Here is a 72,089-nt window from a genome sequence, read left to right on the forward strand (position 1 = left end):
AATCTAACATGGTCCTTTAATATTTTTATAAAAAAATGATAACTGAGAAAAGTATTCTAAAAGAATAACTAAAAACAAAACTAAATTTTATTATCAGATGTCATACATTAAAATACCATGTAAGCCTTCTTTATATAGGCTACACATTTAACAAAAACACCTAACAAATTGCTAACCCTATCCCACTAGCATCTCTCACTAACATCTGATCTAGAATTTCAAAATAATACATTATCTAATAACTATTCAAACACTATTTCTAAAAACCTCATCAAAATTAATCCAAAAAACAATTCAAATAATTTTGAATTATTATTTCCAACACTCCCTCTTAATTTAAAATTTTTCTTCCCTGTGATATACTTGTCATCACCACCACCATTGTTGTTGATTGCTTCTCTTCACAATTTCTTCAAGTAGCACTTGTGTCCCTAATTTTTTCAAAGAGCACTTCTTTCCTATTGACCAGTAATTCCCATCACCATTGGAGCCCTTCTCTCCACTTTTCATCATTTATTCTCTCCACTTTTCTTCAAGGAGCACTTCTCTCCTTGAAGAATAAATGAAGAAAAGTGGAGAGAAGGGCTCCAATGGTGATGGAAAGTACTGGTCAATAGGAAAGAAGTGCTCTTTGAAGAAATTAGGGAGATAAGTGCTCCTTGAAGAAAATATGAAGAAAAGCAATCAACAACAATGGTGGTGGTGATGACAAGTATATCACATGGAAGAAAAATTTTCAATTAAGAGGGAGTGTTGGAAATAATAATTCAAAATTATTTGAATTGTTTTTTGGATTAATTTTGATGAGATTTTTAGAAATAGTGTTTGAATAATTATTTGATAATGTATTAATTGAAATTCTAGATTAGATGTTAGTGGGAGATGTTAGTGGGATAGGGTTAGCTATTTGTTAGGTGTTTTTGTTAAATGTGTAACCTATATAAAAAAGGCTTACATGGTATTTTAATGTATGACATCTGATAATAAAATTTAGTTTTTTTTTAGTTTACTCTTTTAGAATACTTTTATCAGTTATCATTTTTTAAAAAATCTAACATGGTATCCGAGCTATGTTCGATTGAGTAACTGGGCGTCAAAAATTGCTGCAAATAAATGAAGAAATGAAAGACAACATATGATGATAGTCCTGCTAGAGATTCATGAAGAATGTGTCTCAAGGCGTAAAAAAAATACATATTTGTTTTGAGTTATTGGTGATTATGTGCACCATGATGAAAAATGGAGAGAAGGGCTCCAATGGTGATGGGAAGTACATCACTGGTCAATAGGAGAGCAGTGCTCCTTGAAGAAAAGTGGAGAGAAGGGCTCCAATAGTGATGGGAAGTACATCACTGGTCAATAGGAGACAAATGATCCTTGAAGAAAAGTGGAGAGAAGGGCTCCAATGGTGATGGGAAGTACTGGTCAATAGGAAAAAAGTGCTCTTTGAAGAAATTAGGGAAACAAGTGCTCCTTGAAGAAATTGTGAAGAGAAATAATCAACAACAATGTTGGTGGTGATGACAAGTATCATTAAAATATCATGTAAGCTTTCTTTATATAGGCTACAAATTTAACAAAAACACTTAACAAATAGCTAACCCTATCCCACTAACATCTAATCTAAAATTTTAAATAATATATTATATAATAATTATTCAAATACTATTTCTAAAGCCCTCATAAAAATTAATCCAAAAAATAATTCAAATAATTTTGAATTATTCTTTCCAACACTCTCTCTTAATTCCAAATTTTTCTTCCCTGTGATGTACTTGTCATCACCACCACCATTGTTGTTGATTACTTCTATTCACAATTTCTTCAAGGAGCACTTGTCTCCCTAATTTCTTAAAAGAACACTTCTTTCCTATTGACCAGTGATGTACTTCCCATCACCATTGGAGCCCTTCTCTCCACTTTTCTTCAAGGAGCACTTGTCTCCTATTGACCAGTGATGTACTTCCCATCACCATTGGAGCCCTTCTCTCCACTTTTCTTCAAGGAGCACTTCTCTCCTATTGACCAGTGATGTACTTCTCATCACCATTGGAGCCATTCTCTCCACTTTTCATCATGGTGCACATAATCACCAATAACTCAAAACAAATATGTATTTTTTTTACACCTTGAGACACATTTTTCATGAATCTCTAGCAGCACTACCATCATCTGTTGTCTTTCATTTCTTCATTTATTCGCAGCAATTTTTGACGCCCGGTTACTCAATCAAACATAGCTCGGATACTATGTTAGATTTTTATAAATAAATGATAACTGATAAAAGTATTCTAAAAGGGTATACTAAAAACAAAACTAAATTTTATTATCAAATGCCATACATTAAAATATCATGTAAGCTTTCTTTATGTAGGCTACACATTTAACAAAAACACCTAACAAATAGCTAACCCTATCCCACTAACATCTTCCACTAACATCTAATCTAAAATTTCAAATAATACATTATCTAATAATTATTCAAACACTATTTCTAAAGCCCTCATCAAAATTAAGTGCATCACAAAAATGAAGAGAAGTGCTTCATAAATTTAAGATTAAGGGGGTGATTGTTGGAATAATCTTAAATTTAGTTATTAATTATTTGGGTTATTTATTTAAGTTATGTTTTAAATAAGATGTGTTTTGTTTTATATGTACCAAGACTAGGTCAGCTGTGAGTTACGCAGTATTAGAAGTATTTGAATAAGTCTGGAGTGATGGAGATAATGTGGGAGTGGATCCTATTTACTAGCCCTTCAGCTCTGTTAGTTAGTTTTATCAATTCTATATATTTTGTAAGGCGTAGCATGAAAAAACGCTGCACGTATTAATTATGTTTTCTCTCAGTTTCAATATATTAACAAAATGAGCATTTACTCACATAAGTTGTCTTATTCTTATATTTATATAGTTTCAGAACTACTTTTCTACATTATGTTAGATTTTAATAAATAAATGATCTGATAAAAAAGTATTATAAAAATAAACTAAAAACAGAACATAATTTTATTATCAGATGCCATACTTATAAAATACACTCTAATCGTGATCTTTATATAGGTGTACACTTAACCAATACACCTAATAAATAGGTAACCCTAACCATATCTAAAATTCAAAAACTACGTTATCTAATAAATATTTAAACTCTATTTCTAACAACCTGGTCAAAATCAATCTAAAAACCAATTCAAATAATTTTGAATTATTATTTCCAACACACCCTCTTAATTTAAAAAATTTAAAGAAGTTTATTGACCAGTGATGTACATCCCATCACCACCACCATTATAGTTGAGTACTACTTATCTGCCTAATTTCTTCAAGGAGCACTTCTCTCCTATTGACCAGTGATGTACTTCCCATCACCATTAGAGCCCTTCTCTTCACTTTTCTTGAAGGAGCACTTGTCTCTAGGGCTGCACATGGGCTGGGTTGGGTCGGTTTCAACAATTTACTGACCCAACCCAATTAGTTCGGGTTTGAAAATTTTTAACCCATTAATATCAAAAAAAAATTATAACCCGACCCTATTATATGAGTGATGGGTTGGGTCGGGTCGGGTTGGGTTGGATTGAATGGGTTGAATGGGTTGAATGAGTTGAATAAGAATAATAGTAGACAACAAAAAAAATGTTACATACAAGAAATAAATTATCGTTCAAATTATTACATGTATATTAAAATAAGTATAAAGATATTTTATACCACAAATGTAAAGTTAAAGACAAACACAACTTTCAGAAAAATAAGTGGAAAGTTAAATATAGAATATTGATTCAAGAAACATAAATAAGCATAAATACTATAAATAATCAAATTGGTTTAACATAATAGTTTGTGAAAGCACCTTGTTATAATGCAGCTCATTATCCGCTTCATATTTCCCGATTTCAATTAAATTTAAAAAGTTTAGTCTAAAATTACGATCAAATTCAAAATATATTATTGTTATTACTTCATTTGTCTACTGCCTAGTGCATAGTCAGTTATGGGCAAAAGCAAATGCATCAGGCTGTGTCCGAAATTAAAATGGGTAGGGAGTTAGTAATATATAATGGAAATGAGTTAGGACTTAACAATTAGACCGGGTTGGGTTGGGTTAGGGTTTTAAAAAGTTAAAATCTGAACCAACCCAATATAATCGGCCCAACAGAAATTAAACCCAACTAACCTATGGGTTTGGATGGTTCGGTTTGGTCGGTCCAAAAAAGGGTTGGTTTGGGTTGGTTTGAACGGGTTTGATAACCCATGAGCAGCCCTACTTGTCTCCCTAATTTCTTCAAGGAGCACTTCTCTCCTATTGACCAGTGATGTACTTCTCATCACCATTGGAGCCCTTCTCTCCACTTTTCATCATGGTGCACATAATCACCAATAAATCAAAACAAATATATGTTTTTTTACGCCTTGAGACACATTCTTCATGGATCTCTAGTATTTTTTCATTTATACACAATAATTTTTGAGGCCCTGTTACTCAATCGAACATAGCTCTGATACCATTTAGATTTTTATAAATTAATGATCTGATAAAAAAGTATTATAAAAAGTAAACTTAAAACAAAACATAATTTTATTATCAGATGCCATACTTATAAAATACACTATAATCCTGATCTTTATATAGGTGTACACTCAACCAATACACCTAATAAATAGGTAACCCTAACAATATCTAAAATTTAAAAACTACGTTATCTAATAAATATTTAAACTCTATTTCTAACAACCTGGTCAAAATCAATCCAAAAACCAATTCAAATAATTTTGAATTATTATTTCCAATACTAGTGTAGAATTAAAAATACTCAAACATACATTTGTAAGTTTAAGATGAAGAGAACATAAAAACAAGTACTAATATTATTTCTCTCAAAATGAAACTGATTACATACAGTGATATATAACCTATCACATACTACGTACATCTAGGAATAACACTCATAAAAATACTCCATGACTCCAACTTGCCCTACAAATACTCAAACAGACTATGACTTCTTCTAGCTGACTAATTCCACGATTACAAACTGGGTGCTGCATTTTACTTAAAACAAAAAATAAGTTTAGATTAAAATAACAACACATTTATTTAAAATTAAAACAAAATCTAAATAATAAGTTTTAAGATTAATTTCCAACAATCACCCCCTTAATCTTAAACCTATGAAGCACTTATCTTCATCTTTGTGATGCACTTCTCACCACTATCAAGTTTGATGCACTTCTCATCAAAAACAATTTTGGAGTACTTCTCTCCAGGTGCACATAATCACCCATACTTTTAAAATAAAATTTCTTTCACGACCAGTTGTGCTATGATATCTTTCTCATTATTTTCACCGCTCATGTTCCTCCTTAATTTTTGTTCTTGCTTCTCTTTCTTTTTCCATGCTTCTCTATCAAGAATGCTTTCATTTTGACACCTCATTCAATATAGATGGAGATTTTTTTGATGCCATTGAATATCATAGATAAATACTTAACATATAGGTGTATGTATAAAATAACTCACAAGCCCTAGATCATGAGGCTCAGATACCAAGTGTAGAAAATTAGTTCTGAAACTATATAAATATATAAGTATGAGACAACTTGTTAGGAATATATGTGCATTAGTTTGATGATATGTTTAACAAAACACTTAAGTAGAAATCTAGTGTTTGTAGCCTCAACGGATAAGACCACTTTGGCTATCCGTTGATGGTGTAGCTTTACTTAGAAATAAGTCTAGTGTTGTAGCACATTTCAGTCTCTGAATTTGAGATATAATTCTTAAATGTTGAGGGAAATTATAAGTCATGTTGACTACTAAAGGATATGCAGATAGGAAGGCCAATTGTAAATATTTCATGCCTTGTAATTTTGTATAAATGAAATGGTGTCAACGGATAACTTAAAGACCTTCAACGGATGAGAAACAAAGCTTCAACGGATGTCTCTAAAGCTTCAACGGATAACATCCTTCAACGGATGAGTGCATCAACGGATAGAGCTTCAACTGCTAACACATCAACGGATAAAGCCATCAACGGATGAAGGCTTCAACGGATGTTCTGTTAAATAGCAGTTGACAAGTGGTAGTTGTACCTACAAACAGAGGCACATGGGTTGACAGAGACAACTGAGATGTGGTAGCCTATTTCAGGAACATCAGAAAAAGCAGCCGTTCTACTCTAGCATAAAGAGGCAATAGTCAACAATGCACTGGAGTAAAATGGAGAAGAAACAAGTGGAGAACTTATTTTATTATTGTACTTTCTATCTTTGTCTTCACTTGTAAACTTGGTGTTATATAAACCAAGTAGCAGCTAGTAATTAGATAGAATTTTTCCAGAGCTGTTTAGAAAAATCTTGAGAAAAATTATCTAGTTTGTACTAGGATGCAGCTGTGATCAACTTCTTGAATCACAGATTTTCTGAAATACCATCTCTGGTGGAACAACAAATCCACCAGAAAAGTTTTTAAGGTCTGTTGTGTTCTGTACTTTTGTGCTTGAATATATATCTGTCTGTATTAGCTTAAAGCAATTCACACACTTGTTTATCTTAAACACACAGCCTTTGAAACTGCTCAAAACTTGAAAAAGTTTTGAGATTTACATTCAACCCCCCTTCTGTAAATCTCATTGTTAGTTCACTAGGAATAACAATTGGTATCAGAGCAGGCTCTTGAAATACAAAGAGTTTAAAGTTCTTGGAAACTAACAAAGATGAGTAAGAAGGATATTAGAGTAAAAATCCCAGTTCTTGACAAAGACAGTTATCACCATTGGAAGGTGAAAATGCACCTTCATCTACTCTCCCAAGATGAAGGTTATGTAAACTGCATTGAGAATGGTCCTCACATTCCCCACAAAGTAGCCACAGTTGCTACAGCCACAATTGTTGTTGGTCAATCCATTCCAAAACCTAGAGCAGAATGGACAATGGAAGACACAGAAGAAGTCCACAAGGATAAGAAGGCTATGAACATTTTGTTTAATGGTCTTGACAAGGATATGTTTGATAATGTGATAAATTGCACAACTGCCAAAGAGGTTTGGGACACAGTTCAGCTACTGTGTAAAGGTACAGAACAAGTAAAAGAAAACAAAATACGGCTTCTCATTCAACAGTATTAGTATTTTCATTTTGAAGAAAATGAATCTTTAAATGACACATTCAATAGATTCCAAAAGCTGTTGAATGGACTGAAGCTGTATGGTAGAGTGTACCAGGTGAAGGATTCAAATCTTAAATTTTTAAGATCCTTGCCAAAGGAATGGAAACCCATGACTGTCTCCTTGAGAAACTCTCAAGATTATAAGGACTTCACTCTTGAAAGATTATATGGAATCTTGAAGACTTATGAACTAGAGCTGGAACAGGATGAGGTATTGGAGAAGGGAAGAAAGAAAGGAGGTTCAGTTGCCTTGGTAGCTGAAAATAAGAAAGAATGCAGACAAGAAACTGTGAGATCAACATTAAACTCCAAAGATGGTACAAGCAAATCAGAATCAAGCAAGGGTAAGGAGCAAGTTGCTGAAAATAAAGACAACTCCAGTCAAGATGACTCTGATGGTATTGATGAGCATCTTGCATTTCTGTCCAGAAGATTTGCAAAGATGAAATTTAAGAAAAACACTAGAGCCACTAAACCTCATAAGAACATGGTGGACAAATCCAAGTTCAAGTGTTTCAATTGTGGTATAAGTGGACACTTTGCAAGTGAGTGAAGAAAGCCAACTTCTGAAAAGAAGAAATTTGACCAAGTAGATTACAAAAAGAAATATTTTGATCTGCTCAAGCAAAAGGAGAAGGCTTTCATTACTCAAGAAAAAGACTAGGCAGCTGATGGAGAAGAAGAGGATGGAGATGTGGAATATGTCAACTTGGCTCTCATGGCTGATTCTGAGGAAAATGAAGTTAGTTCATCAAGCAACCAGGTAATCACTACTGATTTAACACAGCTAACTAAAGAAGAGTGCAATGATGCTTTTAATGACATGTCTACTGAATTGTATCACTTGCGTGTGTCTCTTAAATCTCTTGCTAAAGAAAATAGTAGGATTAAAGAGAACAATCTGTTTTTAAGTAATAGAAATGCTGTGTTAGAAGATAAGTTGATTGACCTAGAGAAAACTAAGTTACATTGTATATCTGTTGAAGATGAACTAGCTGAATCTGTTAAGAAAGTAGAAATACTTTCTAATCAATTAGGGAGAGAGCAAGAGGTGATTAAAGCCTGGAAGACATCTAGGGATGTTAGTGCTCAAATTGTCAAGGTCCAAGGAATTGAATCATTTTGTGAGACTGCCTGGGATAAAAACAAAAAGAAAATGGAATTAATTGATGGGCTGTCAACAGATGTGGAATCAACGGATGATGAAAATTATCCGTTGAAGGAAGAAAAGGAGCATCCGTTGAAGGTTCCTCAATTAAAACAGGCAGATGTTTCTAACAGTGAAAAACTAAAGAAACTCAACAAAAAGTTTGGTTCAACTTCCAAGAACTTTGTCAAAGAAGAAGCAAGCACATCCAAAGATTTCAGTAAGGTGAATATAGGACACATGACCTTAGAACAGTTAAAGAATAGGCTCAAAGTGGTTGAGGATAAAAAGGAAACTAAAAGGAAATCTAATAGAAATGGGAAGGTAGGGGTTAACAAACATAACAATTACACACCTGATAAGTATGCTCCTAGAAAAAGCTGCGTGCATTGTAATAGTGTTAATCATCTATCTGCTAATTGCAAATCTATTAAGAAAACTCCCATACCTGTACCCTCTTCCATGCCTAATATGTCTGCATCACCTCTGCATGCTATGCCTGTTATGTCTCAACAGAATCCTTATGCACATTTTGCAAACATGCCATATTTTAACAATCCTTATGTTGCTGCATTTAGTATGCCTCAAATGCCATACAATATGCCTATGTGGAATAACATGTTTGCACAATCCATGCCTTATCAAATTCCAAATATGCTAAATGATTCTGTGACTAACCCTACACCTCAACCAACTACATCTAAGATCAAGGTTGACTCAAAGTTACCTAAGTCTAAAGATGCAGGAGGAATGAAGTCTAGGAGAAAGGCTAACATGAATGGACCCAAGGAAACTTGGGTACCAAAATCAACTTGATTGATTTTATGCTGTGCAGGGAAATAAAAGAAATCTATGGTACTTGGACAGTGGCTGTTCAAGACACATGACAGGAGATTTCACCCTGCTCACAGAGTTTAAGGAGAAAGCTGGCCCTAGCATAACCTTTGGAGATGACAGCAAAGGGTTTACTATGGGATATGGCTTGATTTCAACAAGGAATGTCATCATTGATGAAGTTGCATTAGTTGATGGTCTCAAGCACAACTTACTGAGCATCAGTCAACTATGTGATAGAGGGAATACAATTTCCTTCAATTCTGAAGCCTGTGTTGTCACCAGTAAGAAAGACAACAAAGTGGTTCTAACTGGAGTTAGAAAAGGAAATGTGTACTTAGCTGACTTCAACTCTACTGATGCAGAATCTATTACTTGTCTCTTCAGCAAAGCAAGTCCAGTTGAAAGTTGGCTATGGCACAAGAAGCTATCCCACTTGAATTTCAAGACAATGAATGATCTAGTCAAAAAGGACTTAGTTAGAGGAATTCCTCTAGTTGAATTCTCAAAAGATGGTTTGTGTGATGCTTGTCAGAAAGGAAAACAAAGGAAAGCATCATTCAAAAAGAAGCTTGAAACAACAATTGATGAACCATTACAGCTGCTACATATGGATTTGTTTGGACCAGTCAATGTATTGTCAATTGCAAGAAAAAGATATTGCTTAGTGATTGTAGATGATTTCTCAAAGTTTTCATGGGTCTATTTTCTTGGATCAAAGGATGAAGCAAGTGAAATCATTATCAATCACATCAGGCAAGTCAATAATCATCCTGACTTGAAGGTTAGGAATATCAGGAGTGACAATGGAACTGAGTTCAAGAATTTAACAATGAGGCTGTTCTGTGAAGAAATTGGAATCATGCATGAGTTCTCAGCTCCAAGATCACCTCAGCAAAATGGGGTAGTTGAAAGAAAGAACAGATCTTTAATTGAGGCTGCTAGAACAATGCTTGAAGAATCAAAGTTACCAACATATTTCTGGGCTGAAGCTGTTAATTGTGCCTGCTACACTCAGAATATTTCTTTGATCAATCAAGCTAAAGGCATGACTCCTTATCAGTTGTTCAAGAGAAGAAAACCAACTCTAAACTTTCTTCATGTCTTTGGATGTAAATGCTTTATACTGAGAAATCAATCTGACCATAAAGGGAAGTTTGATGCAAAGGCTGATGAAGGAATATTTGTTGGTTACTCAGCTGGAAAATCTTATAGGGTCTACAATCTAAGAACCAACATTGTTATGGAATCTGTGCATGTTGTGTTTGATGATAAAAAGATTGATGGACTAACAGATGAGGGACACCATGAGAGACTCAAATTTGACAACATTGAGATATATTGTGATGATAGTGAAGAAGAGACTGATGGAGATGACACTTCAAAAGGGATTCAAAACATGCCCTTGGATAATGCACAAAATTCTGCATCCGTTGATAGAGGCAATGCAGTATCCGTTGAAAGACATAATGCATCATCCGTTGAAGTATAAAATGAAGCATCCGTTGATCATAGTTCATCAACGGATAATCGATTTACATCATCAGTTGATAGAACTCCAAGTTCCCTGCAAAGGACCAACAACTCAGGGGGAGTTTCAACTAATCAACACTCTATCTCACATCATGACAATACTGAGGCCACCTCATCTAGAGTATATCTTCCATCTCAAAGGAAATGGACCAAGAATCATCCCTTTGAACTGATCATTGGTGATGCATCATCTAAAGTGCAAACAAGAAAAGCTACTCAAGATGAATGTCTGTATAGTAGTTTTCTATCTCAGGAGGAACCTAAGAAAGTGGAAGAAGCTTTATTGGATCCAGATTGGATATTAGCTATGCAGGAAGAGCTGAACCAATTTGAGAGAAACAAAGTTTGGAAGCTGGTACCCAAACCAAAGAACAAGAGTCCTATTGACACAAAATGGGTATTCAGAAACAAGATGGATGAAAATGGCATTGTCATAAGGAATAAAGCCAGATTGGTTGCTAAAGGCTATTCTCAACAAGAGGGAATAGATTTTGATGAGACATATGCTCCTGTTGCAAGACTTGAAGCCATCAGAATTTTTCTAGCCTATGCAGCCCATGCCAATTTCAAAGTCTATCAAATGGATGTCAAGAGTGCATTTCTAAATGGGAAATTGGAGGAAGAAGTTTATGTAAGTCAACCTCCAGGTTTTGAAGATCCAAATTTTCCAGACTATGTGTATTATCTGTTGAAAGCACTCTATGGACTGAAGCAAGCACCTAGAGCCTGGTATGAAACCTTATCAAAATTCCTTTTGGAGAATCACTTCACTAGAGGTACTGTTGATAAAACTCTATTCTTTAGGAATGTTAATGGCTCTAGTATACTTGTTCAAATTTATGTAGATGACATAATATTTGGATCTACAGATGATAAGCTTTGTAAAAAGTTTGCTAAGCTAATGCAAAGTAATTATGAAATGAGCATGATGGGAGAACTAACCTATTTTCTTGGTTTACAAGTTAAACAAGTTAGTGATGGAATTTTCATTAGTCAAACTAAATATATTTATGATCTTTTAAAGAAGTTTGACTTAATAGAATGTTCATCTGCAAAAACTCCCATGGCCACTGCCACCAAACTTGAATTAAATAAGACTGAAAGGTCTGTGGACATTACAAGTTATAGAGGCATGGTTGGTTCACTTTTATATTTAACTGCCAGTAGACCAGATATAATGTTTTCTACATGTCTCTGTGCTAGATTTCAAGCTGACCCTAAAGAATCTCACTTAGTAGCTATTAAAAGAATTTTCAGATATCTCAAGGGGACTCCAAATCTAGGAATTTGGTACCCTAGAGAGTCTGGTTTTGATCTAATTGGCTACTCAGATGCAGACTATGCAGGTTGCAAAATAGACAGGAAAAGTACAACAGGCTCTTGCCAATTCCTGGGAAACAAGCTTGTATCATGGTTTAGCAAAAAGCAAAATTCAGTCTCTACTTCTACAGCTGAGGCTGAATACATTGCTGCTGGAAGTTGCTGCTCTCAAGTGTTATGGATGAGGAATCAACTCCTTGATTATGGACTACATGTTGATAGAATTCCTATTTTTTGTGACAACACAAGTGCCATAGCCATAACAGAGAATCCTGTGCAGCACTCAAGGACCAAGCACATTGATATCAAGTACCACTTCATTAGGGAACATGTGATGAAAGGTACAGTGGAACTTCATTTTGTTCCAAGTGAACAACAAATTGCAGACATATTTACCAAGCCACTTGATGAATCAACATTCACAAGATTGGTAAGTGAGCTAGGTATGCTTAATTACTCTTAAAATTCATGTCCTTATTGCAATTTGAATTGAAACCTGAAATGTATTAGCTGCAAGAACAAATTTGATTTTTAACATAGATTATTCCATCAACGGATATTCCCTATCCGTTGAAAGTCAAAATTGTTCTGTCAACGGATGTTCATTATCCGTTGAAAGTCATATACATTTCTGGAATTTTTATCCGTCAACGGATAAAACTGAAGTGCTCTTCAACGGATGACAGTTTACCTTATCCGTTGAAATATCACATCAGTCGATTCAAGTGTTTCACAGCCGTTGATTCTATTGTCTTAACCGTTGATACTCATACATACAGCTGTATGTATTTGTTTTAAAGGTAGTTTTCAGAATACTTACAGTTTATTCTTAAATGGCTGAAATTCACTTACACATATTTATTGTTTAATCTCTTATTTTTTTGAGAAAGTATATAAGCCCTTATGATTTTTCATTTTTACTTTACGCTTTCTTGAAATTTCAAAGCTTTTACCATTTTCTCTCTGCAAAACCTTCAAGTTATTCTCTGCAATTTCTACTCACAACAATGGCACCAGTAGTAAAGATTATGTCTCAATCTGGGTTCATCTATGAGAAGAACAATTTCATAGCTTTGGTAGAAAAGAATGAAGCCCACTCAGATTATCACAAAATGATGGACTTCATCAAAAACTGTAAACTTAGCTATGCAATGCTGGAAGCCCCAACGATTTACTGTGAAGTAGTTGAGGAGATTTGGACAACTGCTGAGTTCAACTCCATAGATATGACAATCTCCTTCACTCTCAAAGGTAAAAATCATTGTGTTAACTGTGATGACTTACTAGCATGTTTTAAATTACCTGAGAACAATGCCATGACACCACACACTGATAATGATGTATCCAGCATGTTAGATTCCATAGGTTATTCTCTTAACTCTGCTAGTTTAGGGAGTATTAGAAGAAAAGGCCTTAGGAAAGAATGGAGTTTTCTTGGGGATGCCTTTATCAAGGTTTTCTCTGGGAAAATTAGCAATTTTGATGCCATAACTTCATCTCTTGTTAATATGCTCTATATGCTTGTTTCTGATAGGTATTTTAATTTTAGCAACTATATTATGCTAGAATTGGGTACTAGATTAGGTAACAAAGCTAATAGACCTAATAACATCTATTATGCTAGATTCTTTATGTTATTGGCTAACCATGTTGCTGAAGGTTTGGTCATTACAAATGAGAATAATAAACTCAAGTGTTGGGCACAAGAGAAAAGAGTTCTTGCAGATTTATTGAGAATGGATCTCAACAGCAGTGTGCCATTGGTATATTTACCAATCATGAATGCACCACAGGTAGGTGAGGTAATTGCTTCTACAACTCCTACTTCTTTCAACCCCTCTATTTCTTTATCTTCTAGTGTGGCCATGGAATCTGTGACAATGCCCCAACAGATTCCTACCAAGGTCACCAAAACTAAACTTTCAAAATCAAAGACAAAGAAAACCACCTCTGTTGTTTCTCAAAAGACAACAGTTGTAACACCTACCATTAACCCTGAGGGGAGTGAACAGGGTGTGAGTGGTGAGGGGAGGGGTGAACATCAAAGAAACCCCCAGGATAAGGAAGGAGAGAAAAGTGCTTCCCAAGCTAGCCAAGCCACAGTTTCTCAAAAAGTTGTGGTGCTTGAAAAGGTTACTAGCATATCCCTAGCTGCATCCTCCCAAAAGGATGTAACTATTGAAAATAGTTCCCAACCAGGAACACACAAACGAGGGAGGGACACTAAAGCCAAACACTCACCAACAAAAGCCTTTATTAGAAGAAAGAGAGCTAGAACCCAATCTTCTACACAGGGTGCACACACTGCACAGATACATCCATCTGTATCTATGCCTTCTCAAACTCAGTTTGATGTGGCTCCAACAAATATGGAGTCACAGCCCCATTCTCTCACAATTAACACACATCAATCACCACACACTTCTTCACCATCTCTAGATGTGGATATGTTATTCCCATCAATTCCTGATTCTCCCTCCTTACAACTCAGGGAGGAGCCCCACTCAAATACAGGTGATCGTCATCTTTTAGATGATTTGTTGGATCACCCGCAAATTCTTTCAGATGTAATTGAAGGATCTGTGTCACCAAAACTCATATCAATCTACACAGATTCAACAGTTATATCACTTTCAATTTCGACTTCTTTTCCTTCTTCAACGGATATCACTCATCCGTTGACAAGTGGTTGTTCTTCAACGGATAAGCTTAACAGCAGTTATCCGTTGATACCATCAGTTTCACCTTCAACGGCTATTCCTCATCCGTTGATAGTCTCTACACACACAACTGAAACAATTCCAAGTGTAGAAGACTTGATTACTGTACAATCACTTCTAGGACTGAGGGAAGGGAGTGACAATTTGAGTGAGAGGCTGGGTTGCTCCCAGGCAAAAGGAGAGATTGAGAGCTCAAATATGCATGCTATTTCTTCCAGCATGGCAAAAGTAAGTGAGAGGAGTACCACCTTAGTAGGTGAAGGTGAGGGAGTGAGTTGTGTGAGCCAGGGGGAGCCCCTGATGCAAGAACATAGAGAAAATGAGAGAAAAGCAGGTACATCAGATATAAGGATGGATCCAGCCATTGCTAGTGAGTCAATGATTGTGAATGATGCTGAAAAGGAAAGACAATTTCAGCAACATTACAAAGCTGTAATTGATAACATTTCCTTGGATGCTGACACTTTTACTCATCCTGTTTCAGCCTATCAAGTATTGGCTGCACAGGGCAATGTGGAGGCAGAAAAGACACTATATCTAGTACATACAACAGCATCTCTTCAAAGGGACAAAACTGCTATTAACAAGATGCCTTCAACAGCTGGTGAGTCATTTGAAGAATTTGGAGTAAATTCTGATGATGATGACTTTGTTTCTTCTGATGGAAGCATGAACTTAGGGGGAGATGAAGGCCCTAGTTCTATTCCAAATCTACCTGAATGGGCCTTCACAAAGGAGTCTACAACAGGGAAATTCAATGTCTCCTTAGTCAAACAAATCAGTTCTATCAAACAGGCCATTCAGAAAACTTCTCATGCTGGTACAAAGGCTATCCTTACAGCTCACTTGGACTCACTGCATCTCATGAAGTTGCAGCAAGTAAGACAGAATCTGAGTGTGGATGAACTCAGAAAGGATATTGCTGACTTGAAATCCTACAATTCTGAAAAATTGGATTCAGTCATGCCCTTTGGTACAATGCAGGATATTTTGTTGAGATTGAAAAAGGAATCACATACTGAAAAGAGGCTGGCCAAATTGGAAGACAGAGTTCAAGTTATTGAAGATTCTGTGGCCACCATTCTTCACAACCAACAATCTCAAACAAATCTACTTATGCAGCTGGCAAAAGCACAGGGCTTGACCCCTCTCCTTGATGATAACAAAAAGGGGGAGAGTAAAAGGGAAGGGGAAGGAGAGCCAGCTACAAAAATCCAAATATCTAAAGTGCTAGTTCCTGCCATCACTACTTCTCCAATCATTCAAATCAAAGGAAAGCCTGATGGAATTGATTTAATCCAGCTAGCAGCAGCTGAAATTCAAGTGAAAGAGCAAAGGAGGAGAATTGATGAAAGGATGCAACAGCTGTTTGGCTCAACACAAGATAAATCAATATCTGTGAAACATAGCACAAAGGTTGAACCAATCAATATGGAGCACAAGCCAGAAAGGAGAAATAAGGTTGGAGAGACTTCTTTCAAGAATCTAAAACCTATGGTTCTTAAGCCCAACACCAGATCCAGCAAGGACTCCACAAAGAACCCTCTAGACTTTGCTCAGATGAAAGAAGTGGACTTTTCTCTTCCAAAGCCTGATGAAGACAAAGTTTTGAGTACTAGCATCATAAAAAACAAGGAGACCATGGATGAGGCAGTAAGGAGAAACATGGCTATTATCTTTAGAGAGGGAAAGAGCATATGTGTGATGCAAGGACATCCCAAATTCTCAATAGCCAAGAGGGAAGAAACCAAAAGGTTAAAGAAAGAAGCTGAAAAACTCAAGGCTGACAAAAGAGCACAAGCAAAGCTTGAACAAAAGCTAAAGTCAAGTCTAGTTGAAAATGAGAAAGGAATTGAAGTCAGGGGTGAAGACAAGATTGCAAACTTAGATGAGGTTTTTGGGAGTATATTTGGTGAAAGCATGGAGGAAAAAGAGAAATGGCAGAAGGGAAACAGAAGAAAGGCCAAGGCACATAGAAGGAGTGAAGGCAACACTGAAGAAACTAAATCTCTACCTTCCATACCTGAACCCTTTGTTGCTGATCCCACTATAAACATCCATGGTGAACCAATCATCCCAAAAGAGGAACCTATTGATTGGGACACCATCAATTTGCCTACCTTTTTAACCACTCTTCCACTACCAAAGAAACAGAAAAGAAAATCCAAATCTACACCTCCCCTAAACTCTAAGAAATTCACTCAAAAACACAAACCTAACCCTAAGCCACCCATTTCTAAAGATGATTATGTTCACATCTGTGACATAAAAGAAATTTCAGACATTGAACTCTATCTGGATGAGCTGGAGGATGTAAGGGGAATTGCTGCTTACAGACAGCTACCAGAGAGATTGGTGTTCAGATACAAAGGAGCTGGGGAAAGAACATGGCCTCTCTACAGGATTCTGAATGAAGGCTACTCTATCTTGATCAGAGTCTTTTCAGCCATATAAAAGGATTCTGGCTTTATCAGGACTGCCAAGACTGAAATTCTCAACAAGATTGCCAACATAAGGAAAACTTGGAGGGAGCCCAATGCTTTGCCCAGAACCTTACTCATTCAAGAAAGGGGAACTACAATTCACAAATCACCTCATTGGTTGATGGAATTCAGAGATGATAAAGGAGTCAGAAGATTTTTCAGACTTGAAGACCAACTCAAGATTGCCAGCAATGAAACTCTCAAAGAAATGCAATCTAAGTTGGATATCAGTGATGAAGATGAAGCTGAATTCTTCAGACAACTCCAACTCCAAATTGAGGAAAATGACAAAGGGCTAGGAAAGAAAACCAGGGATCAAAGAAGAAAAAGATGATTTGCTCAGGCTAGAGGAGCACCCTTGGAAACACTGTAAATCTTCAATTACCTTCTAGTACATACACTTTTGCAACACTTTTAAATTTCTACTTAGTTTCAGTTAATCAAGTTAATCTTGAATTTATGTCTACAATTCTTATAGACATAAATAGGGGGAGATTGTTAGGAATATATGTGCATTAGTTTGATGATATGTTTAACAAAACACTTAAGTAGAAATCTAGTGTTTGTAGCCTCAACGGATAAGACCACTTTGGCTATCCGTTGATGGTGTAGCTTTACTTAGAAATAAGTCTAGTGTTGTAGCACATTTCAGTCTCTGAATTTGAGATATAATTCTTAAATGTTGAGGGAAATTATAAGTCATGTTGACTACTAAAGGATATGCAGATAGGAAGGCCAATTATAAATATTTCATGCCTTGTAATTTTGTATAAATGAAATGGTGTCAACGGATAACTTAAAGACCTTCAACGGATGAGAAACAAAGCTTCAACGGATGTCTCTAAAGCTTCAACGGATAACATCCTTCAACGGATGAGTGCATCAACGGATAGAGCTTCAACTGCTAACACATCAACGGATAAAGCCATCAACGGATGAAGGCTTCAACGGATGTTCTGTTAAATAGTAGTTGACAAGTGGTAGTTGTACCTACAAACAGAGGCACATGGGTTGACAGAGACAACTGAGATGTGGTAGCCTATTTCAGGAACATCAGAAAAAGCAGCCGTTCTACTCTAGCATAAAGAGGCAATAGTCAACAATGCACTGGAGTAAAATGGAGAAGAAACAAGTGGAGAACTTATTTTATTATTGTACTTTCTATCTTTGTCTTCACTTGTAAACTTGGTGTTATATAAACCAAGTAGCAGCTAGTAATTAGATAGAATTTTTCCAGAGCTGTTTAGAAAAATCTTGAGAAAAATTATCTAGTTTGTACTAGGATGCAGCTGTGATCAACTTCTTGAATCACAGATTTTTTGAAATACCATCTCTGGTGGAACAACAAATCCACCAGAAAAGTTTTTAAGGTCTGTTGTGTTCTGTACTTTTGTGCTTGAATATATATCTATCTGTATTAGCTTAAAGCAATTCACACACTTGTTTATCTTAAACACACAGCCTTTGAAACTGCTCAAAACTTGAAAAAGTTTTGAGATTTACATTCAACCCCCCTTCTGTAAATCTCATTGTTAGTTCACTAGGAATAACACAACTTATGTGAGAAAATGCTCATTTTGTTAATATATTGAAACTGAGAGAAAACATAATTAATACGTGCAGCGTATTTTTCATACTATGCCTTACAAAATATATAGAACTGATAAAACTAACTAATAGAGCTGATGGGCTAGTAAATAGGATTCACTCCCACATTATCTCCATCACTCCAGACTTATTCAAATACTCCTGATACTGCGTAACTCCCAGCTGACCTAGTCTTGGTATAAATAAAACAAAACACATCTTATTTAAATCATAACTTAAATAAATAACCCAAATAATCAATAACTGAATTTAAGATTATTCCTAACAATCACCCCCTTTATCTTAAAATTATGAAGCACTTCTCTTCATTTTTGTGATGCACTTCTCACCACCATCTCTTCATTTTTGTGATGCAGTTCTCACCACTATCAAGTTTGATGCACTTCTTTCTTTGCCAGATGCCCGTATCTTTTGCATTTGAAATATTGTAGCTTTCCATTGTGCCAACAGTCTTTTTCTTCATGACCCATCTTATGACAATGGTTGCATTGAACTTTGTTGCCTGTGCCTTTTGAGGATGAAGCTTTAGCTAATAGGAGTCCCTCATTTTTTCCTCCAATTTCTTCCTCCCTCATTGATCTACTTTGGTCCACGGCGTGGAATGAATTGATCAATTCTGAAATATTTAATTTCGAGAGATCTTTAGTATCTTCAAGTGAGGAAATTTTAGTTTCATACCTCTCGGGAAGAGTCACTAAAAGTTTGTTCACAACTCTTTGACTTGAGAAGTCTCCACCAAGTAATTTGATTTGGTTAACGATGGGCATCAACCTACTCCCATATTCCTTGACGCCTTCATTACTTCTCATTCTCATCATCTCAAACTCTCTCTTGAGGTTCAAAATTTGCATCAGTTAGGTTTGTTGGTTGCCTTCAAATTCTTCCTTAATTTTTGTCCATGCATCTTTAGGAGTATCACAATTCATAATAGTTGTAAAGATCTCTTCCGACACAACCGAATGTAGACATGAAAGTGCATTTGCTTCTCTTGCCACTTCTTCATCATGTTTTTTGATTTGGGCTGCTGTTGGATTTTGTGGAATAGGGATTGGCTCAAAATCACTCTCAATTGCTTCCCACAAACTCATAGCTTTCAAATATTATTTCATTTTGATAGCCCGTGAATTATAATGATCTCCTTTGAATAATGGAATGGAGACTGAGAAGTTGTTTGATACCATGGAATATGAAGGATAATATATATATAGGTGTATGTATAAAAATAACTCACAAGCCCTAGATCATGAGGTTCAGATACCAAATGGACAAAGAAGACATGGCACATTTGATCGAGGGAAAACCACTCCTGTAGAGTTGTGGGTGAGAAGTGCACCCCGGAGAGAAGTACTCCAAAATTATTTTTGATGAGAAGTGCATCAAACTTGATAGTGGCGAGAAGTGCATCACAAAATGAAGAGATGGCGGTGAGAAGTACATCACAAAAATGAAGAGAAGTGCTACATAAATTTAAGATTAAGGGGGTGATTGTTGGAATAATCTTAAATTTAGTTATTAATTATTTGGGTTATTTATATAAGTTATGTTTTAAATAAGATATATTTTGTTTTATATGTACCAAGAGTAGGTTAGCTGGGAGTTACGCAGTATTATGAGTATTTGAATAAGTCTGGAGTGATGGAGATAATGTGGGAGTGGATCCTATTTACTAGCCCTTCAGCTCTGTTAGTTAGTTTTATCAGTTCTATATATTTTGTAAGGCATAACATGAAAAAACTCTGCACGTATTAAATTTGTTTTCTCTCTGTTTCAATATATTAACAATTTATATATTTATATAATTTTGGAACTAATTTTCTACGTAGTTCACCTGCGTGCGAGTGCTTGGATGGATTCCAGCCAAAATCTAATAAAGAATGGGATGTTGACGATTGGTTTAGTGGTTGTGTGAGGAAAGTAACACTGAGTTGCTCACTAGCTCTCTCCTCTTTTTTATGTTGCTCACTTTCATCGGAAATTATCAGGAGTCCAGTGGCGTCAAGACTGGATGGGGTGTTGTGATTCTTTCAGAGTTAGTTGCGATCGTTGCTGCTGGCACCGTCCATCAAGTTTGTATCACTACTTGGAAGAATCTAAAGCAAGAAGGTCCTGAACTTACTGTTCTCCGCAGGGCTACTGTATGAGGTTAACAAGCTTCCATACTGTATGAGCCAAAATAATGGTCTATGTCTATCCAGGACCCGTCTCTCCTACCCAAAGTCTGCCCGGGGTTTAACAGGAAGGTAGGAAACTCCTCAACTATGGCTTGGCAACGGGGAGGCATATTTTCTGGTTCCGGGGAAGAGTTACTCGAAGAATGTTCGGGAAATCTAAAGTGGGGACGGTCAGGTCTGTGTTTCAGGTTAGCTAATTGTTTCTTTCTACCCCTCCTAACCATATAACCCCAGAGTCTATGCCATTTCGGGAAGAAAAAGAAAAGAAAGAAACACAAAAACTACTCAGAAACAGTTAACCTCAAAATCAAAATATCAAATTATATCAGACAACCTATACATACATATATACACCTATAACACATGTTATGAACAGTCATAAAAGCAAAGAACAAACCCAGTTTTGCATAGATTAAAACCCTTATTCGCACATATGTGTAAACCAAAACACAAGCCCAGATTCACTACAAACATCAACTTTTTCTTCGCAAACAAAAGCTATAAATCTAGACAACAAACAACCTGTTTGACTCACCAAAACTCGACACAACAAGAATGAACTGATTCAGATACTTGGGTACACATGCATTCTAAAAATTCAGCCTACAAATATTTGCGAAACAATCATGAAGAAACAAAGAATAGAACGAAGAAAAATTTAGAAACTTACAAGAAAGTAGGAGAATAAGGCGGCTTCGAAGAAAAAGCTCCCAAATCTGACTCAGAGAAAAATTGCAGAAAATTTTCGTGTTTGCAGTTGCGTAAAGTGAAAAGAAATGAGACAAGTGGAGTATTTATAGGCGCAAAGGGAGAAGTAACCCACTCAACCGCCTCGCAATCCGGTCCGTTGATCGAAGACATGTGGCACAATCCTGAGCGTCCAGAAAATAACCGCTGCAGTTAATGATTACATCGCTGTAATTATTTAACAGGCGCGACTTTTGAGGCAAAAAGGGGGGGAAAACTGTAACGTTTCGTGCATATACATATACTTACACACACATTCGTACAAGAAGCTCAACCGCCACCTGACACTCCGGAAAAAGTGCTAAAACAGTACCCACATGTCACATCTGCACCCAGGCCTACCCAAACACAATCCCGGGGACTTGTACCCAGCAACACCCCGGGGTTAGGGGCCATAAATCAAAAGGAAAAATGATAAAATTTTTCCAAGTGTCAAGAACCAAAAGGCCTACCCCAACATAACCCCGGGGACTTGTGCCCAACAACACCCCGGGGTTAGGGGCCACAAATCAAAGGAAAAATGACAAAATTTTGCCCAAGTGTCAAGAACCAAAAGACCTACCCCAACACAACCCCGGGGACTAGTGCACAACAACACCTCGGGGTTAGGGGCCACAAATCAAAGAAAAAATGACAAAAAAAATTCAAGTATCAAGAACCAAAAGGCCTTCCCCAACACAACCCCGGGGACTTGTACCCAACAACACCCCGGGGTTATGGGCCACAAATCAAAGGAAACGTGACAATTTTTCCAAAAGGCCAAGACCCAAAGGGCCTACCCAAACACCGCCAGGGAACTTGTACCCAACGACATCCCGGGGTCATGAGATAAATCAAAGAAGTGACACTTTTTCCAAGACAATTACTCTCCCATCCGGGAAAACCCGCATAAGGGAGTGGGAGGCAAATGATAGGCCAGAAGTAATCAGACCCAGATAAAAGAACAGAGGCCCAAAAGAGATAACACCCCAGGCCCAAGCCAGGGTGGTCCCCGGTGCAACGTGGCACATGACAAAAGAGTCAACTGTCTCATGTTACCCAAAATGGAACAATTGCATCCCAGCCGTTCACGGGTAATCATCCTAAGACAACTCTGATGGAGAAAGGACACCTGACCACACAGTCCATCTGGACCGTCCAACCTATCACCAACCAAAAATGATCAAAGGCCAGGATGAAGAGGTACAAAACCCCAAAAACCCTAAATCTTGGGACCTATAAAAGGCCCCAAAAAGAGGGTTTTAGAGGTTGAAAAATATTTGACTGCTAAACACCTATACACACCCTCTCACATATTTTTTGAATAGCTCCTTTTTCCCTCTTCTTCTTCAAGAAAGCCCATTTCTTATTCTCACACCGGAGTTGCCGCGGGATACAACTCTCTCCGGTTCTGTTTTGCAGAGACCCCTACTTGGCAGGTTAACCACACTCCAACCGCTACGGAAGTTGGGTTTCAGCACGTGTGAGAAAGGAGAAGACCTGAGAAGAAACCGATTTATCAAGATCTACAGATAAAGCAAAGTTTTAGATTGTTAGAGAAAGACCCCAGTATGATTATATATTTAATGCTCCCGTGGAGAAGGATTTGTAAAGCATTCAGGGTTGATATTACCGGATACTCAGCGTTATTGGTTTGACAGGAATATGAATCTTGATGAGTGTACGAGGGCGTGCTTGAAGAATTGCTCGTGTACAGCTTATGCTAGTTCAGATATTAGAGGTAGCGGAAGCGGATGCTTGTTTTGGTTCAATGAACTTGTTGATATTAGAGAGCATAAAGATGGACAGAATCTTTACATAAGATTGTCTGCTTCTGATTCAGGTAAACATTAATCGTCTTCATTTACTACCAGATTTAGTACTGCTGATTGCAACCTCGAATCAGTTACCACATATGGCGGTCTTACACAGTTAGCACTTAAGGTGATTTAGATATCTGTAAGACTCTTACAGATACCTACATTCGTTGTTCCCCTTTTTCGTGGTAGCTAGTAAATTGACATTTTTTTTCTAGCTCAATATGCAGCTAAAGAAGGGAGATCTAAAGTATGGTTCATAATCATCCCAGTGGTGTTGATTTTGACGATGATGTTTGCTGTCTGCCTGTGGATAATCAGGAAGAAAAAGAAGTACACAAAGGTACTCTTTTGGTCTAGAAAATCCTAGATTCCCACCAATATATTTTAGTTTTTACCATTAGCCTTCATATGTAGAAATTGCAGGGATAACGAGGCTGTATGCTAAAAATGTCGGGGAAAATTTGAATGTTGATGAAGACTTAGAGTTGCCACTTTTTGATTTCAAAACTTTAGCTAAAGCCACCAATGGCTTCTCTACAATCTTTAAGCTAGGTGAAGGTGGCTTTGGGTCTGTCTATAAGGTAAATTACCACATTACTGCATGTGTCTAATTTTAGAGAGAGTGGCTCAAGGCCACCCATATTAACAAAAATCATCAGAACAATGTAATTCCTGCTTATATGCTTAAAATAGATATATTATCTGCATGAGTACAGTGCAAATGTGCAGTATGGTAAGGGATATCCCTTTTCACTTAAATTAAAATGAGAGGTGCAATTTGGTGCACTGTTGTCATTCATAGTATGTGGTCTTGCTTTTACGATAAAGCGATTCATAACAGAATATCTTCCATAAGGCCATTTGATTTTGTATCATAAAATGACAATGTCATATTGATATTACATTTTAGGGGGTGCTTGATGAGGGGAAAGAAATAGCTGTAAAAAGGCTATCAAAAGATTCGAGGCAAGGGTTGAAAGAGTTTAAAAATGAAGTTTCATGCATTGCTCAACTTCAGCACAGAAACCTTGTGAAGCTTCTTGGCTGTTCTATGCAGGAAGGAGAAAGAATGTTGGTGTACGAATACATGCCTAATAAAAGCTTAGACTCCTTCATTTTTGGTATATTTTTCCTCTTTCTAATGATATACTCAACTGCACTTTCATCAGATTTGTACTCATTTTGTAGTGTACTAAGTTTAATGAATATTTGAACAGATAAAAACCAAAGCAAGGGACTTGACTGGCATTTGTGCTATGACATCATATATGGAATCACAAGGGGAGTACTCTATCTTCACCAGGATTCCAGGCTGCAGATCATTCTTAGGGATCTCAAAGCCAGCAATGTTCTACTTGATCATGACATGAACCCAAAAATTTCAGATTTTGGGACAGCAAGAATATGTGGAGATATTGAAACTGGAGCGAACACGACTAGAGTAGTTGGAACGTAGTAAGAATCTCAACTATTCTTTAAAAAGTAACGTTTCATGAGCCACAAATTGATATATTATTCGATTTGTTCGTGCAATGGTTACATGTCCCCTGAGTATGCAACTGGTGGAATATTCTCAGCGAAATCCGATGTCTATAGCTTTGGGGTATTGCTGTTAGAAATAGAGTGGGAATAGAATAAATAATTATACTCATTCCAGTACCGATCTTAATCTTCTTGGACATGTAAGTGCCTAGCCCATTATTAAATAAATTTCTAGTTATACTTGATGTTATGCTTTAATAACTGTAATTTTGTTATGCAAATTTTTTTAGGCATGGAGAATTTATACAGATGGCAAAATGTTGGACTTACTAGATGAGGTTCTTGCAGAGTCAAGCCATGGACATGAAATTGAAGTGTTCCGAGCTATTGAAATAGGGTTGTTATGCGTGCAACACTATCCAGCAGATAGGCCAACAATGGCAACTGTGGTACTAATGCTAACTAGTGAGATTTCCCTTCCTCAGCCTAAGGAACCTGGATTTTTCACTGACACGAAACTGCATAAAGGAGCATCTTCATCACCGTCGTCCACTATGTAAGAGTCACAACTATGGTTCCTACATATTATTAACTTTTTTAAGTGCCTCTAGGATTGCTCAATAGCCTTGGTTCTGAGTTTGTTATGTGATCGTCTTGGTGTGTAAAACCCTCAAGTTTATACATGTAATATTAATTATCATTCTAATCTAGACTTACTGTACAGTTGTTGTACCCATCTTTTATCCTCTTTCGCAGATTACATTGTTTTATGCACAATTCTTCAGAATCCGAAGGTGTTGGGAATACTTAGTAAAAAAATCTTATATCTAGATTAAACAGTACTACATTACTAGCAGTTTATCGTTTAATGCAGTATTCAGCATTGGTGTCCAAGTACGTTTTGAAAAGGATTAAAACTACTGGAGTCCGAACTCTTCGTTTTTGACCTAAAACAACTAAATTCACATCAAGAATACTCCAGGATGGAATCAGGACTTGTTAGCATTAATGCTTTATTTCCCATAATTTACAGAGCAAGACATTGAAAAATATAAAATAAAGTTAACCATCTTGTGTTTTTTCGTTGGAAAAATTCTTCGTTTTCCAATGTCAGTATCGAGTTTAATCTAATATGGCAGGCTCTTAGAACTTGAACTAATGACAAAAAACTTAAGCTTAGAAGAGCTTTCATTGCCATTAGCACGACGAGCCATTGATTCCATATTTTTGTATAAACTTTGTTTTACCATGTTTTTCATCACTTTCTTCCCTTCAATCAGGCCTCTTTTATTTTCCGGAGAGCCAGAGGACAATCTTCGCGTTTGAGGTCCCGAATGAGGCCTCATTTTTGTTTGTCGTTCGTCTTTAAACCACTGTAACAATCTCAATGCTCTTTTTTGTGCCAAGGGGCTACTTAACAAGGACATTTCAAGAAGAATAGGAACAATTCCTGCATTTGCCATTTTAAGTCTTTGAACCGAGCTTTGATGTGCTAAAATCATCAAAACATAAGCAGATAATTCTTGGCTTCTTGGCTTATCATCCCATGTCATGACCTCTATCAATCTCTCAGGAACCATTGGATTGCTTTCCAACATTTTTTTCCCCGATAAGGTTACTACTAAGTTTCCTAAGGTTGCAAGAGCTTTTTCTGATGTTTGTCCAACAGAAGACAGGCTCAAGAGAATGTTAAATACTTTATTGGAAGCCAATGTGTTTGCATTGTCTAGCATATTTGAAAGATTGTATAATGTACCTAAACATGATTCTTTTGTGTCAAGACTGGAATTCGAATCTAGAATGGAGATCACGAAAGGAACAATCATCGACGAGTTTATTGGAAATTGGCTGTTGGCTAGGGAAGATATAGACAAGATTAGCTGTGCAAAGTCATGCATTGTTTCTTCATCTAAAACACCGGTATTTTCGGGTAATTTTGACAAGATTCCTGCATCCATTATTAGTGCTTTGTTCCTGAGAAACCAACAAGAATGAAAAGAAAATCAATATGTATGCAAACCCCATGAGCTTGAAACTTAAGTCCATATGAGAAGCAATAATGTAGTGAAGACTTGACTTGAGTTCCCAATGTCCCATTTCTTTGAATCTTAAAAATGTGCACATCACATATAATTATGGGGTTCTCCAATTATGCAGAAAGAGGCTATAACAAAAATCCAAAGAAATAAAAACAGTATGAGATTGATAAGTCAGCACAGCAATATTCTTTGTAAGAGATTTGAAAAATGAGGGTTATAATGGAAGGTCAACAATTGTTGTTTATCATGTTGATAATTTTTTAATTTAGACTGTATGTTAACAACTATAATAAAATCAGAAGAATTATAAAAAGAAGTAGATGATTGACAGATAATGCATTTAAATAAATAACTTGTCTGCCAAACTAGTGATTAGCCAACTACAAGTTCTCTTCATCCTTGTGGAGTTTAGTGGACAGTCAGCGCACCTCATGCTCCTTATTTTTCATGTATTATAGGTTCATCCTTTAAATAATTATTAGTATTTGTCTTGGCTGAGATCGTTGAAGAAATGCTTCTCATTCGCATTTCTTGAAATGATATTTGCTAAGTATTTTATAGTAGGTTTCTGTTTGATTTTTTGTCTTGTTACTCCAAAAAGTCTAAATCAGTAACATACATATTCATGACTTATGAAGCAATAAGGATGGAGGATAGTGATGTCCCTCCCATTCTGGATATTAAGTTTGAAGATAAAACTTCAAATAGACCTGACTACCAACTACCGTATCAAACTCTTAATCAAATCAATGACAGCAACTAGAATTTCAAAACAGACGGAACTCAAAATAATCATCATCAAAATATGGAGTTGAAGAAAAAAGTAAAATAAATTTTCAGGAACTTCAGTTTAAGTTAGCTCACTTGATTCAGTACAGGGAAAAGAGTTTGCAAAGTCTGGCTTCTGGAAGTACAGTAATAAACAAGGGGAATATTTGGAGTACAGTAAATTTCATTTGGGAAGATATGAAAGGTAGGAAAACGATGGTACAAAAGTCAGGTTAAGCGGACCCAGTATAGAATCTTGTACAAGCACAAAAAACCAAGACTCTGCAGATGTGGATTGAAATCTAAATCCAAGTTGAGACCATACCTCTCTTTTGAAGGCATTTAATGTTTCTTTTTCCTTTTTTTTTACTTTAATGTTAAGAAGTCTAAAAACAATTAGCTGTACAAAAAGCTTTACTTGTTGAAAATCTAAATTACAGCAGAATGAATATAATGTTATGTGAGAGGCACAAGTGGATAGCTCAAATACTAAGCGTCTATCTCTTGTCACCTAATATCCTCATGTCCTAATTTTGATTTTTTAGCGATTTCTTAAAACAGATACAGTTTGTAAAATTTATAAGCCTAAATAAAAAAAAACACATGATGGAATAATAAATAAGTTGTCATTCCACTTGAGTCTTCGTATACCAGAATTATGTAGAGCTCACCTACATTAACATGAATTGTAGAATTTCTAATAAAAGATACTCCAATCACATCCTATAGTTACAAGTTGTTAATTTTTAGAATTGTAATAACATGTTGTAATGAACTTGTATTACTACTTTTCACAGATAAAATACTAGAAATAGAACTTACGTGTAAGTGCCATTAGCAAGTTCAATAAGCGCTTCAACTGCCAGCCTCTGTCTGGCCACCACTTCTGATCCAGCCATTGCAACTAGTGGCGGGATCACGCCTAGCTCCGCCATGAATTTTCGCCTATTCAGCCCTTCCTCGGCGAGTTTTTTAATATCTTTAGCAGCCATTTCCATCTCTTCGCAGCTACCAAAGTGAAGTTTTTTTACTGCGGTTTGTAGGACCACCATCTCTTGTTCTTTCTTTTCTTCTTCTTGATCCTTTATGTATGCAACTTCTGACATAATATTTGACGGATCAGACGGTTCATGTAGCGTGATGGAGCTCTTGAGGTTCAAGAACCGTCGGATTTGAGTAAAGAAACGTAGCTTTGTGATAGCCGAGTGCCATGTTGAAGTATGATCAGACATTTTCAAGAGAGAGAGAGAGATTGATATCTCTATAGGGTGCTCTTGGTTATTTATACAAGTCACGTTTTCTAGGCTAATTTTAAAAGAGAGAAAACGAGAGAAATGAGCTTACAGAATCTGACAAAAATGGAAGAAGACTTTGAGGGTAATAACATAGAGAGCACATGCCGGACTCATGATGACAGTGTCTCTAATAAATGGGGTCTATTGATCACTTAAATTATTAAATAATCAAAATTTCTAAAACCTTAACGTGTGAGAAAAAGCTGATATTATATTATTCAAAATAAATATTGCATGTACATGGAAACATTATCTCGAATTAAAATGCAAAGTATTGTATTATGTGTGGCGTTTGTTAACTGTTAGGCATTGGCGCAATAAGCAATCAAATTTCAAGATGCAAAGTAGTAAAGTTGACTTAAGTTAGGTTGCCGAATGCACTCAAAGTCCCAAAAATTGTAGCCTATTCAAATGTTGTTGCTTATATAGTCAGTCGCCAAGGACTCTTCAGACACTTTTAACCTTTTCTACATGCACCATATTCCGCAGCACATAATAATCGAAGTCAGCTTATTGATATCTTAACACACTTGGAAAACTTATACAATTACTGTGTTTTATGTTTTGCTTTAGAATCACTTCATCCCAGATTTCTCCAAATTTCAGTTTACGGGAGTGTAGAAGATCGAGAAAGATCACACGGTTATCAGTTATCACTCTTCTCGATGCTTCCTTTGCGTTTAAGAAGCCCTATATGTTTGTTTAATACACAAAACATGAAGTTTCAAAATCTCAATTTTACTTTATTAATGTGATCTGTTGATTTGATCAAGAACCATGCACATTATACTAACTAACAATAGTGCTGAAGTTGTATGCATCATCTTCTATCGAGAGATTATTTACGAAGTGGCGAATTTATAATTAATGTGGATGCATACACGAAGTATGAGTGTCAGGGAGTTACACGTGAGTCTGTGACACAGTACATGCAACAAAATTCAGTTATCAGGTATATGATGATACGATATGGATTGCAGCACTTATTATGATCCTTTATCGACGCTCTATCAACTGGAAAATGAAGATAGACAGCTCATACAATCAATGGATTTGAATCTATAGACGCTATAGCTTTCTGTATCAACTGTGTGATGAAAATTTCTTGCTAGACATCTCATACAATCAATTGTTTCGAATCTGTTTAAGAAGTACAAATGCACATTATAGTATAAGAGTGAGTACAGAAGTATAATTAGATTATAATACTGAATCCACTATTATGTTGGGACACCATCTTTCTGCTGCTGTATCAGTTCTTCTGTAATTAGTAATTACACATGTACACGAGGATTCTGATTTCCATGGCAGGGTACTAATAAGAATCATTCACTCATAACCAAATGTTCATTAGCTGCTATAAACACCTCCAGTTTTTCAAAAGTTTCCCAGACATTTTTTTTAATTCAGAAAGCCAATTAAGGTTTTCTAATAGGCTATTGCTTGGAATTCACATCTTAGAGTTAACATGATATAACTGGTTTCCTAAACGGAAACAGCCATCTAATTCCACATGATACTTTAAAATCTTCCTTGTGACATTTTTTTTTCCGATTCACTTCTAGATAATACTTTAAAATCTTCCTTGTGACATTTTTTTTTCCGATTCACTTCTAGATTCTGCACTTTCAAGCTCTGTTGTATCAATGACCAGGAAGAGATTCTGCACTTTCAAGCTAAATTGTATCAATGACTAAGAATGTGGAAAGCGGTAATATAAGTCAGGTTAATGGAGATGCCACTAAATAAATAAAAGCAGGGGAGCTTGACCATTAGTACTACTGGATCAGGATATAATTTTCCTCCTTATAACCAACAATAGCCAAACTAAAAGTGGATTGAAATATTCAAGTGATAGCAATGTCCATTACCATCACATATGACTAATATGTTGATCTTTTCTAAGACTGCAAGTCAATTAACGAGTCCAAGGAAAACAATGTTTGCCAGGATTTCTTAGCTGACTCGTTACAATGTTCTACAGAGAATTAGTAAATTTCATTGAACGGGCTATAATTTCTATCGAGAATTAACAATTTGAAAGAAATGTATTTGATTGTTATTTTCGTTGATGTGAGGTAATGAACACCCTGCAATTTCCACGAAGGATGAAAAAGTTCAAAGGTTAGACCACTAAAAGTGCTTGCAGCATAGGTTTGTGCAAGTATTGCTTTTTGAGGCTTTTTCTGTTTCTCTTTCTTTTGCGGTTATGGTCAATTACATAAATTTAAATATCCTCGCATGGATATCTTCACTGAGACTTAGACACTCGATCTCATATCAGCATACAGAGAAGGCTGGGCACAATTTGCACTTGCTACCCTCTAGGTTAACTATAGTTTAAGCTGCTGCTCAAGTTGGGTTGGATAGACTTTTTGTTTTTGCAAGGAGATGAAGGCACAATTTGGACTTTGCATTAATAATGATTATATAAATCTCCCCAGAAGATATAGAAGACTACTGTCGTTGTTGAGGTATCTAATGTGCCAACTCCATAGGAACCCTAATCTACTAGTCTACTATGTTCTCAGCACTATATATATGAACTTGTAAAAATTCTTGGAAATATTCAAGGATTGAGAAAGTATTTGAGATTTGCACTTAAACGCCCGAACTACAATTCATAACTGTGCTGTAGTGCTCAGAGGAAAGGAGTCTGAATTGCCGCAAAAAGGAATTTTACATAAAATCAATAATTTGATGGACCAATTTTGAGGCGGAATTAAATAATTAAAGATGCCCCAGCCGCGAATAAAATCTGGTGATTAAGGAGGACAACTGGTGCTTGAATGTCAATTATTTATGATCTTTATCTACATCTCCAAATTGCCAAAGAAACAGTACTTAGCTTAGAGACATCATAAGTAACTGAAGCTGCTAAAGAGTACCAAGTGCAATAGCAAGTTGTAAATATAATAGAATACAAATAATTACATGTCCAGTGTAGTAAATTCGCCCACAGCCACAAAGGTGGCTAATTGCTGGCCCAAAGTTTTATGAGTTGAATGCAGAATGCAGATATAGCAATGGCAAAACAGAAAGATCACTGTCACTGCACAGTTCTATCTTTGTCGATGAAAACTTTCCTATTTTAGTAATTAAAAAGCTTTTCGGCTATAAAACCATGTTGTGCATAATGACTGGAGAAAAAGGTAAGATGGTAGTAAATAAGTAATATGCAGACCAAATAAATTAGGTGCATTTTGATGATAGTCAGAGCTCAATTTAGATGTTCAGATTCTTAATACATTGCAGGTTGAACTAATGTCTGCACAAAACTTTTACTATGGTCAAGTTCTCATTATTTTAATAGCAAATGAACGGGTATCCCATGTATACGCCAACAAGAAGATTAATTCATGAAGATAGTTTATCCCTCTGCTTTACTCATACTTAAAATTACCTTTCCAGTAGAGGGTTTATCAGAAAGAGAATACTTTTAATTATAACACCAGCTTGATTATCTCATGAACTTCAGAACATGCAGCAGGATTGATATTAGTAGCACCGGTGTAATTCATGATATTTTGTTTTCTGTTTGCGTGAAGAGAATTGAAGAAAACTTAAAGATAATTAGTGATTCATTGCACTGTGTGCACATCATATTGGCCACGAAAATAGTCTAGTTTTATGTTCAGTTTGTCACTTTTGCCTATATGTTGCTCAATGTCACAGGATACATAAAATGACTGTTCCGTTGAGCAATATTTTTAAAGCAGTTGGCCTGCTTATAGATTCCTAGTAACTGCATCTATGGTATGACTTTCATAACTGATTTTACCAAGGAAAAAAAACACTTGATTCCAACAACTTTAATATTCAAGATATTCTAGCGGTGCTTAAACTCAGCTTAATGGAAGAATATCAACCGTTTTCTGCTAATTATGTAGAGATAATATGTCTGTCCACTAATTATGCTTTTAAATGGTAGGAAAAGATGCATCTGTGGCAATACCACAAATGCCTTGAGGATCAGCAACATCTCTAATGAAGTATCCATATCCTCCCTCACCCCATCATGTGCCCCACGAATTCTTCACAATCCAATACTTGTTTCCATTACCATTTGGACCATAGCCAACAATTGTAATCGCATGGTCACATTGTGTACCACACTCTGCATTAAATACACCTCCCGAGTAAAATCTGAATCGGTAATCGCTACTGTCAACAGCAACTGAAATGGGTTGATTTGCCACCGCATTCAACAAATCAGCTTCACTGTTTTGGGGCACATTTTGAAATCCATTTATTCTAACGGCTGCTTGATTTGCAGCGCTGCTTTGGCACGTACCTTGTTTGCTATGGTAAGGATAGTTTGATTCTGGGGTGATACCATTGTTTTGTTGTATAAAAGTAAATACATTCTGCATGCTACCCTTGTTGCAACCATGATCATACTGGTCACACTCTACAATTTCTTGCTCAGACAATGAAATCAGCTTTCCTTGCTTTATATATGTAATGCCTTCCACAGCTGCAACTGCTGAAAATGCATAGCAGCTACCTATATATAACCTCAAAAATTAGCCGCTTGATCACAATAACATAATCATTCAGAATTTATAAATTTAACGATAATTAACTTAAGAACTTACCACATTGTCCCTGTTCTTTCACGGGAGTGACCGCCCCTTTGTCTCTCCAGTCAATGCTACTTGGAACGGAATCTAATGAGTAGAGTGTCTGAAAAGGTTCAAATGGTACAATTTATAGGTAAAGATGTAGAGTTATATGTTTTAGCCTAAATTTATTACTTCATTAATTCTTAAACGTGTAATCAGTTACTTCTGTGTTTGCTGAACTAACATAAATTTATATGTTTCCTCTGTATGTTTCACCCTCTCAGAGATTTGACATCTATTAATGCAAATAAACGGTAAATGAACTAAAATGACTAAATGAGTAGCAGCTATAAGTGACTTAACTTGTTGCTTTGCCACAGCTGTGTTCATAATTTTGATTTGCAGCGGGCCGCAGCATTGATCATAGTTTTGATTTGGGACGACAATAGTGTTTTGTTGCATGCAATTAATCACTCTAATAATAGTATTAGCTTTCCATGATTTCCGTAATGGCAATGCCTTGTACGGCTGCAACTGCTTAGAAGCGGCTACCTGATTTGGAGCGACACTATTGTCTTACAGTATGAAATTAATAATGCGGATAATGATATTAGGTTTCGATAATTCTGTAATGGCAATGCTACTGCTGCAATGTGAAGGCAACTCCATGTAAGGCTGTAACTTATTTTATATACAGTCCTTATCAATTCCACGATCTCTAGCTAATTTTTTAAGCTAAACAAATCAACAATCAACGCGAAAAGAAACATCAAACAAACTAATAACTAATTATTAGATAATAAGCCTGTTAAGGCCCATACTGCTAGCTACAATTGAAAGACCTATAAGACCTTAGTCTAGATTAACTGCCACAAGGAAAAACTTGTAAATTCTAGGTCCTTTCAAATAGTAGGGTACGAAGGATAAGTGGCTAAGCCACAAAGGCCACCAGAATCAGCGACATCTCTGGCCAGGTATATGTATCCATTTTCTCCCCATCCGGTGCCCCAAGAGTTTTTCGCAATCCAATACTTACGTCCATTGTTTGTTGTGCCGTAGCCAACAATTGTAACCGCATGGTCGGTGTTCGTCCTGCATTGCATATTCATAATACCATTGTTATAATATCTGAAGTAATAATCACCACCAGCTATAGCAACTGAAATGGGCTGATTCGCCACTGCTTTAAGCATATCAGTTTCGCTGTTTTGTGGCACATCTTCGTATCCATTGATCCGAACAGCTGGATATGACGCAGCATTTTGGCAGTACCCTTGCTGGGCCTGATATGGGTAATTTGATTCGGTGGTGAGGCCATTACTCCTTATGAACTCATAAGTGTTGTCCATCATACCTCCACCACAATGGTAGCTTGTTTGCTGACAGTCTACTATCTCTTGTTCGGATAGTGAAACTAGTTGTCCGCTTGTAATTGCATTAATACTTTCTACAGCAGCGACTGATGCAAATGCAAAGCAGGAACCTATTCACATAAATTCATAAAACCACTTAAAAACATAAATTTATTGGGTTAACTATCAAAGTGGTTAATTTATTATAACTAAACAAAACCAAACTAACTTTAACGGAGGAAACCAAACATACATACTCGATATGTCCAACTCCTTATAAGGTCCAACAAATTATTAATATAATGCACCGCAGTAGAACAAGTAAAAGAACAGAGATTTAAACACTCACCACACTGTCCTTGATATTTCACTGGTGTGACTACGCCTCTGTCTCGCCAGTCCACACTCTCCGGAACACTTTGTACATTGGCATACCTAAAATATCGTCGTCCATAGTCCCCATAATTTTCCGGCATCACCGTAGCATCCGAAAACGGTGTTGTTTGCACGCTTCTATTGTAACCAGTGGCATGAAAAGTCCGAAACTCATCATCTGTCAAATCTGCAAAATGATTAACAGCTAATTTAAATCCTTTATCTTCACCGTTATTAAAAGCCTCTATACGCTCCACATTGTCCTTAAAAATCCGAAACCTCCTTTCTTTTTCGGCCAAATCTTTGTAAACGCGGCCATGCTGAAATATCCACTTTTCATGCCTTTCTAACATGGTTTTCTCGGGGTGCGGTGCGGATCGAGAGGATGAAACTTCATAGGGCAAAAGAAGTCCCATGAACAACAAGAAAAGGATCATGCACAAGGCATTATGGGAAGCCATAGCAGTATACTTAAACAGATTGAACTAGAAATATTTAGCAAATGATGCTTGAGCAGCAGCATATGCATGAGGTTCAATTTATAGGAAGATTAAGATTAGTATTATCTTCTTTTTTTCTCCTGATATGGTGGGAATCTATAGACTAAATCCAAGTATATCTATAGTTTTTCTTAATTATCTTTAACAATTTAGGATGGATATGAAGAAAAGTATAACAAATTTGGGTTGAGAAGACTGCATGACTGGCGTGGACTTGTAACTGTCCTAGTATCTCGATCGGCTGAATCGGGCTAACCGTTCGCTTCCTTCGTATGTGTAATCAAACAAAAAATACTACCTCTCTAATCCCATTCCAATTTACTAGTTTTTCATGTACCGTGTGATGCAATGCTTTATTATATATATTATTATAATTGTTTTTTATTTTAAGCCAACTAGTTTGATAAGCCTAGCGAAGCCCCAAAATAAAAAAATAAGATTTAATTATTATTTGTATAAAAATTGAATCAGCTTATAATAATCCTTGTGAAACATATATTAAATAAATAAATAAATGCTGTTAATTAACATAGTTAAAAGAAATCGAAGTGAAGTGAATCGTATTTTGTTTTATTAATATGACTTATAAATCTAGTTATAGTTCTGGTTATGCATCTAATTATTTTAGTTGTTATATTTTTTTTTGTAGGAATTTTACTTTGCTATATTAATATAACATGTAAACTTTTATTAATACGATTGTTTAAAAGTAAATCGACGCTTGGATAAAAATTAACCAATAGAAATTAATGTGAAAACGATGTATACGGAGAGAGTATAAGTCAATTCGTGTTATTTGAGATTTAATTTATATAAAATTTTAGAAGAAGTTATATAATTTTTCTAGTAAGTACCAAGATTTGGTAATTTTGTGGTCTAATTGAACATAATTTCGCTTATTAGTATAGATAGTTGATAACATGTGCGAAGCAGATTAAAATATCGAATTATTATTTGTAGTGCGAAACACTGATCAAAATTCATATATTATTATTAAATATTAAATTGATACTTGTAAAGAATAATTATTTAGTTAAAAAGAATCAAATTAGATATGAAATTTTCTATAATAATTCTAGTTTTGAATTTTTTACTTGTTATAAAAATCTAACATATTAGTTTTATTTTTGTGAAAAAAGAGGGGATAAATATCTCTTCATCACAGATTCGAATCCCACGGGAGGAGAATTTATGATTATAACTCATGAGTTAGAGAATGTCCCTTAAATGCGGTTTACCTTCGTTCACGTGATTTGCAGACTATTACGTGGGTAGCGGCTGCGGGTTCCTACGATAAAAAAAATTGTATACTCCCTTCGTCCTAGTGCATTATTTACGTTACTTTTCGGCACGCTTTTCAATGCTCGTTTAAAGTATTATTTTATAATATATTTTTTTTTGAATAAAACTTTTATGTTTAAATTTTTATTCAAATTTTTTTTTTAAGAAACATTATGAAACTATACTTTATAGAAGTCTCAAAATACGTGCCGAATAATAACGTAAACATCCAGTCGGACGGAGGGAGTAATATTTTATGAACGAATGTTTTGTTGTTTTAGATAATTTACTTAATTAATATTATTTGATAAATAACTTATAATTAACTTTTTCAATATAGCTTATTTCATATTACTTAATTATTAGTAAAAAATATTTTTTAAACTAAAAGCAAATTGACGCTTAAATGAATACTAACTAATAGAAAATAAAGTTTAAAGAGAATAGAACCAAAATTTGGTTTTTTTACTTACTTTTGTACTCCAATAAAATATGATTTCTCTTACAGAGTATAAATTTTAAATAACTTATGATCCAAATATTGCTTATTTTAGATCATTTAATATTAAATAATATTATCTTATCATTATTTTATAATTTGCTTTTTTCAATATAGTTTGTTTAATATTAATTAGTTACTAGTAAAAATTATTTTTCAAATTAAAAGTAAATAGACATTTGAATAAATACTAATTAATAAAAACTAAATTTAGATAGAGTAGAAGTTTAAGCAAATACCAAAATTTGGTATTTTGATATTTCGGTACTTTTGTGCACCAATAAACATGATTTCGATTATTAATAAAGAGTATAGTCCGATAATAGTACTTTTTTTTATCATGACTGAGCGAGATGGTAAGTAATTTAATCCTGTTAACCTTATTTATTTTAATTTTATTTTACATTTTTTGCATAAAATTTCACGTTTTTCAAATTTTAAAAGTAATAACTTGTATAGTTTTCACTCTAATTTTAATATACTTTATCTTCAAATCTTAGTCACAATTTTTACAATTAAATGTATAGTTTAACATTATCTTTAATTTCTATTTAATTTATTTAAAATTTTTACCATTAATATTAATTCTAAAATGACAAACATGTACTTGACGACCAAATCATAAATTAAACCTTATCCTAGTTTTGTCAATCTTTGTTAATAACAAATTGCTATTGTTTATGGATGCTCTATATTATATTACAACACACGTCTCAGTTTAACTTTTCTCAGTTTAACTACAAAATTGACCGGATTTTTAAGCATCGAAAATGATGCTGGCGAAGATGTAATTTTACGAGTATACAATTTTATTTAGTTTTAGTTTATAATTGAGTAATTATCATTATTACAGATTAGTTCTAAAATATTTTTAATACCATTCTCTGTATCCATTTGAAGTACTTTTAATACATATTAGTTCTGTAATTTTTGAAGTCACATTCAATAAAAATTATAGTTGAAACTCGACTAATTAATAATCGATAAATTAATAATCTCGCTAAAATAATATTTTTCTCCAAGATCAATATAATGGACAGAGTATATTTTTACTCCCGATAGAATAATAAATCCGCTAAAATAATATTTTTTGTTGGTGTCAACCATATTACTTTAAAGAGTACAACTATATTAACTAGAGATATTTAAAAAATTCGAAACCCGAAATCGGATTCGATCTGATCCGGAAAAAATCCAGAAAAGCCCGATCCGAAAAAGGTCTGGTTTGGTTCTGCCCGACCCACGGTCCTTAAATGGGCCTCCTTTTTTCTCAAAAATCCGGTCGGCCCGAAACCCGAAAAATCCAAATAAATCCCGGATTTAACAAAGTCCGAATAAAAGTTCGGATCTAAAAAATTCCGGATAAAAGTCCGGTTTGGTCCGGATAAAACCCCGGGTTTTTTAAAAAATCTGATTAAAAACCCGATTTTTATATAAAATTTAAAAATATACAATACTTTTTGTAATTTTAAAAAAATATATATTATTATATTAGAAGCAATTAAGTTATATCAGATTATTTGCCGACTTATTTCTTTAAAGTTTTCTGTTTTTTTCATCTAATTAAAAGGTATTAAAGATAATTACTAAATTAGTTGTAATTGTAACCGAATTTTATTATTATTAATTGCAAATGATGTCCAATTTAAATTTATAATTTTATATTATTTAGTATGTGACTATACAAAATGTATGAATTAGGCAGTCTAGTGCATCAAGAATGCATAGTGCATACAGAGTAATAACAACTAACAAAATTGTGTTTGAAACTAATAATTAGGGCTGCACAGAATTCCAGTCTGGACCTGAAACCCGGACCGGACTGGGTCTACCGGTCCAAGACCTGGACCGGACCGGACATACCCGGTCCGGTCTCGGGTCCTTATAATTGAAAAAATCCGGTCTTCGGTCTGGTCCGGTCTAAGACCTGAAAAAATCCGGTCCAGACCTGAATGGACCTGAATTCATATATATAATTATTTTATCTTTAATTTATGTCTTATAAGTTTATATATAAATATTAAATATTCACCAATATCATATTTTATTGATCCAAGTTAATAGATAATAAATTAAAAAATAAAATAGATCGTTTAAATTACTAAATTTCGTAATTCATGTAATAAAATATTAATATTCATACTCTTAAGATTTTATATTTACTTTTAAAATCATAAAATATGTACTTACTTTTAAATTTTTATTGACGTACCAAGTAACAAAATTTTTAATGTATATAAATTTGAAAAAAAAAATAAAAAAAAATTATATATAATTTTTTTTTTATATAAATATTAATTAAACAGGTCCAAACCGGTTCTGTCCCGGTCCAATCCGGGTTTTTCCGGTCCGGTCTCGGTCCAAATATATGGCACAATATTTTGTTAAGTAGGCGTAACTACTAATGGTTAAGTTACAGCTCGATAGCCGTTGGTGGAGTAACTTGTCAATGATAAGAATCTGTAGCATTTTTCATGTAGATCTCAGATAATAGTTAGTGTTGTAATTGTTAATTCCATAGTCATCTTTGACTCAATGGATAAATTGAATATGGTGGCTAATTGTAAATATTCGATGCCATGTAATTCTGTTTTAAATTAACTTAGACAATCAATGTCTAAGGAAGAACACTTTCAACGGATACAGAACTAGTTCATCTATGGTTACAGAATCAGCTCATCTACGACTAAGGAATTTACACTGTCAATCACTAATGTAGCAAATAACAGTTGGCAATGACCAAACAACTCACAAATATCAAATCTGACAGAGCACATGGGCTGATAGAAGATCTCAGTTTGAAAAATGGGAGCCAAGACAAAACGAGCATGTGATCTAGGAGAGTGAAGAAGAATAAACATTTCATTTCCATGCATGAAAAATTGGAGGGGCATTCGAAGCAACACATCAAGATAAAATCTAACCCAATTTGTCATGGTTCACGGGATAGAAAATGAAATAGCAATCTTGCTTGTTGTACCTCGAAGACTTTGATATGTAGTTTTCAGCAAGACTTGTAATTGGTAATATATAAACCAAATAGTAGCAGTGTAGTCTCTAAGAAGTAAGAATTAGGATTTTCAAAAGAGCTAAGGTATGAGCACTTTCTCTTAGAAAAATACTTTAAAACGCAGCTGTGAAATTCTTATAATTTACACAGATTATTTCTTCAATATATAAATCAGGTGGCAAGTCAAAAACAAACCACCTGATATTTTAAATCATGTGTTCTTATTTCACTTTAGCAATTGTTCAAAATAAAAAAGTTGAAAATTATAATTTGTATTTAACCCCCTTATACAAATTACTCGTATATTGATTGTTTATAAATAACAATTGGTATAAGAGCAAGCCATCAATCTACAGAGGATTTAAAAAATCTTGAAGCCATACAATCAATTATGGGTAAGAAGGATGTAGGTGTGAAGATTACAGTTCTTGAGAGAAAATTCTATTCTCACTGGAAATTTGATTTAGACTTCCATGCCAAATGCCACTAAATTAAAAATGAACACAACTAAAAGGAAAGAGGACGTTTCTAATTATAGAGGCATTGTTGGATCTCTACTGCACTTAACTGCTAGTAGACCAGACATAATATTTGTTACATATTTTTGTGCTAGATTTCAGTCTGATCCTAGAGAGTCACATTTAGTAGCTATAAAAAAGAATATTTAGATATCTCAAAGGGACTTCAAACCTTGGCATTTGGTATCCCATAGAATCTGGTTTTGATCAAATTGGCTATTCAGTTGCAGACTATGCAGGTTGCAAAATTGACAAAAAAAGTACAACTGAAAGCTGTCAATTTCTAGGAAACAAACCAGTCTCATGATTTAACAAGAAGTAGAACTCAATATCAACCTCCACAGTTGAGGCTGAGTATATTGAAGTAGAAAGTTTTTGTGCACAGATCTTGTGGATGAGGAATTAGCTACTTGATTATGGACTAAATCAGGAGAAATATCCAATCATGTGTGACAACACTAGTGCTATTGCCGTCACCAAAAATCCAGTTCAACACTCAAAACAAAAACACATCGATATAAGGTATCACTTCATCAGGGAGCATGTGATGAACGGTACTGTGGAACTTCATTTCGTTCCAAGTGAGAAGCAATTAGCAGTATCTTTACCAAGCCTCTTGATGAATCAACAATTACATGATTAGTAAATGAGCTAGGTATGGTTAATTTTTCATAACTGTTAAGATTATTTGTTAATTACCACATTAAGCAACCAGATTGCATGTAATGATACTTGTCTGAAAATGCTTTCAGATTTACTAAGTTATACTATATTGAAAACTATTTTTAGTAGTTGATAGTCATTTCTAGTAATGGGTCACCCACTTTTATTATTTCACATTTATTTTTTTGCACAAATTGGGAAATTACTTTTCATTTACTTTAATTTATTTCTTGAAAGTATAAATACTTATCTGACTTCGTCAAATAATTTTAATATACTCTCAAAGTTTTTTAAGGCAAAAAGAACCTCTCTCTCTCTCTCTCTCTCTCTCTCTCTTTCATCAAGCAAAAACCTTTTTTTTAAAACTCAATTTGTTCATTACAATGGCTCCTGTCAAGATTATGTCTAGCACTGGTTTCATCTACGAACAAAATAACTTTGTGGCCTATGTAGATACAGACACTGGGTACAAGGAATTTGTACCAATAATGTAATATATCAAGAAGTGTAAACTATTTTATGCCATGTTTGAAGCTCCAGTCATCTACTGTGAGGTGGATGAAGATATCTGGATTTCTGTAGAATACGACAGCACCAATTTGGCACTTTCTTTCATTCTTGATAATGTTTGGCATACCGTTAATCCAAATGTTGTCTCAGCATGTTTCAGAATTCCAGAAAACAAAGTATTAGTTGAACCTTCACATGCTCAAATAGTTCAAATACTTCTTGATATGAGTTATGATGGTTCTACTAATAAATTTGGTGCTATTGGTACAATGGGTTTAAGGAGATAATGGAGTTTTTTACGTCATGCTTTCATCAAAGTTTTTGCTAGAAAAATTAGTGGCTTTAATTCTATTACTACTGATATGCTTAGTATGCTTTACATGCTTTTGACTTGCAATTTCTTTAAGAAAAGATATTAATAAAAATTAGTGTTAAGCTAGGTAATAAAAGTGAAAAAAGAAAGAACATATATTTTGCTAGATTTCTTATGATGCTAGCTAACCATCGAGTACCAAGTATAAATATCGTGAACCCAACTAACACGATGAATAGATGAATCTAGAACAAGAGAGTTCTTGGAGATCTCAACAGAATGAAAAAACATGACAATGTGGCTTTTGTGTTGCCACCAGGTATGCAGATTGTAATCAATTCTATCCCTATCTCCACTTCCCCCTAAATGCTTCTTTAAATTCTTCAGTTGTTATGGAGATTATACAAGTAACCCAACACTCTCCTTCCGTAACAACTAAAACTAAAACTTTTAAATCCAAGTACAAGAAGCCAACCTCGGCTATTTATCAAAATACTACTGCTGTAACAACTACTACATAAACTACACCTGAGGGGAGTCTGATTGGTGGTGTGAGTGCTGAGGGAAGGGGTGAACATTAAAAAAAACCCTAAGGATAAGGTAGGTGAGGATGTGAGTATGCTACCCAAGTCAATCCATGACTTGTCTTTTCAAAAAGGCAAAAGCATTGAAAAGAAAGTTCGCTCATCCCTACTAGTATCCTCCCAAAAGAATTCCACTATTGAACAAAGTTCTCATCCAGGACCACAGAAAAAGAGGGGGAGGGACACTGTTGCCCAAGACACACTTATAAAATATGTCTATTCTAAGAAGGGTAAAACCTTTAAGGGTACACGGGGTACACACACAACACAGCTCATCACATTTGTCGAGCCTGTGTCATCTCAAATTCAGCTTGATGTGATTCCTGTAAATGTGAGTCACAGTCCCACTCTACACAATTTATAGTCGAAATAACAGAACGAAGCTTACATGTTTCTCTCATGGAAGTTGAGTTGTTGCAAACTTCCCAAGCTGATTCTCCATCTTTTCATTTCATGGAGGAGCCCCACTCTGAAGCTGATGATCATCATCTTTTAGATGATTTGTTGGATCATCAATCATTTCTTTCAGTCACTCGAAGTGAAACTGTGCACTTAAATATGTCTCATCAATTTTCACAGATTCTACTCTAGTGACAACTTCAACTGCTCCATCCTCTTCATCAATGGCTATTTCTCAATCATTGGTAAGTGTTAGTCCATCAATGGCTAGCTTAATATCACAACCTTTGAAAGCTGCAATTATACCATCAATGGCTATTACTCAGCCCTTGGTAAATTCTTCTGCATCTATCATAGAAAGGGTAGAAGATCATTCAATTGCTCTAACACTTGCAGGACTTCAGAGAGGGAGTGAAAATCTTTCTGAGAGTGAGAGACTGCTTTGTGAGCGGGCAAAATGAGGGGCAGAGAATGAGAGGCCGTCCATTTCTTACGGACCAACATGTGAGATTGAGAGTACCACCTTAGTAGGTGAAGGTGAGGGTGTGAGGATAGTGATATAGGAGCAGGACCTGATGCAAGAACAGAGAGAAATTGAGAGAAATACAGGTACATGAGGAATAAGGATGAAGACTGTTCATGTTTCCTCAACTCCATCCAGTCGAGATCTGTACAAGGAAAAATATCAGGTTATTTTGGATAGTGTGAATCGTGATCCTTCCAAATTTCAACATCCAATTCCAGCCTATCATATCCTAGTTGGTCAATCAAACTTGGAAGATGAAGCTGCTTTTGGATTGACATATACCGCACAATCCATGATGAGAACTAAGGATGATTTCTCAAAGATTCCAACTGAAGCTACAGATGACTGTGAGTATGATACTAATAGAGATGAAGAGAATGTTGTTGGTCCCTCACATCCATATGTTAGATATATTTGTGATGTCATGTCTAATCTGATTTTTTAGTTTCAGAACTTATTATCAGAATATCAAAACTTAACTGGAAATCAGAACTTACTGAAGACAGGAAGTTATCAGAACTTAAGGTGTCAGAACTTATATCAGGACTTAAGTGCGGATACACTTCAGGGATGAAAACCGGCTGATTTATAGGAGAGGATCTGGATTAACAAGTAAAGATATGCATGAAGAATTGGATAGCTATAGGACTGCAGTAGATAATCTCTGATTGATATATTCTAGGAAATATAATCATTATCATATCAATTGGTAGTTATCTTGTAACCGTGTAATATATAAACACAGATTATGGTTTACACTATATGTGTTATCATTCACGAGAATATTATTCTTTGTAACCCTAGCATCTCTTAGTGATAACTTACATCACTGAGAGAGTAGGTTAACCTACTGTAACAGAGTTTGATATATTGAATAAACTTGTTTTCTGTTACATACTTGTGTTTATAATCAAATTGATTGTAGATACTATATTCAACCCCCTTCTATAGTATCATTGAGGCCTAACAAGTGGTATTAGAGCCAATCTGTTAAGCTTATAAAAAGTTAAGATCCAAACAAACAATCAATCATGTCTGATCAAGCAAAAATACCAGACCCTCAAGAACCTGAAAAGGTTCAACCCATTCAAAACAACAGTAGATATGAAACCATCAGGGTTCCTTTGCCCAGGGTGTCTGAGTACCCTGTATGGAGTGTGAAGATGGCCATATTTCTGGAAGCTACAGATCCAGAATATTTAGACAGAATTCATGATGGTCCACATAAGCCCACAAAGCTTTCTGTTGTAGTTGGGAATGAGCCACAAAGGATGATTCCCAAAGAAAAGAGAGAATACACCACTGAAGACATCTCTTCACTAGGAAAGGATGCAAAACTAAGACACTTGCTTCATAGTGCATTTGACAATGTCATGTCAAATAGGGTGATTGGATGCAAGACTGCAAAGGAAATCTGGGATGCATTAGAAGTGAGATGTCAAGGAACCAATGCCATCAAAAAGAACAGGAAGACAATACTCACACAGGAGTATGAGCATTTTAACTCAAAATCTTATGAGTCACTAACTGATACATATGACAGATTCACAAAGCTATTGAATGATCTGTCACTAGTGGATAAGGAATATGATACAGAAGATTAAAATCTGAAATTTCTACTAGCTCTTCCTGAAAAGTGGGATTTGAAAGCTACTACAATAAGAGACAACTATGAACTTGCTGATATGTCTCTTGATGAAATCTATGGGATGCTCAAGACTCATGAACTTGAGATGGAGCAAAGAAAGAAGAGGAATGGAGGGAAGTCTAAGACAGTTGCTTTAAAGGCTAAAGAAAAGCCAATTATCTCTAAGAAGGCAAAATGAAAGGCTCTCATCATACAGTCTGATTCAGAGCCATCAGATTCTGATGATGATGATTTAGAACCTGAAAATTTATCTGAAGTGGATGTTGATGCAGAGAAGATGCAACTGTGTGCTCTTATGATAAAGGGTATCACAAAGATAGCCTATAAGAAATTCAGAAATGGTAAGAAGATTTCCAGGAAAGGTGGAAGTTCTAACAAGAAAGGGTTCAGAAAGACTGAAGGCAAAGGAGGAAAGTCTGACAGAGGAGACAAGTCAAATGTCAAATGCTACAATTATGGTGAAAGAGACCACATCTCTCCTGATTGCAAGAAAGGAAAAGGTGATAAAGGCCAGACACTTATCACAAAGAAGAAAAACTGGGCAAACACTTCAGAATCTAAAGAAGAGGTGAATTATGCCTTAATGGCAAATGCTGATAGCAGTTCTGATGTTGCTAAACTAGAGGTACCTCTATCAACTCTTGCTTTTGATACAAAAGATATTACTGAGTTGAGATTATTTCTGAAAAACATTTATATTAGCTATAGAGATCAGACTTTAGAGAATGAAAGATTAAAAACTGAAAATCTAAAGTACAAAAACAGAAATAGCTATCTTGAAGAAGAGTTAGTCAAGATGAACACTATTCAGACAGAGAGAGATAATGTTGTGTATGTTAAGAATGAATTGCTTAAACAAAATGATTATCTAAAAACTGAATTAGAAAAAGAAAGAGAAATCATCAAGACTTGGACTAACTCAGGCAAAACAGCTCAGAATATTCTAAGTAGTGGAAACTGGAAAGAGGGGTTAGGTTATAAAGATGGTAAAAGTGAGAAAGGGACTATGCCAATTAAGCCAATTGCTATCAAACAGATTGTAAAGCCAAAGGTAAATCCTGTTAAATTTGTTACAAAAACCGTTGTGTCTGATTCTAAAAAGATGAAAGACTCTAAAACAGAAGTCAAAGAAAAGTCAACTTCTGTCAAATCAAAACAGGATAAACCAGCTTTGGTGAACATTGGCTTAATGACAAAGAAATAGCTTAAGTATAAGCTGAAAGATATTAAAAATGTGAACAAGGTAAAGGAAGCTAGGAAAAATAGGAATGGAAAGGAAGGTGTGAATAAAAGTAATAATTATATGTCTGTTCCTAATGCTCCTAGAAAGAAATGCTAAAATTATGGAAACTCTAACTGTCTTGCTTCTTTTTGCAGGAAAAATAAAGATGTAAACTCTTTACCTCCTAGATCAGGAGTTAAGAGTCAGTCTGTTAGGTTTAAACCACAAAATCTGTAAGTCATATGTCATAGCCTATTTGTATATTCGAGGATTCAACTCAACTCAAATAAGAATGTAATAAGTAAATAGTGGAACTACCATCAGAGAGATCTCGCAAAGTAATATCTGTCAAAGGATTCAGAGACAAGGTTCATCTACAGACTTGAGGAATTAATTCACTGGAAGAAGTTCAAGAAATTGATCATGCCTCAGTGATATAAGTCAAGATCGTGGATTTAATCAAGTGACAGAGATCTCGTCAGAGTATCAATTAATTACAAGGATTTAATCTGAAGAAAATCAAAGTGTCAGAGTCAAGACATGAAGAAACGTCATGGAAGTTAGTCACTCATGAACCAGACAGTACATCGAGTGTCAACGTTGAAGTGGTGGAATTGATTCATAATTTTCAGTGATTTTCAGAAGATTTGCAGAAGAATGGTTGCTGCTCAAGACTAGAATTAATTCTCTATTAATTAATTAATTCATCTAATTTAATTAAGAAAATAAATTATATCTGCAAAGAATAATTTATTTATTAATTGAATTAATTGATTAATTAATTCTGAATTAATTTTAGGAATTTTCAGAAGTTTAATTGGATTAAATTCAAGCATTAAATCAGCAAGACAATTGAAAATGAACTAGCATGACAATCAGGATTGTCATACCGATTGTCATGCTAGGCCATATTCAATTGTCACACCGAAAGTTACTCTAGGTTGATGATTGTCTTGCTAGTTCATTCTGATTGTCATTCTAGTTCATTCAGATTGTCTTGCTAGTTCATTCAATTGTCTCACCGAAAGTCTTGCCAGCTATAGGATTGTCATGCCAAGTCAATTCTATTCGTTTGTTGATTTAAAAAGAAGCAGAGAAGCAGCAACTTATTATTTAAGAACACATAAGTCAAGAAACAAGGCAGAAAAGAAAATCAAGAAGAAATATTTCATCTTTTCATCTGCATACTTCAAGATTAAATTTCTAGATTGTAAAGTTAAATCCAATCCACTAGAAATCTTTATCTTGCTCTTGTGTATCAATCTAGCGGATCAAAATCCCTAGAACTTAATCTCAAATTGCGTTTAGCATTTGAATCTTTTTTATTACAAAAATAGAAAAAGTTCATGTCGAATTTATTCTAGATTTGTGATAATTAATTTGAGATTAATTCCTTGTAATCGATACAGTTGTTGTAACACCTTTCAAGTTTAATAATATTTTTATTTAACTTGAATTTTGTTTCACATTTTTTATTCCGCATTTAATTCGATTATTCGGTACTGTTTGTATTCAACCCCCCCTTCTACAAACACATTGGGACCTAACAATTGGTATCAGAGCCTTCTGATTAACGAACAAATCAAGATCCTAGACTTTTGTGATTTTTCAACTCCTTGAATTTTTATTTATTCAAAAATTCATAATGACTTCACATAAAGTTGGAACCGTTAAAATTCCACAATTTGATAAAGAGAATTATATCATGTGGAAGAAGAAGATGCTATTATTTTTACAAGTTGCAAATCCCAAATATTCAAACTTGTTAAAGAAGGGTATAAAAACTCCGATGGTTATTGAACCGGAGGTAATAATAGATGGTGTGGTGACTACTGAAGCTAGAACCTATCCAAAAGAGCCTGAAGATTTTACTCCTGCTGAGAAGGAAGAAGCCTCCTTGGATGCCAGCCTTCAATTAATATTAATTGATTCCCTTGATCCCTTGATGAACAGACATGTGATGAACTGTAAAAATTCCAAACACATGTGGGAAACTATTGAGGTGATTAATGAAGGCACAGAGGAAGTTAGGGAGAACAAGTTGGAAATCCTAACCTCTGAATATGAACATTTCAAATCAAATCCAGGAGAAGGAATTACTGAAGTGTTTGAGAGGTACAATGCGTTGATCAACAACCTGAACATCAATGGAAAGTATTATTCAATCAGGGAGGTCAACAAAAAGTTCCTTTTAACACTGCCAGCTCATCTTGAACATAGAATCACTGCCATTAGAGAAGCTAGAGATCTGAGTGAGATTTCTTTGGACAGGCTCTATGGAGTGTTAAAAACCTATGAGTTGGAGCAGATTCAACAGAAGGAAGTCTACGGGAAGGATAGAATGGTCAGCACATCTACTGCACTTGTAGCTGAAGGTCAACAACAACAACAATCTCAACAGTTAGAAAGAATGGTACAGTTTTCCAAGGGTGAGGAAAATGAGTTAGTAGCAGAATATGATCCTCCTACTACAAATCAATCAAGTGATGATTTTTATTCCTTGGAAGAGCTGGAGCAATTGGAAGATGAATCAATGGCCCAAATTGTCAAGAGATTCTCCCATGTCAGATTCAGGAGGAATCCCAAGCTTAAGTACAAGTCCAACTACAAAAAATTCCAGAAAGGTGGATCTTCATCCTCTAACACCAGCAGTGGTGGGTACAAAACAGGGATGGTTGATCGAAGCACCATTAGATGCTATAACGGCAATGAGTTGGGACACTTTGCCACAGAATGTAGGAAGCCAAAGCAAGTAAGAAAGAACTCTGAAAGGGCTTATCTGGCAAAGGGAAGAAGCTGGGATGATACTGACAGTGAAGATGAAGATGAAGGAAATCTTGCTCTTATGGCTATTGATGGAAAAGCTTCATCGTCAAGAATAGAGGTAAAACTTTCTGATGCTGAAATGGTTTATCATCTAAGAGGTAACTTAGATTGTGCACGTCGTGATAATGAACTGTTAAGTTTACAGATCACAGACCTTGAGAAAGAGGTCAATGAATTAAGACTTGTGCACATTAATCAAGACAGATTAAAAGAACAGGTATCTTTTCTAGAGAATAGAGTTGACTGTTATAGAAAACTCGAAACTATTCTCAAAGACAAGATCATCGGTCTTGAGACTAAGGTTAGAGCCTACTTCAATTCTTGTTCGAAGGCTAAAGAGTTCTACAGTAAGCAAGCTGTTAATCAAACATCTGGAATAGGTTATGATTACAATGCTGCTATTGGAGAATTAGGCATAAACTCCCCTCCTCATGTCTGTGCTAAAGGGAGGGAAGTACCACATGTGCTTAAGGGTGTTGATGAACCCCTCTATAAAGCATCAATTGCTGAACCATTTGATGCGACCTCTTCTGTTATTCAAGAAGAAATACGTGCTGAAGATCTTGCTAATGAGAAGATTGTTTCCAAGTCAAGTGAGTCGAAAGTTCCGGTCAAAGTTGTGAAAGCAACTGAGACTAACTCAGACACACATGAGTTGGATAACAATAATGCCATGTCTATCATGCATAAATTGCCTGCTGTTAATCACTCTCATAAAGCATGTGGTGTTGCTAATTGTATGTCTTGTGCTTTTAATATGATGTATGCTTATTTTAATGGTAAGCATGTGTCTAATGATAAGACTACTCCTCGTCAGCATGTGAATAACATGAAGCATGATAGGTCTAAGACTGCTAGTCCTTCTAAGGCTAGAAAGGAGACATTTGTGCCTAAGCTTAAACAGAAATTTGTTAAGGCTGTTTACAAGGTCAAATGTTCAGTCATTGAGAAAGTTGAGACAATTAAAATTAAAAATGTTGTTTTGCCTGACAAAGGACAATTCTACAAGTATGCCGGGCCCAACCAAGTTTGGGTTCCGAAGAAGGTCTAATCCATTTGTAGTGCAGGGCATTAAACAAGTATAACCGGTAGTGTGGATTCTTGACAGTGGATCATCAAGACATATGACCGGAGATAGAGCCCTGCTATCAAATGTGGTTGAGAAAGCTGGCCCCATGGTTACCTTTGGAGATAACAGCAAAGGTTTATCCGAGGGATATGGCTATTTGCAAGCTGGGAATGTTATCATTATAATTTTGTATATTGTGCTAGGTTATTATCAGGAAGCATCATCTAACATATAGCACCAGTGACGAGACTTGAGAATATTACGACATATCAGACACCTGCTGCACATTACACTTGGAATTGTACTCTAGTAAGATGTGTACAAGTGTACTCCTGATTGGTAAGTCAAAAGAGGAAGTCAATGCACCACAGTTCATGGACTTTGCAGCTGCAGATCTATTGGACTATGCAATTTCTTCTTCACAATCTCACTTCAGGTTGGTATGAACTAGTATACTGCTCAAGCAATCGTCAAGGACATGGTATGGCACTCTAACAGAAATTGTAATTTTATATGAACTAGTAGAGTCGTCATAGTTATGCAACATAACAATTAGTATCTAAAAGTACTTGACAAGTATCGGTCAATGATATCTTGTTAACATTATGTTGCAGATATTTGTAAGCTTTTGATATGAATGAGAATTACTTAGACTTTACCCTAAGTGATCAATGTTTTATCAAAAACTCATTCATATTGAAAAATAAAATCAAACTTCTTTCTACATTAGTGGTTTCTTATTTCATGTAAAATCTTTTGAAATCACTAGTGTAAATCATTTTCTCTCTATTACCATATGTTCTGTGTTACAGGTTCAGTCTCCAATGACTTTCTTTCATTGACAGTCATGAGGTTGAAAACCCACAACGTCTATCCCAGACTGTAAAGACAAACACAAAAACAGAACCAACCAACACTCTCTTACCACTAAATGTAGTATGAATGAGCGTGAGGGAGATAGTGCCTTAGTGCACCACATAAGGAAGGTTCTGTAGTCAACCCAGTAGCTCTGTCTCCTACATAGATGAGTAGTATTTAAACGAGACAACTGCTAGCCCCCATACATCTTCTCAAAAAGATGTAATGGCTGAAAAGGCACAAAAACAGTTACTAGATTCATTCTCTCAAAAGGGTGAGTCTATTGAATTTTGCCTGTCGGCCAAGGTATCCGATGTAGTGTCACCACTTCAAACATAATCAATTCTTGATGCACAAGGAGAAGTTACACACACAAAGGATGAGTTGACGGAAACAAGAGTTTCGACCATTTTAAGGTCAGATTCGATTGTTCAAGGTTCGTTAGTGGACCAATTGCCTTTACAGGTGTTAGGAGAGGATACTGATCCAAAAGCCATATGTCAGTGGTCAGTATCTACCTCCCCAGGCTTAAATCCCCTGGATGCATCTACGGATAGTGGATCTGACATAGGTGCAGATCGGCAACTTGTTGACAATGATTCAGATATTACCTGATGAGTCACAAGGAAATGTCTTCACAGGCATTAGAAGGGAACTGTGATCTTTATGCTAAATTCTTTGGATCATTGTTTACCTTCCCAGAATTCAAATCTGGAACCCTAAAAGGGAAACTAGCAACTTGTAGATTATGACTCAGATTTATCTGACGAGTTTAACAAGGATGGGGATTTGTGAACTCCCATTGCACCACCTGTGACCTCCTTAAGGATGGCTAAGGTGATTTTCCTTGCAGGTATAGCTGATGTTTGGAGCTATGAGAGGAGTGATACACTTGTGAGAATGAGTGTAAACACGAGTGGAGAGAAGAGTGAAACACATGTGAGGTACACTAAAACACAATCACACACTCACAGTGAGGAAGAAAGAGAAACACTTGTTATTTCTTTTCCAACCAAGTGAAATATGAGAAATCCTTCAGACGACGGCATACATTCCTTCTTTAAGGGGGAGATAAAAGCTTAAGTAATAGTTTGGAGGATTCCTCAACTAAGGGGGAGAAATAGCAGGGAGGAAGAAAAAGATCCTAAAAATGTACACTACACCACACCATTGTTGTTTGTAACTACGGATCCTATTGTACGGGAGAGGTGGTAAACACAAGGTGATTTCCTAGTAAGGGAAGAAGCAGTTAGGGGAGTACCATTGGTTTTTATCTGCGGATCCTATTGTACGGGAGAGGTGGTAAAACGAAGGTGATCTTCTTTAATCAGTTGATTCTCATAGGGGGAGAAGCAAGAGATATGGGCTTCTCAACAGGAAATGTGGTTGTACAAATGAAGATGGAACTACTTGAAGATATGTTCAGTCTAGAGGAACAACTACTTGGAATCTGGAAAATGTTAAATCTCATCCAGAACTTTTCTGCTATTTACTTTGCATGTATGTTTATATCTTTTTCTTATTTGTTAGTTGAGTTATCCTCTAGGTATTTGTGTGTTATTGTCTAACAAACAAATAGGGGGAGATTGTAAGTCATATGTCATAGCCTATTTGTATATTCGAGGATTCAACTCAACTCAAATAAGAATGTAATAAGTAAATAGTGGAACTACCATCAGAGAGATCTCGCAAAGTAATATCTGTCAAAGGATTCAGAGACAAGGTTCATCTACAGACTTGAGGAATTAATTCACTGGAAGAAGTTCAAGAAATTGATCATGCCTCAGTGATATAAGTCAAGATCGTGGATTTAATCAAGTGACAGAGATCTCGTCAGAGTATCAATTAATTACAAGGATTTAATCTGAAGAAAATCAAAGTGTCAGAGTCAAGACATGAAGAAACGTCATGGAAGTTAGTCACTCATGAACCAGACAGTACATCGAGTGTCAACGTTGAAGTGGTGGAATTGATTCATAATTTTCAGTGATTTTCAGAAGATTTGCAGAAGAATGGTTGCTGCTCAAGACTAGAATTAATTCTCTATTAATTAATTAATTCATCTAATTTAATTAAGAAAATAAATTATATCTGCAAAGAATAATTTATTTATTAATTGAATTAATTGATTAATTAATTCTGAATTAATTTTAGGAATTTTCAGAAGTTTAATTGGATTAAATTCAAGCATTAAATCAGCAAGACAATTGAAAATGAACTAGCATGACAATCAGGATTGTCATACCGATTGTCATGCTAGGCCATATTCAATTGTCACACCGAAAGTTACTCTAGGAGGATGATTGTCTTGCTAGTTCATTCTGATTGTCATGCTAGTTCATTCAGATTGTCTTGCTAGTTCATTCAATTGTCTCACCGAAAGTCTTGCCAGCTATAGGATTGTCATGCCAAGTCAATTCTATTCATTTGTTGATTTAAAAAGAAGCAGAGAAGCAGCAACTTATTATTTAAGAACACAGAAGTCAAGAAACAAGGCAGAAAAGAAAATCAAGAAGAAATATTTCATCTTTTCATCTGCATACTTCAAGATTAAATTTCTAGATTGTAAAGTTAAATCCAATCCACTAGAAATCTTTATCTTGCTCTTGTGTATCAATCTAGCGGATCAAAATCCCTAGAACTTAATCTCAAATTGCGTTTAGCATTTGAATCTTTTTTATTACAAAAATAGAAAAAGTTCATGTCGAATTTATTCTAGATTTGTGATAATTAATTTGAGATTAATTCCTTGTAATCGATACAGTTGTTGTAACACCTTTCAAGTTTAATAATATTTTTATTTAACTTGAATTTTGTTTCACATTTTTTATTCCGCATTTAATTCGATTATTCGGTACTGTTTGTATTCAACCCCCCCTTCTACAAACACATTGGGACCTAACAAAATCCTTGTTTTCATTGTGGTAGTTTATGACATTCTATTTATACTTGTAAGGAATATCATAGTTTGTACTATGATTATTATGAAATAAAACCTTCTTTAAAGGAAGTTAGTATAATTCCTTCTAGTGTAAATTCTGATGCAAAGTCTGATATAAAGTCTGATAAAAAACATGTTAGCATAAACTCTGAAACTAAATCCGCTGCAAATGCTAACAAACTTAACAAGGCCAAAGGATCCAAGCAAGTATGGGTCCTTAAAACTAATCAATAGTGGTCTTTGTGATTGCAAGGCAACAGGAAAAATATCCTGGTTCTGGACAGTGGATGTTCAGGACATATGACTGGAAATAAAGCCCTGCTATCAGACTTTGTGAAGAAAGCTGGCCCAGGAGTTTCTTATGGAGATGACAACATGGGAAAGATTCTGGGATATGGCAATATCAATCTTGGGAATGTCATAATTGAATCAGTAGCTCTTGTCTCAGGACTTAAACATAATCTGCTAAGTGTGAGTCAAATCTGTGACCGAGGTTATCATGTGGATTTCTTTGAAGAACATTGTGAAGTTGTAAGTAATTATACAAGCAAAGTGGTTCTGAAAGGTTACAGACATGGTAACATATATGAAGCCATACTTTAAACAAATTCTGATGGTTCTGCAATCTTTCTGTTAAGCAGAGAATCAATTGAAGAAAGCTGGAATTGGCACGAGAGACTCTCTTATTTAAATTTCAACAATATAAATGAGCTAGTAAAGAAAGATCTTGTGAGAGGACTGCCAAAATCAATATTTGCTCCTGATGGTCTTTGTGACTCATGTCAAAAGGCAAAACAAAGAAAATCTCCATTCAAGAGCAAAACTGAATCCTCAATTCTTGAACCTTATCACTTACTGCATGTTGATTTATTTGGTCCAGTAAATGTCATGTCTATTGCAAAGAAGAAATATGCTATGGTTATAGTGGATGAGTTCACAAGATACACTTGGGTGTATTACTTGCACAAGAAGAATGAAACTTCATCTACTCTAACTGATCATGTCAGACAGCTGGATAAGTTAGTCAAAGATTCTGCTAAAATAATAAGAAGTGATAATGGCACTAAGTTCAAGAATTCAATCATGGAAGAGTTTTGAAAGAGCAAGGAATAAAGCAGGAATTTTCTGCACCTGGAACTCCACAGCAGAATGGAGTTGTAGAAAGAATGAACATGACTCTTATTGAAGTTGCACGAACTATGCTTGATGAAGCAAAGCTACCAACCTATTTTTGGGCTGAAGCTGTGCAGACTGCTTGTTTTGTACAGAATGCTACACTCATAAACAAGCATGGAAAAAAACCATATGAGATGGTGAAGAAAAAGAAGCCAAATCTAAAATACTTTCATGTATTTGGAATTTTTGTTGGATATCCACTTTCCACAAAAGCCTTCAGAGTCTACAATTTAAGAACAAAGGTTGTCATGGAATCTATCAATGTATCTTTTGATGATAAAAAGATTACTGGACTTGAAGATTTCAATGATCATGATCAGCTGAGATTTGAAAATGAAGATGTAAATTCTGATTCTGTAAATTCTGATGACCTAAATCCTGATCATGTAAGTTTAGACGGGTTAAATTCTGATGTCATTGAAACTGTGGTAACTGCTCCAAAGGAAAATATACCTATTCAGGGGGAACAAGCTGATGATCAAACCATAGCTCAAGACTCTCAAGAAGCATCAGAACCAGTCACTGGCTCTTCAAGTTCTGATGAGCCAAATTCTGACAATTCTGGAAACTCTAATTCTTCAAATCCTGAAGGATCCAACTCAAATTTTGGAATCTCAGAGAGCATAACTTTAGGGGGAGCATCAGAAAATGCTGATGGAGACAACATGGATCATAGGGGAGGATCCATTTCTAGAGATCAACTTCCATCTGCAAGGAAGTGGACTAAATCACATACACCTGACTTAATAATAGGAGATCATGAAGCAGGTGTCAGAACTAGAACAGCAACAACAAATAAATGTCTCTATCATTCCTTTCTTTCTCAGACTGAACCAAAGAAAGTGGAAAAAGCTTTTCAAGATGCTGATTGGGTGCAAGCAATGTAGGAAGAGTTAAATGAATTTGAAAGAAATAAATTCTGGACCCTAGTACCAAGACCAAAGGACAGATCAATTGTTGGTACAAAATGGGTGTTCAGAAATAAAAATGACAATGATGGCATAATAACAAGGAATAAATCAAGGCTGGTTGCTAAAGGTTACTCTTAACAGGAGGGTATTGACTATGATGAAATATTTGCTCCAGTTGCTAGATTGGAAGCCATAAGAATCTTTTTGGCTTATGCTGTTCACAAGAAGTTTAAAGTCTTTCAAATGGATGTGAAAAGTGCTTTTCTCAATGGAGAATTGGAAGAAAAGGTATATGTTGAACAACCTTCAGGCTTTTGTAGATCCAAAATTTCCAAATCATGTCTACAGGCTTGACAAAACATTTTATGGCCTTTAGCAAGCTCCTAGAGCATGGTATGAGACTTTGAATCAATTCCTTCTGGAAAGTGGATTTCACAGAGGCACAATTTACAAGACTTTATTCTACCTCAACCATGGAAATGACTTACTTTTGGTACAAATATATGTTGATGATATCATCTTTGGCTCTACAAATACAAAACTTTGTGAAAGATTTTCCAAATTAATGCAGTCAAGATATCAAATGAGTATGATGGGAGAGTTGAGTTATTTTATGGGACTTCAAGTCAAGCAAACTGAAGAAGGTACTTTCATAAATCAATCCAAGTACACCAGAAATTTACTCAAGAAATTTGGAATACAAGACAGTTCTACTGCATCAACTCCCATGACCACTGCTACCAAGTTAGATAAAGATACTGGAGTATCAGTAGATATTACTAACTATAGAGGTATGATTGTCTCTTTACTCTATTTAACTGCAAGTAGACCAGATATCATGTATGCTACCTGTCTTTGTGCAAGATTTCAGGCTGATCCAAGAGAACCTCATCTAATAGCTGTGAAAAGAATTTTCAAGTACCTCAAGGGTACAGCTGATCTAGGATTGTGGTATCCTAGGGAATCAGATTTTAAGCTAATAGGTTACTCAGATGCATATTTTGCAGGATGCAAAATAGACAGGAAAATCACTAGTGGAAGCTGCCAATTTCTTGGAGGCAGATTGGTTTCTTGGTTTAGCAAGAAACAGAAATCAATTTCCACATCAATTGCAGAAGCAGAATATATTATTGCTGGAAGCTGTTGTGCACAGATTCTGTGGATGAAGAATCAGTTACTGGACTATGGGTTAGAATTTTCTAAAATACCTATTTAATATGATAATCAAAGTGCTATTGCTATGACAGAAAATCCAGTTTAACACTCAATGACAAAACACATCAGCATTAGGTACAATTTCATAAGGGAACATGTGATGGAAGGTATAGTGGAATTGCATTTTGTTACAACAGATTAACAACTAGCAGATATCTTCACAAAACCACTATGTGAAGCTACTTTTACAAGACTGGTAAATGAACTTGGAATGGTTTCAGGTTCTTTCTCAAAATCTGTTTAGTTTTCGTTCTCATACATCAGACTTTATGATCAGTGTTTATATATTTTCTTATCTCAATGTAATCTGTGCCTAAATTGTAACATATTAAACACTGCTTATTATCTGATGTGATTCCATAAACTCTGAAAGTATTTTGAATGTTCTGTGACTATTCAATCCAATGAGGATTATCTTGTTAGATGCTGACTTAGTAGTCTTGAACAAACTATGTATCCCATATTTGAATTAGTTATTTATGTGGAAATCAATAACACAAGCAAATTCTGATTTTGATCTTAGTCAAATATACTTCCTGTATCTTATTACTAAGTCACAAACTAGATTATTGCTTCTTCTCTGTCAAATTCTGCTGTCAGTAAATCTTAAGGATGAACTACATGCTTGATAAGCCTCACTTATCTAAAGAAAATAAAAGAAAAGAAATTGAAATCAGGTACTCCTTTGAGATCTAGAGTAAATATGTGAAAGGGAAGATCCAAGTGCATTGCTGGTATTAAGTTATATGCATTAGAAAAGCAATAATTTTTCTTGGTGACTTTTCACATTCTCTGATTACCGGAGAAATATTCTGATAACAACATAAATTCTGATGACAGTTGTGACTCATTTACACTAAGAAGCCATTGTCAAAAGAATTTCAAAAGATGCATAAAATAAGCACAAACAGTTGAGGTGGATTCTTGCATAACTTTATTCTATAGTAGACTTCACAATTCAAGACAGATTTTAAGCACTTTTCTTAGTTATGCCTTATTTCTAAGATATACTGAAGTTTATCAGACTTTAATCTTTATCTGATCATTTGCACATACACACAATATCACTCCATATGAATGATGAAAATTACTGTGGTGATTAAGTTGTTTCTGATAAATAGTTAAGTATTATTTGCATAAATTCTGAGGATAAGTTCTGATTTTGTTCTGATGATTAAACTCTGAAGAAACCAGTCAGTATTTGTATGAAGAAACACAGAAACAATCATTCACTTTTTGAGTACAGAAGCCATGTTCCGATGACCGTTAAATTCTGATAATAGTCAAGTTCTGATACAAACTCTGATGCTTACGTGTCACATTTTAATTGGTTGATTCATTATTAGTTTTTACTGTAACAGTCATTTTATCAGAAAATAATTAAGTGAGATAAAAACAGTGATAATCATTTAGTTAATGGGTTACATATTTGTTTTGATAACCGAATGTGAGCAATAATTACTGCACATTTACCGTGCCCACTAATAATGTTTTGACTGTTTACATGCTGTCAGGTGTCAAATGTCGGTTTTGCTTCAGAAATTAGCCGTTGTAATTAGTGGAGAGAATATATATACGAGAGATAAAAGATTTTACAATCTTTTACCTACTTTCTTACTCTTTTCTAATCTCTCTTATTTTCTCTCACTCTCTATTATTCTCTGAAGCTATTTTCTCACAGGCATTTTATCAAACACTCTATACACACACAACTTTTCACTTAATTTTCACAGAAATGGCACCTAAGGATCTTATCTATGATGGAGCCAAGTTTGTCCCCAACAACTATATGGCTATTCTCAACAAGGACGAGGCTCCTTCAGAACTTCACCTCATTCAAGATTTTCTCGTTCGAAGTGAAATTGGGTATGCTCTGACCCAACCACAGACTCTCTCAGGTAAGCAAATTCTGGAGTTTTGGAGGTCTGGAGTCTATGATAATGGTGGTGAAAGTGGGTCCCCAGGCATCATTTTTATAACAGGGGAAGATGAGAAGTTGGTATCCTTGTCCACTGTTCGACAAGCATTGCATCTGCCAGAAAATTGTACTTACAATTCATAAGTTGGGGAGTCAGTTCTTCAAAACATGATGGCAAATCTTGGATATGAGAAGTCTTTGTCCAAGCTGGGACAACTGAAGAGGCCCTACATTAGGAGGGAGTGGAGCTTCTTTTTCGATTGTATTACCAAAGCCTTTGCTAACAAATGCTCAAATTTTGATGCTATTATAATCATGAGTCAGCAAATAGGGTATGCACTTCTTAATCAAACTCATTTTGATTATGCTATTGCTATTTTGGGTTTTATAGGTGATAGGATGAAAGAAGATAGCAACATAGTATATTTTGCTAGATTCTGTCAGCTTATATATAGTTTCTGTTGTTCTGATGCACCTCAAAACTTTAGTGAGTTAATTGAACCCTTTAAACTTCACAAAAGGGCTTTCACAGACTTATTATCTGCTGACAATAAGAAGGATATACTAAGACCCCTCCAAATTCGCCAATTTGTCAAACAATTCTTAGTAAATTCTGATCCTCACACATACACAACCATATATCCTGATGTTGCACTTACACACCCTACTACTTCTAAACCTCCACCAACCCAGCCTTCCAATACTCAACCACAGCCTACTATCAGAACCTAATATCAACCAGCACAATCCTCTCAACCACAACCATCAACACCTACTATCAGAACCTCACCTCTCAAATCCAAAACCAAACCAACCTCTGATACTTCTCAAAAGGTGTCAGTTGTAAAATCTGACACATCCTCTAAGCCCAAAACTAAAAGAACTATATATGTGCCTAAATCTCCACCAAGGAGAAGAAGAAGGATGATTTTGAGAGATGAATCTGATGAGGAAGAACAAGCCCAGGTTCCTGCATCAGAAGCTGTGACATTAGAAGCTGAAGAGGTAACTCCTCAGAAACAGAATGAAGCTGAGGGTTCTGGGATTTTGAAAAGGAAAAGACCTTCAAATTCTAATACAGTTCATATAACTCCACCATCTAGAAGATCAAGGAAGACTAGAGCAGTGTGCATATTGCACAAATTTAATTTGAGGATGCTGAAGATGTTGAGGAAGGGGATCAGGAATCTCTGATCTCATCAGAACCTACAGTCACTGAAGTTTTGACAACTCCACCTCAACCTGAAGACACTGTTCAAGACACAGTGATCACACCTCCTATCTCTCCATTCAAAGAAACTGCCTCAGTTGGAGATTCAGGGTTAAGTCCTGAAATTGATATTCACAGGTTGAATATTCCAACAGTTTTGTACCTGAAAGCACCACCAGCAAAAGAGTCAACTCCACCTGTTTCTTCAATACTAAATGCTGAAATTCCTACTACACCAATTCTGGATTTGGAACCTGAAGATCAGAATTTGGAAACAGAAGCTCCAGAATCTCCTTCAGTTACACACACTCTGGTGTTATCAGAAGATGATGAGATTTTATCAAATTCTGGAGACAGTGCTCCAGCAAGTGCTCCAGTCAATGCTCCAATTCTTGGCAAGGAGGCACTGTTTAAATTTGATGAAGAAGATGCTCCTGTTCCTTGGGAGGACACTTACAGAGGAGTTGAATGGACAAAGAAGTGGAATGATACTGATTTTATTCCTAGCCCACATGTTATGCCAGAACATGTTTCAAAAGCTGATGAGTTGCTGATAAATTCTGACTTCAAAACACAACTTAAAGTCACTGCTCTCAGTACTAAAACACTTCTAGGTCAACACTCCAAAACTCATGAAAAGGTTGATAAACTTCTTGAAACAGCTGATAAGATGGACATGATGTACAAACTAGACAAGAAGAGGTTTATCAGACCAATTCAAGAAAAAGTGGAAGCTATTGATCAAGTTCAAATCAAGCAGCAGGCTCAACTAGATGAGGTATTGCAGAATCAAGCCTCTCAATAAACACAGCTCAATGAAATCCAATCTTCAGTGGAACTTCTTCTTTCTCTACTTCTGACAGATGATACCAAAAAAGGGGAGAAGGTAGTTAAGTCCAAATGCTCACCAAGCCAAATACTGAAGAAAAAGGATGATTCTGAAGATGACCGGGGAAACCCTAGCAAGGGCAAAGGTCAAAGTCAAGGAAAGCAAATTCCTATTCAGAAAATACCTGATAGTAAGATTTCTGATAAATCTAATATTCAGAGGAGTGATAAGGAAGGAAAGAAGACTTCAGCTACAGATCAAATTTTGCTGCTCACAAGTTCTGAAATTGAAGATCAAGTTCTGACAGCAAGTTCTAATAATCAAATTATGATGACAAAGTTTGATGTTCTCATTCAATGTGGAAGTCAAAACTCAAAGAAATTCATGCAAACCTTAAAGTTCAAGGGAAATAAGGCAACCTTCTTTTACAAGGATCCTAAGATTCAAGCCCCGGATGAGGAACTTGCAAAGAGACTGTTCCTTAAGGATAATCCAGGAGTGGATTTAGAGGAACTTAGAAAAGAAGAAGCAAGGTTTAATGCTGAAAAGTCAAAACTACAGCCTAAAGCTTCTAATGCAAAGAAGCCTCCCAAACCTAAGGAGAAAGGTATAGTAATAAGAGAAAGATCTGCCACAGAGATTTCTAGATTAATTACTAGATCTCAAACTATTACTGATCCCAAAGACAAGGGAAAATGAAAAGTTAGGGAGACAGTCAAGAAACAGAAGATGAAGATTCCTCAAATTCTGATGAATCCTGTGTGCAATATGGTTCAAGTCTTTGATGATACTGCTGCTGAAGTTGAAACAGTTGAAACTCTGAAGAGAAAGAGGATGACAGAAGAATCTAAGACAACCTCTGACATAGCTCAAGTTGTTCAGAGTGAAGATATTTCAGAACAGCAAGCTACAGATGAAACTGCAAATCCTGACAAAATCATCAAGACATCAACCTCTGACACTGCTCAAGTTGACATAGACAGCTTAACACTTGATCAGAAAAAGAAGATGCTATGGAACAAAGCTACTCCAGTGGAACCTAAGACCAATCTAATGTTGAATCAACTTGCAACATGTGGGTTAAAAGCCAAGCAAGCTAGAGATAAGTCTGGATTAGGTTCTGACAAAGAAAAGATACAAACAGGAGTAGAAGTTACTCTCAGAGATCCTTTGATTTTAACAGACAAACCATATGAAGAAATTAAACAAAAGCACCTTGACAAAGTGCTGTCTGCTCAAATTGTCATGGATACTCATGATGAAGATGAAGTAAAAGAGAAATTGATCCTGTTTCTCAATGATGGCAGAACTTACAGACTAGCAGATTCTGATGTGCTAAAGAATTATGTCAAAGAGCTTCAACATATTCACTACCTTCTGGAAGTAAAATATGATGTTAAAAGAAGATGGTCAGATTACATTTTAAAGGCTATAAGGGATCTTCTCAGAATTTATGGTGCAAAAGCTTCTGAATATATTCCAAAAATCACTGAGGATGATGGAAGAGAAATTACTACGAGGCAGAATTCTTCTAAGGTAGAAGTAATTCTGAAAGGAAGATGCTTATGCTACAATGAAGACTCTTCATATCCCAGAGTTATCAGACTTGGAGATGGACTTGAAAGAACATCAATTCCTACACTCAGAGCAGCCATTTATCAGATTGGTGATAATGAAGATAAAGAAATGATGCAAGTCAAAGCACAGTTAGTTGAAGTTCTGAGAAATGCTGAGGACAAGCTGGTAACATAATTTACAAGGAATCACTTTGGATTCAGATTGATCCGGTGATATTGGTAGAGCTACATGTACTGTAAGTTGTATTTAGCTGTTTTAAATAATATCTCATTGCATTTGTACTTAAATGTTTTTGACATCATCAAATCTATTAACTTGTATATTTTTCATAATTTATAAGTTGGGGGAGATTGTTAGATATATTTGTGATGTCATGTCTAATCTGATTTGTTTAGTTTCAGAACTTATTATCAGAATATCAAAACTTAACTGGAAATCAGAACTTATTGAAGATAGGAAGTTATCAGAACTTAAGGCGTTAGAACTTATATCAGGACTTAAGTGCGGATACACTTCAGGGATGAAAAATGGCTGATTTACAGGAGAGGATCTGGATTAAACAAGTAAAGATATGCATAAAGAATTGGACAACTATAGGACTGCAGTAGATAATCTCAGATTGATATATTCTAGGAAACAGAATCATTATCATATCAATTGGTAGTTAACTTATAACTGTGTAATATATAAACACAGATTAGGCTTTACACTATATATGTTATCATTCACGAGAATATTATTCATTGTAACCCTAGCAGCTCTTAGTGATATCTTACATCACTGAGAGAGTAGGTTAACCTACTGTAACAGAGTTTGATATATTGAATAAACTTATTTTCTGTTACATACTTGTGTTCATAATCGAATTGATTGTAGATACTATATTCAACCCCCTTCTTTAGTATCATTGATGCCTAACACCAGATATCCAAGACTGGATCTTTTCAAGTGTTATTAAACCATGATCATTGAATAGGGAACTCCTATCTCAGTATTAGACCACACTCACTAGTCAACCTTTCTCTTCCACCCAAGCTCAAAACTTGATGCAGTTTCAACAATCTAACATCAAGCTTCACAAACTTCATATCCTTCAGCACAAACATGATTTTGAGGTCTTCATGAATACTATTAAAGAGATGAAAATTTTATATAATAGAGAGTTGGATGATAGGCCACTACTTTGCACAATGCCTACAATTCACTCCAAATTGAACAAAGAAGAAACAATTTCGAATATAATGGCTGCAATGGACAAACGACTAAGTCTTATGGAATTAAAAATGTACAATCTGGACAAGCAAATGGAGAAACAAACGAAGCTTTTGCAATAAATTCTCAATTTTACAGCTCATGTTTCATCTCTTGATGATAACAAAAGGGGGAGAAATCTGTAGCTCAAGATGACGAACGTGTTCCTAAGTCTACTATTGGTAACCCTGCTCAATAATTGAAAATTCAAGTTCTTGTAAGCAGGGAAGAGGAAATCAGGGCTATTGACAGTATATCTGGAAGACTGGAATATGTTTCATAAGTCACCAAGCAAAAGCCGACAAATATCTCAATCTCAACCAGCATCATGAAGATCATTAATCCTAGCATGCATATGAACAAATTTATTCAGAATGGATCTCATTCACTCATAAATGAATTCACTTCTAAGTTTAAGTTGTTCGAGGAAAGATCCCCTGTCAGGAAGAATGATCTCAAAAGAAAGAAATTTCCAGGTGATGTACACATTGTTAGGCCCAAGCCTGATGATAAGAAGTTTTTGGATGAACATATCAAGGACCTTAAACGTCCTCTAGGAATTATCTAAAGCAAAGAAGAGAATGCATATACAGAGGGGGAGAATATGTCTTTCCTGTTCATGTTGGTTATCAAAAGGCTAAGATTGAGGAGTTGGAAAGAAAAGCTCTTGAGTAGGTTGAGGGTGGAAATCTGAATGAAACAGATGATGTGTTCACAGTACACTAGTTAATGCTAGCAAATGAGATGGGGAAAGAACTAGATGAATAACTGGAGGCTGAGACTCAAGAAAGAGAAGTCAAGAAGCCAAAATGGGTGATAACAAGAAAAGGTCCAAGGATGAAGTCCAATGCCAAGACAAAAATGTCACAGATGAATCAGTAGTCACTATTGCTATTTATCAACATCCTAAAGTTCATCTTCCTGAAACTGTAGTAGTGACTCCTGGATACAACTTTCATGGTGAACTAATATTGCTTAAGGACTCTTGAGCTAGAAAATATCAAATTGCCCATATTTCTTATGGAAAAGAAAGATTAGAGGAAGAAGCAAATAAAGAAGCCATTGTCAAATCCACTAGCTCTTTTGTGCAAGACATACCCGTACTATAACAAGACTAAGTCAAATTGACAACCCTAATTAAGTTGTATGGTAATCTATGTTTGCACTGTGTATTGTAACACTTGAGTCTGTAAAAATGTAAATAGACTAGACTGGAGTATTTTTCTGTAAACAGTCTCAAGACTAAGAATAAGCTCTGGAAGAAGATCATGAAGATCATGCCTCAGAGAAAGTATGAAGAAGCTTGAAGTTGAATAAATCTGTTTTGTGAAAAAGATTCTAAGTCAAGAAGTCTACAAGTCACAGATTTTGTGTTATAGAGAAGTCATTCGAGAACTTCAGAATGACTTATCGAGAAGTCAAGAAAAGCTACTAGAGAACTCAGAGATATCGACAAGCCAAATTGAAGATATGAAGAATGGAGATATCGACAAGTCACTTCGTCACTAGAGAACTCTGAGTTATCAACAAGTCAAAATTTCACTAGAGATATCAGAGTTATCGATAAGCCAATTTCTCACTAGAGAACTCAGAGTTATCGATAAGCCAAATTGTCACTAGAGAACTCAGAGTTATCGATAAGCCAAAGTGAAGACATAAAGATGAGAGATCTCGACAAGCCAAATTCTCTTATAGAGAACTCAGAGACTTCGATAAGTCAAAACAACTATAGAGTGATGAGAGATCTCGATAAGCCAATGTACTTATCGAGGTGTCAAGTTCTCTATATTCCAAACTGGAGATCTCGAGGTAAAACTCAAAGTACAAAGTGCAGATCTGTTAAATATCCAAGATTATCAATCAACAAATAATCCAATCAGTTGGATTGACAAGTCTACAAAAGCATCTTGAAGAAGTACAAGATCAAAGGCCAAGATTAACTGCCAAAGCAAAGTCACAGGCGTGCAAGATTAGCAAAGATACACTAAGCCATAAATAGAAAGATTTGATTATCCAGAAGTAGGGTTTAGTACATGCTGTTGCATGCTGTGTAAAAACCAGTGTTTACTATTTTATAAAGTAAACACTGGATGCTTTGTTTAGTTGTAACAATTTAGATCATAAATCTTGTATCCTCTCAAGGAAGAAGCTAAGCTCTTTATCAACAAAGAGCCTAGAAATTTTATAGCAAAATATTCTTAATTTTAATATAAAATTAAGTGAGCTTTGAAAGATCCGTGTTCACTATTTTATCTGTTTAAATTCAGTACTAACACATTTCACTACAAGATTTTAATTTTACTTTGTTCATCACCATAAACACTCCAAGAAAGCAGAAAAACACAAAACATATTTATCCCCCTGTGTGTAATTCATTATCTAACAAGCTCCAACAAAAATGAAGAATACTGAAGAAAAGGACTCAATCATCTACATTGCAAATATTGAGGAAAATCATATCTTGATCTCTATCTAGATGACATTTTTAAAGTCAAAAGCTTGGATGCTAATCCCAAATTGCCAGAGAGACTTGTGTTTATCTACAAAGGAGGTTCTAAAAGGATATGGCCTCTTGAACACGTTCTTAAAGAAGGACACAAGACTCTAATGAAAGTATTTCCTCACATAAAAAGAACTAGTGGATTCACTTCTATTGCTAGGAGAATAGTTCTCAACAGAATTAATCAAATAAGGAATAGCTGAAATGACAAAGATGTTCCTAAAAGAAAACTGTCTATTTCTTTTACTGGCAAGAAAATTCATCATCATCCAGATCATTTGATGGAGTTCAAAGATCAGGATGACTATAGAAGATTCTTCAGACTCAAAGATCAGTTGAAAGAAGCCATTAATGATTATCTAGAATACCTCATGAGAATGCTAAATACTAAGAATGAGGATGAAGTATTTTTCTATGACTTTCTTTAAAGGAAACATGGTTACAACCAACAAAGGCATAGAGAAGAAGCTCAGATCAAAGGAAGCAAAATAATTCTCTATCATTTTACTTGTGTTCCTGTTCTTGAAAAACATAGTAGCTTAATTAAATTCAGTCGTACTCTCTGTAAAGTAATTTATTCATTATATGTTTTGTTATCATCAAGAGGATAATTTATGGTTGTTATTGTATCAGTCATAAATTGGGGGAGATTATTAGAAATCGAATACACTTTTAATGATGAACAAAATATATGGCACAATATTTTGTTAAGTAAGCGTAACTACTAATGGCTAAGTTACAGCTCAATAGCCGTTGGTGGAGTGACTTATCTATGATGTGAATGTGTAGCATTTTTTATGTAGATCTCAGATAATATCCGATGTTGTAATTGTTAATCATCTTTGATTCAAAGGATAAATAGGATATGGTGGCGAATTGTAAATACTCGATGCCATGTAATTTCTTTTTAAATGAAGTGAGACAATCAATGTCTAAGGAAGAACACTTTCAGCGGCTCCAGAACCAGCTCATCTACGGCTAGGGAATCAACTCATCTACGGCTAGGGAATCAGCTCATCTACGACTAAGGAATGTACACTGTCAATGAATAATGTAGCAAATAACATTTTACAATAACCAAATAGAGCACATATATCAAATCTGACAGAGCACACGGGCTGATATAAGATCTCAGTTTGAAAAATGGGAGCCAAGACAAAACGAGCATGTGATCTTGGATAGTGAAGAATAAGAAGAAACATTCCATTTCCATGCATGACAATTGGGGATGACAATTGGAGGAGCATTCGAAGCAGCACATCAAGATAAAATATAACCTAATTTGTCATTGCTCACGGGAAAGAAATTGAAGTAGCAATCTTGCTTGTTGTACCTCGAAGACTATGATATGTACTGTCTATCAAGACTTGTAACTTGGTAATATATAAATTAAGCAGTAACAATGTAGTCTCTAAGAAATAAGAATTAGGATTTTCAAAAGAGGTCAGGTAAGTGCACATTCTCTTAGAAAAATATTATAAAACGCAGTTGTGAAATCCTTGTAATTTACACAAATTATTTCTTCAATATATAACTCATGTGGTAGTCAAAAATAAACCACCTGATATTTTAAATCTTATATTCTTATTTCAATTTAGCAATTGTTCAAAATGAAAAAGTTGAAAGTTGTCATTTGTATTCAACCCCCCTCTACAAATTACTCGTATATTGATAATTTATAAATAACAAAGTTCTTCACTATTTGTTTATTATATTGCACAAGAATAAATTAATATTTTAATTAAATATATTATTATTCTTATATCAATGCTAAGCATGTTTATTAGCATAAGGGTGTCGATTTTTAAGAACGTAATTTAGTTATATTTAATATTTTTACTTTTATATCATAAGGATTACGTTCATATTATAACTATTATTTTTATGCTTATGATTATTTTAGACTCTTAAAATGTTAGATATATGATGAGAGTATTCGTATAGGTAATGATAATTCAAGTAAATTAATTTAAATAAAATTTTATGAAAAAATATAAAAATAGTAGTAATAGAGTAAAAAAGTAATAAACATAATAAATAGAAAAAATTATTCGCTGAAAAAGAATGAAACATGATTCATTACATTAATATTTTATTTAACTTCTTTTCAACTTTAGCCAAATCTAATTTTAATTACACCTCATAAAAATTCACTAATTTTGAAATCCCAATAAAGGATTTTGTTAAATACAAAACACAAATTTTAATTTTGGTAATATTTAACGCATAATTTTTAATTAGTCGTATCACCTATCATATAATTAATCTCGATAGACAATGAAATGCAAAACGTGCATTTCACATGCAAGTGAACTAAAGCACCTCCTTTCCAAAAAAAATCGAGAAGAATTAACTTTTTCAATTAAAATACGTTATATTTTTTATTTTTTTCAATTACAACACGTCCTTTTTATAAAATAAATATGAACAATACTATTTAATAAAATTAAGTAATAATATTATAAATTATTAATAATTAACCAGCTATATTTTTCAGAAAAAATACCTTATTATCAATATTTTTTCTAATAGAACCCTTCTCTTTTTAAAATTAACACGGACAGTTCTATTAATAAGATCAAATAATAACACGCTAATTACTAATAACTAATAACTAATCATATATATATATATATTCAATTAAAAGACATTATTTTTAAAAAATTCTTTTATTTCTAAAAAAATCATGAATATATACATCTATATAAATATGTATAATTTTATATTTATTTACAAGAAACAATGAATAAAGTCCAGTCCATCCTAAAATCTCAAGTTATACACATCGTCTGTCTTGAACGAAAACACACTTTTTCGGGGGGTTGCTAATTCAATTCAATCACCCAGGATCGTCGCTTCTTTCGAGGTAAACTAAAACCCCTTATGTCTCCTAGTACTGATTTTGTCTACATACACACCGACACAAACACAAACACTTTGTATGTGTTTTTGTTTGTGTGGTGATAATGGTTGATATACTATGACAACTATAATGGGGAATTTTTTGTTTCTGTGCATATGAAGCTCACATTTTTTAATATGTGATGTTTATGGTTTCTGAGGATAAGATGTATGCAGCCTTAACCTCATTACGATGAATGGGCTGTTTCGAAAGACCCTCAGCTTGTGTGTGTAATGTAATTTTATGCCTGACTTTTCCCCTTGGAATCATAATGTAATTATTTAATTAACTAAGATTTACATATGTTGGTCGCCGGTCGGTTCCATTTTTGTAAAAGTGTTAGCTTGTTGAATGCATTCAGCCGTCAAGGAGAATGAATATTAAGGACTATGATTGTTCGGTATTTTGAGCTAGTCAACCTAACTGATGTTTAATTTGTTAAGTGTAAGAAACTAAGTGCCCGTTTGGGAAATCTGAAAATAAGTAACTTGCGACTTAAAATGAATAAGTGAATTATAAGTGATAAGTAAAAGAATACTTATAAGTTAAAGAAGTGTTTGGATAATTTTACTTGTAAGTTAGAATTTTTTTGTCTTAAATGAACTAAAATATATAATTATTAAATATAATTATCTAAATTCTTGAATTTTAAGTAAGGTTAACATTTAAAAATATAAATTTTAAAATTGAGGTTAATAAATCAACGAAAAATCAAAATAAGTTGAGAAAAAGTACGTAGTTACTAACATTCAGTTTATAAGTTGGGTCGACAAACACTCATCGATAAGTTATTACGGACTTATAAGCCATAAGTGGCTTATAAGTGGATTGCCAAACATATGGCTTATAAGTGGATTGTCAAACAGGGCCTAAGTGGTGCTTCTTGCTAAACCTGATTTATTGTGCATGCAAAAGATTGGTACTTGTAAAATAATTTATAAGCACTAGCTGGCAGATAAAAAAGAAGAAGCATATTACCAGTATTAGGATATTCATACTTGTCAAATTGTTGATTGGAAGAGAAGATGGGGGAACATGTTTTGTTAAATTATAAAATGGAGCATGTTTTGTCAGCCTATTTATGTTCTACGGCTGCATCACTTTTTCGAATAAGACAGATAATACTTATGAAGCATACAATTATCTGGAAGATTTTATTTTCCCTTGAAATTGGGAACAGCTGGATTTATTCTAAGTTGAGCCATCTTGTGTATAAAGTTTAAAGTTTATATGATGTTAGTTGAGGCCTTTCACTATGTATCCTGTGAAACAATAAAGTAATTGGAGCAGCCATTTTGCACCCTAAAGCATATTATAGTTTCCGTGGAGGGCAAATGGTTGATTGCTTGTCATCAATGTAGATTGGTGTATTTTTGATTAATAAAAATATGGAAATAGAATTTTATAAACAAGAAGTAAAATTTACTTCTAGCTTAAATGATGTCATTTTGTGAACTCGAACTACTTGTTTTCGTTCAATAAATTGCAGAACCAGCAATATGTGTCTTGATATATTTACAGAGGACATCATTTCTGTTTATGATTGTTATGTATGGCTGTTGTTAATCGTTACTCCCTCCGTCTCATTGGATTGTTAATATTATTTAAATTTTTCCTCACACGTTTTGAACAATGTTAACAATCTAATTGGACCGAGGGAGTATTTAGTAGTACTTTTTTTTTCTTACTTTGTACTATATGTTGTATACTCAAACTTCTTTTGTTCCTTCAAATTAGCATCTTATTAGAGAAGCTATAATTAATATTCAGTAGATTTTATCTCTTTTTGGTATGGCGTTTCTTATAAACTCAATTTACATAAT

General features: G+C 35.0%; 4 protein-coding genes and 1 pseudogene across 9 annotated transcripts in view; 2 read left to right on the forward strand and 3 right to left on the reverse strand.

The window, feature by feature from the left end:
- The first annotated feature begins 23,139 nt into the window (after window positions 1–23,139).
- LOC141670962 (G-type lectin S-receptor-like serine/threonine-protein kinase At4g27290) lies at window positions 23,140–25,727 on the forward strand. 6 transcript variants are annotated; one of them, XM_074477026.1, is made up of 7 exons: window positions 23,140–23,556; window positions 23,749–23,873; window positions 23,948–24,114; window positions 24,591–24,654; window positions 24,751–24,988; window positions 25,111–25,215; window positions 25,306–25,727. In XM_074477026.1, exons 2-6 carry the CDS (start codon window positions 23,783–23,785, stop codon window positions 25,127–25,129), a joined length of 579 nt encoding a protein of 192 aa, XP_074333127.1. In that variant the 5' UTR covers window positions 23,140–23,556; window positions 23,749–23,782; the 3' UTR covers window positions 25,130–25,215; window positions 25,306–25,727. The 6 variants fall into 6 exon arrangements, with proteins under 6 accessions (XP_074333127.1, XP_074333125.1, XP_074333123.1 ...); XM_074477024.1 differs by having other exon boundaries at window positions 23,148–23,556; window positions 23,957–24,114; window positions 24,444–24,654; XM_074477022.1 differs by having other exon boundaries at window positions 23,148–23,556; window positions 23,761–23,873; window positions 24,444–24,654.
- A 278-nt stretch (window positions 25,728–26,005) lies between these two features.
- LOC141672578 (U-box domain-containing protein 45-like) lies at window positions 26,006–29,167 on the reverse strand. Its single transcript, XM_074479208.1, has 2 exons — window positions 28,645–29,167; window positions 26,006–26,989 (listed from the first exon to the last, which is right to left on the reverse strand). Exons 1-2 carry the CDS (start codon window positions 29,052–29,054, stop codon window positions 26,143–26,145), a joined length of 1,257 nt encoding a protein of 418 aa, XP_074335309.1. The 5' UTR covers window positions 29,055–29,167; the 3' UTR covers window positions 26,006–26,142.
- A 3,870-nt stretch (window positions 29,168–33,037) lies between these two features.
- LOC141673668 (ervatamin-B-like) lies at window positions 33,038–34,072 on the reverse strand (annotated as a pseudogene).
- Window positions 34,073–34,447: 375 nt separating this feature from the next.
- Window positions 34,448–35,927, reverse strand: LOC141672295 (senescence-specific cysteine protease SAG12-like). Its single transcript, XM_074478864.1, has 2 exons — window positions 35,384–35,927; window positions 34,448–35,165 (listed from the first exon to the last, which is right to left on the reverse strand). Exons 1-2 carry the CDS (start codon window positions 35,868–35,870, stop codon window positions 34,585–34,587), a joined length of 1,068 nt encoding a protein of 355 aa, XP_074334965.1. The 5' UTR covers window positions 35,871–35,927; the 3' UTR covers window positions 34,448–34,584.
- A 34,171-nt stretch (window positions 35,928–70,098) lies between these two features.
- LOC141672084 (putative inactive dual specificity protein phosphatase-like At4g18593) overlaps window positions 70,099–72,089 on the forward strand; it is a 3,152-nt gene continuing 1,161 nt past the window's right edge. Inside the window, exon 1 of the mRNA XM_074478584.1 lies at window positions 70,099–70,230. The gene's annotated coding sequence lies outside the window, so the exon portion shown is untranslated. The remainder of the gene's footprint in view (window positions 70,231–72,089) is intronic.

The sequence above is a fragment of the Apium graveolens genome, chromosome 7 (genome assembly GCF_009905375.1).
Source record: "Apium graveolens cultivar Ventura chromosome 7, ASM990537v1, whole genome shotgun sequence".
Lineage (NCBI taxonomy): Eukaryota > Viridiplantae > Streptophyta > Magnoliopsida > Apiales > Apiaceae > Apium > Apium graveolens.

What these genes read in the sequence shown, in the direction of transcription:
- LOC141670962 (XM_074477022.1), top strand. Translation starts at nt 23,783, where the DNA reads ATGGTTCATAATCATCCCAGTGGTGTTGATTTTGACGATGATGTTTGC. An exon ending in AGAAAAAGAAGTACACAAAG is followed by an intron (nt 23,874 to 23,947) that starts GTACTCTTTTGG and finishes CTTCATATGTAG; the next exon opens with AAATTGCAGGGATAACGAGG. An exon ending in GCTTTGGGTCTGTCTATAAG is followed by an intron (nt 24,115 to 24,443) that starts GTAAATTACCAC and finishes ATTACATTTTAG; the next exon opens with GGGGTGCTTGATGAGGGGAA.
- LOC141672578 (XM_074479208.1), bottom strand. Translation starts at nt 29,054, where the DNA reads ATGTCTGATCATACTTCAACATGGCACTCGGCTATCACAAAGCTACGT. An exon ending in CTTGCTAATGGCACTTACAC is followed by an intron (nt 26,990 to 28,644) that starts GTAAGTTCTATT and finishes TTGGTTTCTCAG; the next exon opens with GAACAAAGCACTAATAATGG.
- LOC141672295 (XM_074478864.1), bottom strand. Translation starts at nt 35,870, where the DNA reads ATGGCTTCCCATAATGCCTTGTGCATGATCCTTTTCTTGTTGTTCATG. An exon ending in GAAATATCAAGGACAGTGTG is followed by an intron (nt 35,166 to 35,383) that starts GTGAGTGTTTAA and finishes TTATGTGAATAG; the next exon opens with GTTCCTGCTTTGCATTTGCA.